The sequence below is a fragment of the Scyliorhinus torazame genome, chromosome 10 (genome assembly GCF_047496885.1).
Source record: "Scyliorhinus torazame isolate Kashiwa2021f chromosome 10, sScyTor2.1, whole genome shotgun sequence".
Taxonomy (NCBI): domain Eukaryota; kingdom Metazoa; phylum Chordata; class Chondrichthyes; order Carcharhiniformes; family Scyliorhinidae; genus Scyliorhinus; species Scyliorhinus torazame.
The window spans coordinates 207,219,691-207,280,638 of record NC_092716.1 but is presented as its reverse complement, the minus strand read 5'-3'; the positions used below and the strand labels follow the sequence as shown (position 1 = coordinate 207,280,638).

At 47.4% G+C, this 60,948-nt stretch overlaps 1 protein-coding gene across 4 annotated transcripts; it reads right to left on the bottom strand.

Annotated features, from left to right (window-relative positions):
• Window positions 1-5,074: 5,074 nt before the first annotated feature.
• On the bottom strand, window positions 5,075-34,738 carry LOC140384533 (uncharacterized). 4 transcript variants are annotated; one of them, XM_072466308.1, is made up of 4 exons: window positions 34,504-34,738; window positions 22,868-22,967; window positions 8,879-9,063; window positions 5,075-6,939 (listed from the first exon to the last, which is right to left on the bottom strand). In XM_072466308.1, the coding sequence occupies exons 2-4, from the start codon at window positions 22,953-22,955 to the stop codon at window positions 6,091-6,093; spliced, it is 1,122 nt and encodes a 373-aa protein (XP_072322409.1). In that variant the 5' UTR covers window positions 22,956-22,967; window positions 34,504-34,738; the 3' UTR covers window positions 5,075-6,090. The 4 variants fall into 4 exon arrangements, with proteins under 4 accessions (XP_072322409.1, XP_072322410.1, XP_072322411.1 ...); XM_072466309.1 differs by lacking the exon at window positions 34,504-34,738 and adding an exon at window positions 33,554-34,016; XM_072466310.1 differs by lacking the exon at window positions 34,504-34,738 and adding an exon at window positions 33,293-33,535.
• Window positions 34,739-60,948: the final 26,210 nt, after the last annotated feature.

The window sequence follows — 60,948 nt, the reverse complement described above, 5'->3', positions numbered from 1 at the left end:
GAGAGTTTGAATAATTTGATGATAGATGTATTTAAATCTGTTCAACCATTTGCCCAGCATAATATAGTTCATTTTTCTTGATTAATAAACATTTTATTATTTGTGTTAAAAGTACACTGGCAGATTTTGTGTGAATATGTTCAGTAACTTATCTCCATGGTTTTCTTAAATAACAAACAAAGTTAAGATCTACCAAACCAGGTTTCATTCTTGGATCTGACTTGTCCAGTATTAACATCAGCTGGGATCATAACACAAGCATACAAATCTCCAAACCAAGCCAAAGCGAAATTCACATGAGTGGTGCTTCTATTTATCTGATATAGAGTGCAAAATCTCATCCCGCAGAGAGAGAAACACTTACTTAAGTTCTGAGAATGGAGTTTGACAATTGACGTTAAGGGATTGTTCATGTTGAACTGACTAAACCATAATGTGCAAATGAGAAAGGCTGAAATCAGGGCAGTAAAACAGGTTTACTCGTGGGGTGTACCTGAACATAAAGTGTATGTAGTTCAGTCATATTATGAATCATGATGTAAATTTTATTGTGCAGAATCCACTTTGAAACAGCTATTGATTTGTTTTTTGAGTTATTCCACTTCTGAATGCTTGCAGTAATGTTGCTTAAGAGTTAGTGAGCTGTGGTTGCTATAGTACTGTTGTATTCAGAGTTCAAGTACTCAGTACATTGCTTGTCTACCATCTGCAAATCTGCTAGTGTAGGGGAAATGGATAATGTGCCAGGTCAGTCTCATGCAGGTCTAGCTCCTTCAGGTCAAAAGGGACTGTGCAGAACCAGTCTTCCATTCACAATTTAGCAGTCATTTTTATTTTTCCATAATTAAGTTTACATCAATTATTTATAAATTATGAATTTTGTGCTGTACCAGTCGAGGGATGTTAATACGAGGAGTGTTTCAGTGGCGAGCAAAGCTTCCTCTCTGCTCAGTTCTTCAGAACACTAAATAACGTGACATTTGTTTCCATTTCCTACAGCAGCTATCTCTGACAGAGGTCTTTACATTGTTTTTTGGACTTAGGTTCACTGCCTTCTTGAACACAATAAATGGGAATGGGCCACATTAAAGAATACATAATCTGGGGCAGCACGGTGGCACAGTGGTTAACACTGCTGTCTCACGGCGCCGAGGTCCCAGGTTCGATCCCGGCTCTGGGTCACTGTCTGTGTGGAGTTTGCACATTCTCCTGGTGTTTGCGTGGGTTTCGCCCCCCACAACCCAAAAGATGTGTAGGTTAGATGGATTGGGCACGCTAAATTGCCCCTTAATTGGAAAAAATGAATTGGGTACTCTAAATTTATATTAAAAAAAGAATACATATTCTTCTTCTTTTGGGTTATGGAAATGCAGCACGTCAAGGGTGAACCCATCAGTGCCATGTGATTAATGTGAGTCATTCCTTTTTGGCCAGTGCTAACTTTGAGCTATCCTGTCTTACAACTAAAAACACATCACCCTTTCCTAACAGACATATTTTAAAGTGCTACAAAGTACAATCATTTAGTCCCTCTCCCCTTCTCTACAACTAAATGATACCATGCAATGTCTCCATGGAACCAGGACATATGGTATTGATAATTAAGAATGCAGGGTTGCATCAATGAAAGCAAAGTAGTTGGGAACATTTACTGTTAGCAGTTTCTTTTCCTTTCTTATTTTGATGTTCTCCAAAACTTCTGCTTTTTTTTATTTGTTCATGAAATGTGGACATCGCTGGCTAGCCCAGCATTTATTGCTCACCCCTGATAGCCTTTGAGAAAGAGGTGGCCAGCTGCCTTCTTGAATCTCTGCAGTCCACATGTTGTTAGAACACCCACCATGTTGTAAGGGAGGGAGTTCCAAGTTTTTGACCCTGCTGTAGTGAAGGAAGAGCGATATATTTCCAAGTCAGGGTGGTGTGTGGCTTGGGGGGGAATTTGCATCTGCTGCCCTCATCCTTCCAGGTGGTAGAGACGGTTTATATTTATTAAAGTTGAATTTTTTGAATTGAATTAAAATAAGCAAAAAAAAAGAAATCCCACCCAGTCATTCTATTTTTAGCCACAGGCAACTGGATTTCCCAGACATGAAGAAATTCAGCAACTTTAAGGAGGTGTGAATCTCCTTCTTGGGCAGCACGGTAGCATAGTGGTTAGCACAGTTGCTGCACAGCTCCAGGGTCCCATGTTCGATTCCCGGCTGGCTCACTGTCTGTGCGGAGTCTGCACATTCTCCCCGTGTCTGCGTGGGTTTCCTCCGGGTGATCCGGTTTCCTCCCACAGTTCAAAGATGTGCGGGTTGGGTGGATTGGCCATGCTCAATTGCCCTTAGTGTCCAAAAAATGTTAAGTAGAGGTTACTGGGTTAGAGTAGATACGTGAGCTTCAGTAGGGTGCTCTTTGTAAAGGCTGGTGCAGACTCGATGTGGGCCGAATGGCCTCCTTCTGCACTGTAAATTCTATGATTCTATTCTCTGATTCTAGGTAAAGTACCTTTACATGGCTCCTTACAATGCCAGAAGGAGCAGGCAAGTTTCCTTCAGGCCCAACAAGCTACACTACAATAAAAAATTAATATTATATATCTTCCAATTAGGTACATTACAGTCTTCGGGACTTCACATTACAGACGCCCCCCCACCTCCGCTTCATGCCCCCCCCCCCCCCCCCACTCCAGTATAAATCTGACCCTATTTCCAGTTCTCTCTAGCTTTGACAAAGAGTTATCCAGCCTCGAAATGTTAGCTCCGTTCTATCTCCACAGATGCTGTCAGGCCTGCTGAGATTGTCCAATATTTTCTGTTTAAGCTACACTGCAAAACCACTCCCAACAATCTGTCTGCAGCACCCCCCCCCCCCCCCGCACCCCCACATCCACCACCCCACAGAACAACTGACAGACTATCTCTCTACCTGGACCACCAAGGGACACCTCACAACAATTCAAACTGCTGCTTCACTCCCAGACCTTCCCTTCCACAATCAGGACCACCTGACAATGGTGATTCGGAAACCCCACCAACTGCAACCTCCCTCAATGACCTGAAAGCCCTCACCCCATCCACCATCCCTTTCACTCCCCCAACACAGCTAACTGGCCTCTCATAGACATTGGCCTTGAGAAGTAGGCTTTCCACCTGTTAGTCATAGAAAGAAAATAGAGCAACCCTGCAGTTAAATTCTGCAAGACATCAGAAACGTATTTTTTCTGGTTTTCCCAACCTCACAACAGCAACCACCACCGGCTCTCTGCCCACATTCCCCACCCCAATCCACAAACACACAGAGCTCACCTCCAGCTGAATCCATACCAATTATTCTCAAACTGTAACTGAGTTGAAAATGCCTTGGCCAGGGATCCAGGAATGGCAAAGACTTTCAGACAAAATGACCTCCATATTAATCCACCCACAACTCGCTGGACAGGATGTCAGGTAGAGAGAGTTAAGGACAGGAAACATGTTCCCATCCCACTGGAATGCAGCCATTGTGTTGGGAGCCATTGTGACCAATTATTATGGCATAAAATAAGGGGCGCTTCTACCTTGGGATCAAGAAGGCGGAATGTGAAGTGCTGGTGACCATGAGGGGAGTATTGGTTGTGGTCACCACGTCAGTGGGAGAAAGTAGAGTGGTGGGGTGTTGTGAGGGAGTGGGGGGCGGGGGGGGGGGGGGGGCGGTTGGTGGTGGGTGGAGTGCATCTTGAGATCATAACAAGAAGGGGAGGTTGAACATGATCTAAAACATGTAACTTAATTTGAGGAGATATAATATCAATCTTTTGGAGTCCTGCTCAAATCATTTAGATCACTCTGAAGGCTGCCAGTAGCAGTCTCTCACAGCCTGCCGAGACATCAGGGACAAAAGGAGGGACAGTCAAAATAAGGGTCAATCACTCAAAATATAGGATAGTTGGACATGCTGAAGGGAGCTTACGTCTAGTTCCACAAAAGCACATTTGCAGTTCTCTTTGTAGCAAGGCGGAGTAAGAGTGCTCTCCCTAGACCCTGCAAAGAAGCTGAGAGTCTCCCTGCTTCTGGGTCAGGAGCAAAGTAGTGTTGCAGTAAATGGCCGCAACCACTAGAGGCCACCTCTTCACCCACTCACAAGGTGAACTGGAAGACAATGCAATAGTGAATGGATTTTCCTGGCTGGTTACTCTTCAGTCATGGAGCTGTTCCTTAAAAAATTTGCCTTGCATTATTCAGTTTCATTGTGATGCCATTCACTTTTGTTCTGAAGTCTTCCGATGCACAACAATACAAAGGTGGCATTATAACTGGATTAGTGACCAACACCTAGGGCAGGATTTCTGGCCCCTCCCGCCTGCGGGAGCTTACGGTCCTGACAAAGGCCCCCCCCCAACGGCAGGTTCCTCAGCGGCAGGACAAGTGTGACACGCAAAATGCCACAGACATCAGCTGGACCGGGGGATCCTGCCAGTAGCCAATCGTGAGACACCTTTGCTGCCGGAAAACATGCCACGTGGGGGTGGGGCAGGAAATCCCACCCCTTAGTCAGCTTTCATTGTTGGACCTTTGTTATAGCTGCACCACAATTAGAGTGCAATGGAAAATTTAGAAATATTACAACCTTGTGTAATCCAAGACCTGGGGCGAAATTCTCCCCCAACGGCGGGATGTCCGCCGACTGGCTCCAAAGCCGGCGCCAATCAGACGGGCATCGCGCCGGCCCAAAGGTGCGGAATGCTCCGCATCTTTGGCGGCCTAGCCCCAACATTGAGGGGCTAGGCCGACGCCGGAGGGATTTCCGCCCCGCCAGCTGGCGGAAATGGCGTTTGTTTCCCCGCCAGCTGGCGCGGAAATGCGGCGCATGCGCGGGAGCGTCAGCGGCCGCTGTCAGTTTCCCGCGCATGCGCAGTGGGGAGAGTCTCTTCCGCCTCCGCCATGGTGGAGGCCGTGGCAGAGGCGGAAGGGAAAGAGTGCCCCCATGGCACAGGCCCGCCCGCGGATTGGTGGGCCCCGATCGCGGGCCAGGCCACCGTGGGGGCACCCCCCGGGGTCAGATCGCCCCGCGCCCCCCCCCAGGACCCCGGAGCCCGCCCACGCCGCCTGGTCCCGCCAGTAAATACCAGGTTTGATTTACGCCGGCGGGACAGGCAATTTCTGGGCGGGACTTCGGCCCATCCGGGCCGGAGAATCCAGCGGGGGGTCCCGCCAACCGGCGCGGCCGGATTCCCGCCCCCGCCCAATCTCCGGGAGCGGAGACTTCGGCGGGGGCGGGATTCACGGCGGCCAACTGCCATTCTCCGACCCGGCGGGGGGTCGGAGAATGACGCCCCTGCATTCCAGCCTATGATTTTTGTATATTAGGACCAGTTCTACTTTTCTGTAAATGAGTGCTTGAGCTCATTCAGAACGCTTATATTCCTGACCAGAATATGATGCATAGCTTGTAACTTTGGCCTGTGAACTATGCATCACATTGCACAAGTATCAACCTGCAACCAGAATCTGTATTTAATTGAACGTCAATCAATTTGAGAACAGGAATAGCACAGGGAGCTGCTAATAAAGCCAGTTGTCTGTTATATAGGGTTGGATTCTCTGCTTCCACAGCCCCATGTTTCTCAGTGCCGCGCTGTTCACTGGCAGCAGGATTTTCTACTCCAGCCTCTTGTCAATGGGATTCCTATTGAAGCCACCCCACGCTGCCAGGAAACCCACAGGCAGGGGTACACTGCTGGAGGGAACAGAGAATGTCAACGGCTGGAGAATTCCAGCCATAATGTTGTATTTCAATGCTGCAGCTACTTCATTTTACCTCAAGCTTTAATGTTGCCTTATATTTAATACAAAGAAACCTCTTACTTATTTATATAGTTTTCCATTTGGAAAACCAGCAAAACATTAATAAAATAATTTAATACAGAAAGCAAAATGGTAGACTTTTTGAAGAGTTATAAAAATGTACATAAATGGTTCAGGAAGAAAATGGTTCGTCCTGGTTTTGTATCTCAAACAACATTTTCAAGCCAAGCAAACTTTCTGGCCATTTCTATTTTAACTGGTGGAAATGGTGAGGGAAATCTTAAGGCATTTATTTGGATAGGCTGCGAAAGCCTTTAAGCTAAGTCCAAGCCATCTTTCGGGACAGTGCCTGTTTGAAACACTCAGGGTTTGTGTTCCCAGGCCTCAATGACTTCTCAAGCGTTACTAAGAGATTCTGGTGGCATTCCTTGATATTGAGTGGGTACTTGGCTTTCACAAATTCATACGCAGTCATGAGCTGCATGTTCTGCTTCTGCATGAGGTACTGTATGATGCAGGTCGGTGCCAGGGAATATCCATCCCGGCAGTGAATCAGGACACGTTTCTGTTTCTCAGTTGATGCGTTAATGCACTCATTAATGTCTTCAAAGCATCGATGTTTCAAAGGGAAAACATCATCATTTGAAAAGTCATTGATGTCGACCTTCAGACGAGACCAGCTGTGCTTGACATTCCTGGAGCAAGTACATGGAATTAAACACATGTTGAACTCTCCAGGCAGGTTGCTCATATCGATAATGCTGTCTATATTGTTCTTGCACAGGATACGTCCACTGTAGGCAGCATTGAGATTCCCCACATAAATGTGGTCGGTTACCTTGGCGATGACTGGTTCAGAGTACTGCAGTTGCTCAGGGATGCTCCGCTTGCAGTCCTTTGGACTGTCTATTTTGTTTAAGGACTTGCGGTGGTGGTTCTTGAGTTTTTTGGACCCAGACCTTGAAGGAGGGTTAGAATCAGATTCTGAGCTGCTGTTCCAAGGGGGTGAAAATAAGGAGAACCTGTTGGATGATTTAGCTTTAGCTAATGTTTCATTGGAACTCGACAGATTTGATGTAGATGTGTTTGATGCAGAAGCACAAAAGAGGGAGGCTCTCTCCAGAGAACCAGTGCTGCTAGAAGCTCTAGTGTTGTCAGCCTTGACCATCTGAAAGAGTTATGATAATATCATTAGTAAAAAGATCAATAAAAAAATTCCTTGAAATTAACAGGAACATCACTTTGTTTTAAAATGACGCATTGAAAGAATTTGAATTTTGTTTGATATTATGCTTCTTAGTGATTTGATTTCTGAGTCACATTTCTCATTCGAAACTTTGATCATTTATGCTTTTTGGGGCAAAATGGGTCCCCAGATAGTTAGATTTCAACAAGATAGATCTAAAGCCATGGTGATTATAAGTATGTGGACACCACTTTATGTATGGATTCAGCGTCCAACTAAAAATAAAGCTGTCTACAAATGTTTAGTTTAGTCCTTGAAAAACTCGATCAAATTAGTGAGGCACGACCTCCCCTTCACAAAACCATGCTGACCATCACTAATAAGTCCATTTGTTTCCAAATGTGAGTCAATCCTACCTCTAAGAATCCTCTCCAATAATTTCCCTACCACTGACGTAAGGCTCACCAGCCTGTAATTTCCTGAGTTATCCTTGCTCCCCTTCTTAAACAAAGGAACAACATTGGCTATTCTCCAATCCTCTGGGACCTTCCCTGTAGCCAGTAAGGATGCAAAGATTTCTCTCAAGGCCCCAGCAATTCCTTCCTTGCCTCTCTCAGTATTCTGGGGTATATCCCATCAGGCCCTGGGAACTTGTCTACTTTAATGTTTTTCAAGACCCCCCAGTACCTCCTCCTTTTTGAACTCAAATGACCCAAACTATCTATGCAGACTCATCATCCACCAAGTCCTTCTCTTTGGTGAATACTGATGCAAAGTACTCATTTAATACCTCGCCATTTCTTCTGGCTCCATGCATAGATTCTCTCCCCTGTCCTTGAGTGGGCCAACCCTCTCCCTCTCTTGCTCTTTATATATGTATAAAAAGCCTTGGGATTTTCCTGCTGGCTAATGACTTTACATGACCCCTTTTAGTATTCCTGACTCCTTGCTTATGTTTCTTTCTGCTTTCCTTGTATTCCACACATGCTTTGTGTGTTCCCAGCTTCCTAGCATTGACAAATGCTTCCTTTTTCTTTTTGACCTGGCTCACAATATCTCTCGTAATCTGCTTTTATCACAATATATCTCATTCTCCAAGATTCCCAAAACTTGCCAGACCTATCCTTCATCCTTTTCCACAGTAACTTTAAAAATGAATTAAGAGCAGCGAGGGCACTACAATAAGCCTCCTTCTCCTAATTGTGGTCTGGTAACCCCATGGCTGTTAATTGTAGGATATCAGGTGGTTTGGAGTTGTGATGCCACTTGTTCACCCCTGACATTCAGGGTCTTGATATGCATCTGAAAAATTGTAATGGGGCGAGGTGCCTAGGGACTGCTGGAGGCTATGGGACTGGATTAGTAACAGCCTTCAGAAAAGGAGGGACTGAAAATGGTTATAAACTGGAGAACAACGAGAAGAAGAACAGTTAGTTCAAATTTTCTTGTGATCTTAATCGTTTAAAACTGTGACTGATGACCTTGTCAGGCTAATTAATTTGACAACGTGAGCAAAGTGATTAATGCATATACAGTTCAAATGACAGGATCAGTGAAGCTCAATGATCGATTGTTCATATAATACCCTCTTTCTGTTAGGCATAGGAATGTCTCAATTTCATTGAATTGATTCCGACAACATTAAACCATTAAAAAATAATGAAGGTAAAAAAATTATAATTCCTGCTCTTCAATTTCTTTGCCTATTCTCCTCCTCCCCTCAATGGCATTGATTTCTGGTGAGTTTCAATTGCAAAGATCACCTCAATGCACTTCCACTCCACCATGTACCTCGTTAAAATGACCGACTTCTCAAGAATCTGGACTCCATTATGCACCCTGCCTGATATTCTTTTCCATTGATTGCTATTTTCACCAATTGTAAAATATACCCCCTTCTAGATTATATTATTGCTCATACCTGAGATTTCAGGCTGCTTTTAAAATCCTGGGTTTCCAAAGCGGCATATCTGCCATTGCCATCAGATGAAACGGACAAACAGAGTGGCCTGTGTGTTCGAACAGGAAGCTTTGGGGTAGATGTCATGGTTATGTGCTTGTAGTCTGGCTGATCACTTTTACTCAGAACCAAGTTTGGGCAAGACCCTATGAAAGAGAAGAGAAGATGAACAGGTTTATATTCAAGGAAAGTATTTTTGACAAGAATCCTACTCACCACTTCAGAAGTTGAGAAGTTTCTTCTAAATTCCCTATTTGATTTCTTGGTGACTATCTTATATTTATGGCCGCTTGCCTTACTTTTCTGACAATGTGAAACATTCTCCCTTTGTTTAGCAAACCTTACAAAATTTACAAGCCTCCATTATGTCACAAATCATGCAGATCCAACCTGTTCATCTTTTCCTGATGGATATAACCTTATAGTATCAGCAGGTCACTATTTATGGAGGGACCATCATAGCCAATATTGGAAGCACTGTGTTCTGTGAGGAAGGTTGTGATAGACTTCAAGTGGACATTGACAGTCTAGCGGGATGGGCGGACATGTGGCAGATTAAATATATTGCAGGGAGGTGTGAAGTGATGAAAAGGCTAATCAGGTCTTTTCATTTTTCCATATCCCGACGCCCCCCCCACTGCCGCCCCAACCCCCACCCCCTCCCCACCATTAACGTAGGAGCCTAAACCTGGAGTCTAAAAGTCTGAAGAGCTAAGGAGTCCTTGAGGTGCTGAACAAGAATGAAATTAGGAGACTGTGTGACGAGTCTTACTTTGAACACAGTCAAGATGCAAGATGAGGAAGGAATAGTTGGGTTGGGCATTTTGAGGAGCAAAGTAGGAACGTTCAAAGCAACAAAGACTAAGAACATCAATAGAAAAAGTTCAGCAAATCTGAGGACTGTTATGGAGAGAGGGAGTGAGAGAGAACTTGGAATCAGGATAAAAAGCCGACTCTCGGCCAACAGATTTTTTTGGCAACCTACTCAGAAATGAGAGAAGTGTTCGGAGAGCCATCCTGTTATAAACATAAATATTGTGATGTACACCTCCTGGAGCACCATTTTTTGCAACTTACGACAGCTGGGCAAAGTTTTGGAAATGATTTTCATTGAGGTTTTTCCTGTGACAATGGGTGGGATTTTCTGGTGGCAGAGGTGGTTTTCAGTCCCGCCGAAGTCTACGCTGTTTTGTGTGGCTCACCCGTCCCGCCACGAGGCAGTCACCCTCTGCGGGACCAGACGATCCTGCCAGCAGGAAGGGCTGGAAAATCCCACCCATTATAGGGAGTTTAAACTCACTGCCATGAGCTCTACAGTACTCATGTTACAGATGCTCTCCTTTCACTTTAAGCATCAATACATGTTTACTAGTATAACAAAGTTCCTGGCTAAACATTAACACGAAGACTACTGTCTGTCTCAGAGAAAAAGAGCAAAATAATCAGGATCAAATGTGGCCCTTTATTTTCAAATACTTCTCTGTGTCTCTGTCAGCAAGATAAGTAGCCCTGATCTGCAACCTGGAGCTAGATTGACTGCACCTCAGAACCCATCTAATAAATCATACAACTTTGTGCTTGCATAGATAAAAGATGTGTTGTTGCTATCTAGGAATTCAGACAGAGGATGAGATGTGCACAACGAGGAGGAGGAAAGGAGGATAGAAAGAGGAGGGAGATATGCGCACTAATGGGGAGGGGGAAGGAGAGAGACAGGTTAAGTCAGAGATGGAAAAAAGCACACTAAGATGAAGAAGATGGTGGGCACAAGAAGAGATGTGCAGAAAATGAAGGAAGAAGGGAAAAAGATAGGGGGATGGACCATCACCACCTCTTCCGAACAACAACAGCCAGGCAATGAAATGTCAACCTCCATCACCGCCGAAGAAGAAATAATAAAACAAAAATTATGACTTGCAAGTAGAGATTGCGCAAGCATGACCCAAATAGATCACCAAGAAGAAAGAAAAATGAATGGTATAAAGTCGACAAGGAGGAAAGTGAGGACAACATTAGGCAGAATGAAGAGGCCTTCAGAAATATGCTTAGAGGGCCAAAGAGTAAACTAGAAATTAGCAGAGTTGCAGACACTAAACAGAACAGCAAAAACATTATTGAGAACATAACCAAATAAAGATTTACTTTGCCATGCAGAAAACAATTGGGTCTACACTTGTAATGCATGGGGGTGAAAAATGACCACAAACATTTCTGCAACAAATTTACAATCTGACGAGCCTTCTTTCTATTGGATTTTGGGAGAAGCAAATATTTGAGGAAGAATTTTAACTACTGGGCAGGAAGCCGGGGGGATATTGCGGTCGATCTCTTGGGAGACCCCATGGGCCTGCTGGCCCCAAATCACAGCCATGGGAAGAGGGTGAGGTGTTGAAAGTTAAATTTAAACAAAAGGAGAGGACTTGTATTTATCTAGCACCTTTCATGACGTCACAACATCCCAAAGTCAATTCAGAAGTTTTGAAATGTAGTTACTGCTGCAATCTCACTAAGCCTGCAACAAATCATAACATTCAACATCAAAGAGATCGGGTAGTCAATGAGAAAACACTACCGACAAGATGAGATGTATTTTCTGGCACATTTATGAAGGAAATTTGTGTATGCTTGTGAATGTCCTACGGTAAATAAGGCAGGGACATTGCACTATATAATGTACAATCTAATTGGGTGATTTACTTTTACTGCAGTTGAAAATAAAACAAAGATTGTTTAGGATTAAATGCACAACAAATAGTTTAAATTGTCCATATGCAGATCTAATGTAAAGACTTTTGAAAAACCTTTATAAAAGTGGCTAGATGGAGTGCTGGCCGACCTGTCTGCTGCTGGGAGCCCACCTCCGTTCATCATCTGGGATTCAGCTTCAGCGTGGGGAACTGACTGCCAACTGGAAAGTTTCACTTGGTGCCTGCACCATGGCCCATTGAAGGGTACAATTGGCTTCCTGCTTTCTCTGTGTGGGTAGTCATTCCTCAGGCTCCCACACAAACAACCTCTTTGAAAAAGGCCCAGAAACAGGAACATACCAGCAAACAGGCATCTGGCCAGTGGTGGGAAATTTACAGCTGCTGCCTCTGGTCCTGCCTCAGTGGTTGTATAAAGGTTTGGCCTGTGAACTCTATTTCTCTCTATGCAGATGCTGCCAGACCTGCTGAGTATTTTCAGCATTTTCCGTTCCTATTAGGTTATAGGTTAGGTGGATTGGCCATGCTAAATTGCCCTTAGTGTCCAAAATTGCCCATAGTGTTGGGTGGGGTTGCTGGGTTATTGGGATAGGGTGGAGGTGTGGACCTTGGGTAGGTTGCTCCTTTCCAAGAGCCGGTGCAGACTCGATGGGCCGAATGGCTTCCTTCTGCACTGTAAATTCTATGAAATCTATGACTCATCGCTTTCCAGTAAAATGATACAATCGCTCATAACATTTCTTCAGATAGGGTAGTTCAGGCTTAAATAATCGGTTATTTTTTTAGAAGCCATATTCCAAGTACACTGTAGAATATTTTACATCATGAATTTTTGTCAGGCTCACAAGCGTGTTTCAGCGCGCAGAGAACTACATTTGGTCTTTCTTGGAGAAAATACATTTTCCTTGCCAGAGAACACTCCATTGTTTGAACAGCTGTGACCATTATCAATGCTTCACAGAGTTTCAAGGGCAGTAGGTGTTTCATCATCTGAGAATGAATGATAGTTTCATGAAGTCTTCATAAATGATTATGCCGTTGATGTGTTTTCTGATGTTTTCTGATTTGTTGATACAAGCTAATAAATATTGCAAGAATTTTTTCACATGATAGAATGTACTTTTTGCTCACAGTATCAATGATATGGAGGTGTTTATTAGATAGTAAGAGGTTCATTTTTCCCCCCAAAGAATGCAAAGAATCTGAGGACTGTACAGTGCGCATACGGGGTAAGTGGAAAAGGAGGATAGATTTTCAGCATAGCGGTGGCATGGGTGAATATAAGGGCATGGAGAATGTATGTGGAGCATTGGGGTGGCATAGGTAGCATGGATTATCTGGCGACCAGCATGTGAGTGGGTGGGGTGGATGAGGAAGATGAAGAGCGAGGCTTAGGGGATCTTTAAACAATGTTGGGAGCTGGAATATTGTGTTGGAGAACCAAGGTGGACCTTGTGACCCACATTCTTCCTGAAAACTGCACTGAAAACCTGTGAAAAGAGGAAAATGGAGTGTGAAGTCACACGTGTCAAGTGTGCAACTAGTGAGCAGCACAAGTGCATAATTTGGGTTTTGCTGAGCGTAGAGGAAGGTTTGGAATCGGGACTTGATTAATAAGGCCAAGGATTCCATATGTTTTTTTAAACAATCTTCTCAGTTTGTCCTGTCGCCTTCAAATATTTGTGTATGTGAACCAGTATAATAATAATCTTTATTATTGTCACAAGTAGGCTTACATTAACACTGCAATGTAGTTACTGTGAAAAGCCCCTCGTCGCCACATTCCGGCGCCTGTTCGGGTACACTGAGGGAGAATTCAGAATGTCCAATTCACCTAACAATCACATTTTTCGGGACTAGTGGGAGGAAACTGGAGCACCCGGAGGAAACCCACGCAGACAGGAGGAGTTTGTGCAGACTCCGCACAGACAGTGACCCAGGGAATCGAACCTGGGACCCTGGCGCTGTGAAGCAGCAGTGCTAACAACTGTGCTACCGTGCCAGTTTGTCTGTTCCCATAACTCAACTTCAAGTTGTTTCATTTAGTTTACCTTATCATTCCTCACTCCTCCTACCAAAATAGGTCACTTCTCTGTGTTAAATTGCATCTGCCTTTTGTCAGCCCATTTCACCAGCCAACCTCTTACCCTCCTGAAATGTGTTAATATCCTCCTCCTTGTTTATTATATTTCTGAGTCCTATGTCTGATTTTGAAGTTATACCCGGCACACTCAAGTCTAAATCATTGATTTTTAATGAGAAGAACAGTGGTCCAAGTACCAACTTCTATTCTACTTGCTATATACTTGCTATACACTTGCTTCCTGTTTGAAAATCAACCGTTCATCACTGCTCTTTGCTTTCTGCTCCATAGTCAATTTTATGTCCAATCCTTCACTGTCCTTTTATTCTATGGGCTTTAATTTTTCTTACAAGTGTATTATTTTGCATCTTGCCAAAGCATTTTTGAATGTCCATAAATACTCCGTCAGGTTTGTCTTTCCCCCATTTTTAAAACTGGTTTGCAACATTTGCAATCTGCCAGCTTTCTGGTACTGCTCCCAGATCTAAGGAAGATTAGATGATTATGGTCAGAGCCTACAGAATTCTTTAATTCCACTAGTAACCTTGTAATCCTGGATTACTTTCCCTGTTTGATTTCTGCCAATGTTTTAAGTACCTCCTCTTCATCTATATGTAAGCTACCCAATGATGTTACATTATTAGCACCCTCTTTAAGGCAAAGTACTCCTTTCGAACTGACACAAGAGGATCTCAGATGGGATACTCTGTTTGGGAGACGGTGGGCGGGATTCTCCAATTGCTGATGCCGAGGCCGGAGAATCCATTTTTACTCCAAAATCGGGGGCCGCGGGTGGCGACGGGGGTTACAGGTGGGCACTATCTGGCTGACCAGGTCCACTCGCAGCCGGGGCCATGTTGTACGCGCAGCCGCCGCAGGTCGCTGCCGTGCACACACGCGGCCACAGACCCGGCCATTCTCCGTCTGTATCTGCAGGAAAAACTGGGGGCTTTACTTGGCATGGCTGCTAGCCCCCCACCGGGCGGAGCATCGGTGCAGCCGACTTTCTGGTCGTAAGACCAGGCGCTTCCTCCGGACATAGCCGCAAAATCGGAGAATCTAGCCCGATGTTCTCCCGCCGGAGCTGAATTGAAACCAGTTTACAATCCCCATGGGAGCGCAAACCGGTAAGCAATTCCCGGTGAGCTGGCGGCCTGATAGTGAGGTCCTGCGGCTGGCCACCACCCCTCCAAACTGCAAATCGGCCCCAAACCCCATCTCCCCCCCGCACAGCAGTCCCCCATCCCCAGATTGCATGAGTGCCCCCCTACCTCCAAGAATGCGGGTGACCGAACCCCCCCCCCACGCCCTGTAACAGGGAGACCCCATAGAGACCCCTGTAATAGGGAGACCCCCCTCCCCCCCACAGGGACCCCTATAATAGGGAGACCCCACAGGGACCCCTGTAGTTGGGAGAACTCCCACAGGGACTCCTGTAACAGGGGGACCCTTCACAGGGACCCGCTGCCTAAAGAGACCCCCGACAGATTACTCCCTACACAGACCACACCCTCTAACCAATCACTCAAGTGTGTGTGATTTCACTGCACTTACCTCTCTTTGATGTGGTCAATGTTTACACACATTGGGGCTTCACCTCTTAGGCCACTGAACCATGAAGTGAGATGAATGAATCATAGCTGCAGATGGTTTGTAGAATCTGTCAAACGCAGACCACTACCAGAAAGCTAAGAATAGCTTGCAGCTAATGGATCTGTAGGAACCAGATGCAGGTCACAGCTGTTCTCCATCCAGGAATGGACACGTGGAGCTGCAAGGTAAGGGTTACAGCTGTAATTCTTCTCACTGCCCTTCTCTGATTTGCTCTTCGCTTCCAGACAGCTGTCCCTTTTTGAGGGGTGGGGGAGGATCTGCGTGTGTGGGGGCGGGTGATCTGTGAGGGTGGGTCCCTTTAGGCAGGGGGTCCCTGTGGGGGGTCCCCCTATTACAGGTCAGCGCCTGGGTCGATCCCAATTTTGCCCCGACGCCCGATTCTCTGTCCCATCCGGTAATGCGATCTGGGTGTCCCAGGTCAGAGAATCCCACCCCTGATTTGTAGTCTTAATCAGCCCCATCTTTCTGTTTGCTACTATCTTTTGCTTACCTTTTGCTATCTATGGCCCCGATTTTGTGGCAGTATTGACACTGAAACTGTGAACATTTGCATCATTGCTCCTCTGAAACTGACAGCGACTGCAGGCGGCTACACATGCATGGTGAAATACTGAAACCCAGGGGTTACTGATATCCTCCATAGTGTGCACTGTAGGAGAACTCCAGAATGCAATCAATTAGAAATCACTGAACTGGTGATAAATTGCCCTTTTATGCTGTTAGTCTCACTGTAAAAATCCTTAAAATGTTGCTCTTTATTAAATGAGGTGTAAGTGTGTTTCTAAGCATCTACTAAGTTCATAATTAATATAAACTGCTTTATTGGCACTGGAAAATTATTTTATATTTGTGGAATGTCAAATCTTTCCATTATGATAAAAAAAATCCATATGCCAATCAGTTATTTTGAAATCTGGAAAATTTAAAATTAAGGATAATGGTTTTACTTTCTCGTTTGCTGTCTTTAAAATATTTTAACGTGAGTGACTGCTTAACTGCTTGGTGACATCAGTGTCGTTGGATTCTTGGAGATCCCTTGACTTGGTGTCAGATCTTTTTTTTCATAGAATTTACAGTGCAGAAGGAGGTCATTCGGCCCATTAATTGATGCCAAGAGAAGGAAATCCAGGCCTCAGTGACTGCTAGATCTTTGTGGACAATTTTCTTCAGTGTCAACTGCAAGCATTGTTGCTTCCACATTGACCACAAGATCATGGCCTATAAGTTTATAATAGACTCTTGGGTTCCTTTTTACGTTGGTTTTAATATATTCTCATACTCCTTCTTCGCGCCTCTTATTCCCTGTTTTAGATTGCCTCTGAACTTTCTGCATTCAGTTTGGTTCGTTGCTGTATTTCGAAGCTTACATATGTCACAAGTGGATGTGGAGAGGTTGATTCCACTTGTAGGAAAAACTAGAAGCAGAGGACACAATCTCACACTAAAGGGAAGATCCTTAAAAACAGAGATGAGGAGGAATTTCTTCAGCCAGAGGGTGATGAATCTGTGGAACTTTTTGCCGCAGAAGGCTGTGGAGGCAAAATCACTGAGAGTCTTTAAGACAGAGATAGATGGGTTCTTGATTAATAAGGGGATCAGGAGTTATGGGGGCAAGGCAAGAAAATGGTGATGAGAAAAATATCAGCCATGATTGGATGGCGGAGCAGACTCGATGGGCCGAGTGGCCTAATTTTGCTTATGGTCTTATGGTCGAAGCCTCCTTTTTCTGTTTCTGTTAAACCTCCTAACCTCTAGTCAGCCAGGATGCACCAGCTTTGGATGACTTTCCATTCATCCTGGTGGGAATGTGTCTACTCCGTACCTAAACAACCTTCTCTTTAAAAGTCTCACACGTTCAATTTCTATGTTGCCTACCTCATTTTGATACCAATACACCTGGGACAAATCTTTATTTTAATTCACAGAAATTAACTTGTCGCCAATATTTTTACATTTGCTTTTAAATGTTGCGCGGTGCTGTGTTGAAACTGGTTGCAGTGCTTTAGATGTGGGCTAACCATCATAGTGCTTTTGTTATCAAGATACAACGGAACGCTTCAGAGACAGTGTCGAAAAGAACCACAAAGTTATTTTTCAGGTTCAAATCATAGAATTTACAGTGCAGAAGGAGGCCATTCGGCCCATCGGGTCTGCTCTTGGAAATCATTGACTTAGAAGAAAAAACTTGGGGAAACCTTGTGAAATCTTGACAACGTCAAAGAAAGTGAATAGAAAAGGCAGTTTAAAAGTCAAACATTGTTAAGATACAAGGGGCAAAGGTTCAAACTGGTGAAGGCAACTTGAGGATATTTTTCATATAAAGACTGATCAACTCCTCGAGTGGACTTTGCAGTTGGAGATTGAGGGAATTGTTTGGGAAACATTAAAAAGGCAATTAATTCAGTGGTGATTGTAGAGATGGTCTACATTCCAAATGAACCAAAATGCTTTCTATTCCATATTTATCTTGTCAGCCTGTAGTTTCATAAGTGATATAGATGCAAAAAAAGCTTTTTAAATTGCATCTATTGCAAAAGTAATGATGATGTGGCGATGCCGGCGTTGGACTGGGGTGAGCACAGTAAGAAGTCTTCCAACACCAGGTTAAAGTCCTCCACCTGAGGAAGGAGCAGCGTTCTGAAAGCTGGTGACATCGAAACAAACCTGTTGGACTTTAACCTGGTGTTGTAAAAGTAATGATGTGTGGGGTTAAAGATAAACCTGTGTCACATTCCGAGTGGGTGATTGAGGACTGCAAACAAGTGTGGATCTTCAATGTTTGTTGGAGATGCTTAGCTATCGCCTCAGAAAAGAAAGATGTGTTAAAGTACAATGAGGCTCTGGTGGGTTAGAATAAACGACTACCCATTGATGGTGAATAATATACTACCATTATGTCATGCCACTCAGAGCCACTGGGTCAATATTTAGTGGTGCAAAAGGTGGATAAAAGCAGTTTTGAGTTCTGCTTCTCTCTGGAATGTGATGTGTTGAACAAGGAGGCACCATGAGGAGACAACAGTCTGTCCTGGGGTCAAAGGACAGTGATTGAACAAAAGTGTTATCCACTCATATCTCCTGATGACTGTCAACAAGAGCACTGATGGAAGGCTTGGGCCAGGCAAAGTGCCTGCTGATACAGGTCAGATAGGCAATTAGAATAACATTTTTGGGAAGAAAATGAAAACTTGCCCAACCAAAGCAAGCCTAGAGGATTGCGTTCTGCTGAATTGTGCTTATTTGAAGCATAGCAGTACATGGGTAGATAGGTGAAAAGTTTTAAACTGTGGATATTTCCCATTTTTATACAGTAAGTTTTGAAATGGATTTTACTACACTGAAAACAATAATATATCGTGAAGATATCTTGGCAATATGAGAATAATAATCATTATTGTCACAAGTTGGCATACATTAACACAGCAATGAAGTTACTGTGAAAAGCCCCTAGTCGCCACATTCCGGCACCTGTTCGGGTACACAGAGGGAGAATTCAGAATATCCAATTCATCTAACAGTGCGTCTTTCAGTACTTGTGGGAGGAAACCGGAGCACCCGGAGGAAACCCACACAGACACAGGGAGAACGTGCAGACTCCACACAGACAGTGACACAAGCCAGGAATCGAACCTGGGACCCTGGCACTGTGACGCAACAGTACTAACCACTGTGCTACCGTGCTGCCCACAACTGATTACATAGAAATAATTCAACATATTATCTACTCCAGAAATACCATATAGTCTGTTCAAACGTGGTTATTATAGACACAAAAAATGAATCAAATGCCGTTAATCATTCTTCTGTGAGGAGCAATTATCGTGAGACTGTCACCAACCGTTCAGCAGTAACTGAATTCTTAGCACTGAATATTACAATTATTTACTGGCCCAGGATTTGCTGCAGTATTAACAGTGGGGCTATCACTGCTCAGTTATTGCTGTTATTCACTTGGTAGTACAGAACTTGAGTACTGCTGAAAAGAGAGACATGCTGTTGAAACTCTCCATCCTGAACCCGACAGGACAGACACAAGGGGCGCGATCCAACGGCCACGTGTGCTGGAAAAGCAGCTCGCCGCGGCACAGCGTGACCGTTGAAAGCCAGGAGGATCCACCCGGTTCACCACGCCTCATAAGGTTCAATGCAATCTCGTGAGACATTGCGATGTGAATCCCGCCCACGTTTTGGCAAATTTGCATATTCACGAGGTACCTCAGACTTGAAGATTCAGCCCCTTCGGGGACCAGACGGAACGGTACTTATGGGGGTCTCCCAGGGGATTAGGTCCCCCAGCTGCATGCCCTTTGGGCAGGGTGGTGCCCTGGCACTGCTGGTGTCACCTGGGTACCCTGACAGTGCCACCTGGGTGTCAGGTGTCAGCCTGGCACTGCCAAGGTTCCCATGTTGCACTGCTAGCTGGCATGGGCAGTGCCAAGCTGGCATTTATTTTGTGCGTGCAATCGGGAGAGGGTTCCCGATTTGGGTGCTGGGTGGGTGGGGGGGGGGTGCAGGGGGGGCTTCCCATTGTGTATTCGAGCTGGGGGGGAAGTTGGGGATTGTTTCGGGGGCCTTGGAGATTAGGACACCATTTAGAAATGGAATCCTGATCTCTCGCTACAACGGGGAGTTCCGGCGAGCGGAGCTCCCCACTGTACAAAACGGGGCTGTGTGCGGCCTTGGCCACGCGTTCCCGGTTCAGGCCCCTCACGTAGAATAGCCATGTGCTTGCCGGCACTGCGAGTGCCGGGAAACAAATGGCAAAACACGCTTGCTATGGGACTTTGTTCCCTTTTGGGAGAATGGTGCCAAGAATACCAAATTTCAAAGGGAGCAGCAATGCAGTAAAAATTGTTGTTCCCTTTGAAAGTTGGCAATCTTGTGGCTAGACAATAAGCTTCAACAAAATGTCTCTTTTTTTCAGCAATTCTCAAAGTCATTATTCTGCGAAACTGACAGAAATCTGTAGCATCCATGTATGTGCAGTTAAACATAGAAATAGAGAAGTTGCTGTCAGTGATACTCCCCTGCTCTGCCATAGGTGCACTGTCGCAGACTTTACAGATGGGTTCAAGAAATCACTTATTTATTGGAAACTTCAACTACTTATACATTATTTAAGATGCAATGAACAATGACAATGTTAAGCCTTGCTCAATTAGGAGTAACTGAGTTTTTAACAGTGTGCGAAGTCACAATTACTTATGAATAACTTTGCTGATCTTAAAAAGTGAATTTAATACCAATGAAATGTGTGGATCTCTTTCAGAACACTAAAAAATGCAGATCTTTTAAAATTAACGTCTGTGTTTGGATATTTATCTTTCCCCCATAAAAATAATTTTATTTTCTGCCCAGTGATTTAAATGTGATTCATATTCCCTGAGTTGAACTTCCGGCTTTGCAATCTGTGTGGATTGTCAATCTTATTCGTTGATGAGACTAACTTTTGCTAGATCACATACCCCCGTAGAAAGTAACAAATTCAAAGTGACATTTGAATGGAGGATGTATGTGCTCCAGAATCTTGCCATGTGAAGAGTTACAGGTAACAATCAGATCCTAACTTTCCGAGGAACATTTGATTTGTACTGCTTGTCAAAGTATTACTGCACTAAATATCACATAAAGCATGTTCTTTAAAATTATATATTTCAGCATGTCTAGCACAGCGCCTCACATCTTTGATTATTATTGCTCTTATGCCAACACTAGAGGGTGCTCCAACAGTGATATTTTAATAAGGTGTCTGACCATCAACATCAATCACCAATCTAGTGCCCCTCTTTGTGAGTATTTGGAACTGCCTGTGTCATTAACTTTTCCATAGATCTCTAACTGAATCTAGCCTTGTGAAGATTGCTGTTCAAAGTCAAAGCACAACCTCAAGGGTCATATTGTATTCGAGTTTTATCCTTTCTCTCTTTGAATAGCCTGGCTCATGCTCAGATGCAGCCCAATGGGCAACAGCAATTTGATCATGAAACGTGTCTTCACCCATAACTTCCAGCAATGGCCAGGAGCAGAAACTCTGGGAATTATGGGTGCGATTCTCCAGAAAGATTTCTAAATGTGGTAGCGAGCGGGAACTGCCGCGAGCTTCTCGGTGCTCGGCCGGCAATGCGAGGCTGGCAATGCTATTCACCATTAATTGGCCTACTTAACGAGGCCCCACGGGTATTGTCTGTGACAGGGATGAGACTATAAATGATAACTAAACTGCAAAGATGTTGGGCGCGATTCTCCGGTAGCTAACGCCGAAATTGGGGTTTGCGTTCGGGCGGAAAATAGCCCCCAATGCCGAAATCGCGACAGGCGCCGGTTTGACGCCAAATCATGATGCTCCGCCCCCTTGAAAATGGCGTCATTGCGATGCACACTGCACATAATTGCAACCACGTTCGCATCTCATTAGCAGGCCCACCCGCGATGCTCCGTCTCCGATGAGCCGAGTTCCCGACGGCGCAGTCCACCTGTACTCCTAACAGCATGGTGGCTGCAGAGAGAGGGCATACAGACAGTGTCCAGCATCGCCATACTTCGCCAACAGTCGAGCTGCTGGCCGGGGGGTTTCTGCCAGAGCTGGGGGAGTAGTGGTGGGTGGCCAGGAGGTGGGCTGTGCCGTTGGGGTGGGTGGGGATGTGGTCCTGCATAACCATTGCCATCTTTTCAGCCGCGATCGGTGTGTGTTTGGGGGGTGTATAGTGTTCACACGTCTGCAGCTTGTCAACCCTTGTCACGGATCCGCGATTCCCGCACCGTTTTTCTTGTGTTCTGTGGGTGTTCCACGCGGCGCTGGTGCTAGCCGCTCACCGGTTGCGGAATTGGTGCAGATGTGGCGCCGATTTTTCTGACGTGGAACTCCACAGGTCCTCCGTTGGCGTCAGCGCTTAGACTCGGGAACGGAAAATCCAGCCCCTTGTTCTTAATTTGAGGATGTCATTAAAAGTCACGAATTGGATTATTCGTCCTGTACCTCATACATATTCACTCTGGTTCAATGGTTCAATGCTATGACGTGCAACAGTGCTGTCTTGACAGGATTGCGTAACACTTCACTGCTAACATTACTACTTGTAACAACACAGCAGATTCTGAGGCAATGCCATCTATTTGTATCGTCAGTATTTAGTCAAATTGAATTCCCCCCTTCCCTTGGCTACCATCATACTCTGTGGGTAAATGGTGTGTTACTTAACCATTCCCACCAAGAGGTTTTCCCATTCATTCCTTCCTCTACTTATTTTATCTGGATGTAAGGGCATTGCAATTTATCTTGTTTCTTCCAAGCTAAGGCAAAATCTTTGGACACCCTCCTTTCACTTATCCTTCCATCCAAGGAACAGCTAGAACCTTTATGAAAAAAGGTAGACATCTGGAGGAGTGAAAAATAATTAAAAATTTAAATTCAAACACTTTATATTGAGTAGATTATTTATATGTATAGAATTATTATATATTTAAATGTTTTAAATTATTTTTTTCTGACAAATGTCCTTCAGCATTTCAAGTTTGCTTTAGTTGCAGGCCCGAATCCATCATCCCTACCTGTAGTCCCATTTTCCTTTGAGTTCAACGTTTTGTCCAGAAGCTTGAGAATGAGCAAGTCTTTGTGCCATTTCTCCACTGGTTCCATTTTTTAGACCTCCTGAAATTTCACAAGGAGAATAAATGTCAGGGATTGATGGGATACTCACAAGGATATGTCGGATGAGGCAGAGGTGTGGCACAGGTACACCCCAAATACAATCCTTCTCGAAGACATAAACTGAACAGAGTTGGAGAAACTTAAGTACACGATGGCCTTCTCTGTGTACTAGATACCTGACTGGCCAAAAGAAAAGGCAGATAAGAATTTCTTTAAAGTGCCATACAACTTCTATTTGATGGTTGTTGGGGCATAAACCAGTGAACAATTTCATTGGCTGGACATTTGCAGGATGTGGCATAGTATTACAAAATAAGTGATCATTGTTAAAAAAAAATTCGTAGATTGGGCAATTGCTCATTATTAGTCAGCCTGATGGGTAGGCCAAAGCCTGTCAAGTGGAATCAAGAAGTGGCACAAGTCGACAGTGGCGTAGTACTCTTCTAGATATCAGTCTGCCTTAGCTATCACATCAACAAAAGCAGATGGATGCATTAAACTCTTCAAATTTCTGGGAAACTATTGCACAGGCCCACAGGGACATCCCATAGGACACCTCCTCTCTCCCGTAATCTCAGGGGACTCCAGCCAGTGCCCTCCTCCTCCACGGGGTTCTTCTATCCCATTGACCACCCCCAGGAGTCTTCCACCCAAGGGATTCCTCCACCAACCCAAAACCCCAGGGTCTCCCTCCAGCCCGGCGCAGCTACACCCAATGGAACTCCACATTGCACCAAATGACTACCCACCCCAACAGGAACTACCCAACACATTGGATTCCCCCCACCCCCATAACGATTTTGCCCCACACGCCATCACCAGCCCTGACACTGAAACCCCTCCTCCAAGCCCAATTCCCATCTCAACCCCCTACCCTATCAGGTACATTCTCATCACCTCCCCCACCACCCTCCTCCCAAACTGTGGTCGGACACAACCAACCCCTCCGAGACTTGTGCTGACCCGAACGCCATTGAGACTCAATGTGACCTTGCCAAACCTTCCAGTGGCCCGGTCCAAACCGCACCCCCACTCGAGAAGCCCAATATAATTCCCCAATGAGGCACAACCTTAAACCCCCCCCCCCAAGGGGCCCGACCTGGCATGACCAGCCCCCCCCCCCCCCCCACCATGAGGTACATCCTGGCTCTCCCAAGGTGCAAGCCCTTCGCTGAAGCTCAACCCTGACTCCCAAGGGTCCAACCTAACCCGAGGTCAGATGTCTCTCCCCATCTCCCTGATGCCTGAACAGTCCATCCCCAAGGCTTGAAACCCCACGCCTGAGGCTGCTACTCTCCCTCAAACATGACCCCTTCCTCCCCACCCCACCCCCACCCCCCTTAAGGGCTCAATCTCCCCGAGAAGTGCGTCTCCCCTGATGAGGACCGAGCACCCCGAGGCCCCACCCAACCGATCTCCTCCAAATCCTACCCACTTACCTGAAACACATACGTTTCCATGAATGTCAAGGAACTTTAAACTTTGTTGAACTTTTAACTTTCCTGCTTTATTCCAGTTAGTGCCATAAAACGAGTGTGTGGCTTCCTTCCTTCGACATGGCTGCCCTTTGACGCTAAGCCCCAAGTTTGATCTGTACAACTCCAATCTTGCCTGGCCCGAGTCGGATGTTCAGCATTGCAGGATTTTTGGCAAGACACTAGGAGCAGAGTGGCCATCCAATGCTGAATGCCACTCAGCGAAAGTTCAGGTCCATAGTACAATAAACAAAAATGAACGGCAATGTATACAATATTGAAAATGCCAATAAAAATATTTATTTTTAAAGTTCAGGCCAATTGAATCATCTCCAGCATTATTAGTTGTTCCTATTCAGGTGCTCTCTTAACATCCTTCACTTAAATTCACAGAGGGTAGCTTCCAAGGACAGGCAGAAAGCTCGCAAGGATTAATTGTTTATTTTCATTTACTTTAAAATCTTTCCAACTAAGGGGAAATTTAGTGTGGCCAATCCACCGACCCAGCACATCTTTGAGTTGTGGGGGTGAGACCCACGCAGGCACGGGGAGAATGTGCAAACTGCATTAAAAATTAATTTTAGTATGGAGTGGAGTGCACAGTAACTTACCAGTACTATACCCCTTTAACAGTTTGGTTATAGCAAATATTGAGCTTCAAATGCAACTTTGGCCAGAGAATAAAGTGGGCGACTAATTGATACTCTGTTACACACAGTGGCCCATTTTCCTATCAATTAAAGTCAATGGAAAGGAAGATCGAGTTGGGTGTATAAAAGCTGGCTGATTCATTGCGGCTGAAGTTGAATTTCACCTTCTTAGTACAGTCTGTCTACTCTATATGGGGAAAACACCACACTAACAAATGTCTATTTTAATCTAATCACTAATCGTGCGTATTATGTGCTGCAAAATCATTCAGAATGTCTCACAAACACAGAAAGCTGTTTTATGAGTCAAACCCATTGTGCTTCAGGAGTTGTGTTGGAGTTGTGTTATTCTGTATATTGGATGAAGTGAAGCACAGGGTGAGATTTCTAATTGTCCATGTGGGAAGAAAGGGGAGCAGGCACCATTTAAAAGAAGTACTCCTGTGTGGCCTGCCAGTATCCCATTGCCCCCAGGATGTGCTGGAATTTATAAAGAAAGGAGGTAGGCATCAGGGACCCATTTTCTTCCAATTAGCGGCTAATGGCAATTTTCAAATCGTTGAACCCGATCAGTCTGCTGAACATTGATGCAGAGCTGTCGGGTTCAATTCAGGGAGCATGTACCTATTTCATTGATTATAACAAATGTTAATGATTATGGCTTTTTGTCTGTGATCAGGCACAGTACCCTTCAGTTGGCTGTTTGTCCACTTCTCTGTGCTGTGAGGATGCTGGCTCTCGGATATTCTGCCTATTCTCCAGCAGTAGGCCTCAGTGTGGCTGGTGTCTGCCTTTGTTGCTCATTGTCTGTAGGTAGCTCTGCTAAGAATTAGGAAAAATTAAGATTCAAAAATGAAATTGTGATAAAATAAAATAAAATAAAATGGGAAATTGATAAGGGAAGCTGTCTGAAGGGGTATATTGATATGTGAATTAGCATACCAGTGAGAAAAGCAAGTGTAGGAGAGGTAACTTCAAAAAGCAAGTGTAGGAGAGGTAACTTCAAAGTGGAGAGATAAGGGAATTGGCACCGATATGCTAAAAGCCAGGTCCACAGGGTGGGTAAGATCAAAGGTAAAGATTGATATGTCCATAGCAGAATAACTGGAGAAGGGGACATAGTAGGAGCTGCTACAATCACAGCCACACACAGCTGCAGAGAACCTCCCCTACAAGTTATTTCCATCGTGGAACATCACGGATCCTTCATTGGTGGCAGCACTTAGACGCAGGAATGGAGAATCCAGCCCACAGGCCCCCAAACGCTAGCCGGAGACACCCCGGAGCACCAGTCCGGGGACGACACTGACTTCCCATCACAGCTGTCTCCAACACCCTTCACCATCCCAGAGAAACTCCATTCGGCTGGGCTCCGGGGGCAATATCTGGTGCGCACCACACATGTGCTGTAGTACATCAGGTGGAGGGAGGCAGGAACCTCTGATGGAGCGGACGGTCGGAGGGGAGCCCAGCCCCAGGGACCAGCTGCCGTCCAGATGGGTCTTGGGGTTCTAGAAAAAGAGTTTGCATTTATAATGGAGATGCACACACTAAGCCAGGGACTACATGAGGGGCTGTCAGCAACCATCCAGTGCCTGCAGGTGCAGTTGGAGGAGTCCAACCGTGTACAATGCAGGATGCGGTGCCAACAATGTGTGCCACCCAGGTTAAAATTGGTGGAGGCCTTGGTGGTGAAGTTATCGGCCATTTGGGATTCCAAGGCCTGGGTCAATCTATGAGGGCAATGGCAGAGGCACAGGATCGGGCTGCCCTGTCACAGGCAGCTATGTACCAGGGCCACCCAGTCACAACAGGTTATGGCTGAGGGCATCGTCGGCATTGCCCGGGCACTAGCTGACCTGCGCCAGTCCCAGAAGGAGGTGGCACAGTCACTGAGTGATGTGGCCCATTCACAGAGGGAGGTGGCACAGTCACTGAGTGATGTGGCGCAGTCCCAGAGGGAGGTGGCACAGTCACTGAGTGATGTGGCGCAGTCCCAGAGGGAGGTGGCACGGTCACTGAGTGATGTGGCGCAGTCCCAGAGGGAGGTGGCACGGTCACTGAGTGATGTGGCGCAGTCCCAGAGGGAGGTGGCACAGTCACTGAGTGATGTGACGCAGTCCCAGAGGGAGGTGACCCAGCTCTGTGCTCTATGGCCGCAAGCATGGAGACGCTGGTCGAAGTGAGAGCGGGCCTCCAGGACTGGCAGTGCCAGATGGTGGGTGAGGCCAGGAGTTCGTTCTGGTCACACCCCTGTCCCAAGGAGTAGCCCGGGGGCCATTAGGCACCCTGAGGGAGGAGGAAATGGTGGGGCCCATGCCAGTGACTCCCGCGGGGAGGTGCCGGAACACCACAGTGCCTTAGACCCCCCCCCCCCCCCCCCCCCCCCCGAGCCTTTCCTGACTCTGAAAATGAAATGAACTGAAAATCGCTTATTGTCACAAGTAGGCTTCAAATGAAGTTACTGTGAAAAGCCCCTAGTTGCTACATTCCGGCGCCTGTTCGGGGAGGCTGGTACGGGAATTGAACCATGCTGCTGGCCTGCCTTGGTCTGCTTTAAAAGCCCTGAGCTAAAACTGGCGCATCTGATGGGCAGTGGGCAGAACAGGGTGCCACTTGGCACACCTGAGCAACTGTGAGGCCCATACAGACCCGGTTACTCCAGAGGTCAGCTGCCACCGGGGACCTAGGTCACAGGACGGGAATCACAGCAGCCGCCTCCACCCCTGATGTACCACCTGGGGATCCACCTCGACGTACCGTTAGGGTCTGTAAGGCCAGATAGGTAGACACCAGTTAAGTTGGCACGAAACAGCACTTAGGATTGCGTTAGAAGCTAGGGCACAAACCTTTATAGTGCTGTTCACATGTTATTTGCAAAATAAACACCTGTTCACAGAAGTTCCAATGTGCCTCAGTACTCTGTCAGCAGGGTGTGAGGGATTGGCTGGGCTGGGCAGGACTGGCTACAGAGCGGGCACTCGGGAGGGGGGGTGGAGGAGATGGGCGGATGGTGGGGGTAGTCATGGGCCGGGGCCCCAGGTTGTACCCTGCACATAGCCCTCCCTCTCATCCAACCCCCCCCTCACCCAATCCCCACCTCTGCCACCCTAAGCGTTCAGTGGGACCGTGTGATGCAATGGCCAACTCCCATGCAGGCTGCATGGGGGTGGACAGAGCTACCATGGGCAGGAGTCAGACATTGTCAAATGACGCAGAGCATCAGAGCCCACCGCAGAGGGGGTCATCATCATCCTCCATCCCATTACCCAGACCCACTATTACTGCCAACCCAGGCCCACATCCACAGGTAGGAATCACAGAGGGGACTGTGTGGGCGTGGGACAGGATGTTCATGCCATCGGCCAGGCCCCAGTCAGTGAACTGGAGGCAATTAGAGCATCCCTTGCACGCTGGCCCTGGCGCACACACTGTGCAGCCTCCTGTGCATGTCCGGGCCCCATGCCCTGTGCATCCTCCTTGTAGGACGAGGCCTGCCGTTCATCCCCTTCCTCCAGCACGTCACTCCTCTGCTACACGATGTTGTGGAGGACGTAGCAGACCACCATAATGTGGGAGAATCTCCTAGCACTATATTGGAGGGCCCCTCCAGAGCTGTCCAGGCACCTGAACTGCATTTTCAGGAGGCCGATGCACCGCTCGATCACACCCCTGGTCACTGCATGGGCATTGTTTTAGCAGATCTCCACATCAGTCATGTGGCCTCCGGATAGGTATCAGCAGCCACAACCGCTGCAGATAACCTCTGTCGCCCAAGAGCCAACCACTCACCCAGGGGTATGCCTCAAAGGTGTCAGAACCTTCGCGTGTGCCAGGATGAAGGCTTTGTACACACTGCCCATCTATTAGGCGCAGACGTGCATGATGCAAGCTCATGGTCACACACCAACTGCATGTTCATCGAGTAGAACCCCTTTCAGTTTGTGAAGGCTAGCCTGTCATAGGTCAGTGCTCGTAGGGGGACATGCATCAAATTGATTACTCCCTGTACCTGGGGCATCCCGGCGATGGCAGTGAATCCTACTCCACGGGCATCCTGGTAGCTGGTCCATATTCAGGTTGATGTATTATACCGACCGTGCATATAGGGACTCCGAGAAGGGATGGATGCACCTGTGCAGAGGTCTTCAAAATCCCAGAGAGGTCCCCACTTGGTGCCTGGAAGGACCACATTGTGTGAAGGTTTGGGGCGACAGTCACCTTGACGGCCACCGGGACCAGGTGTCATCCCCTATACCTCTACGGTTCCAGCTGCGCCATCAACCAGCAGATATGTCACACTGCCACCTGCTCAACCGGAGTCTTTGGCAACATGCCCTGTCCCACAGGTCCTCGAATGACAGACGCTGCCAGTATACATGAAGCCTGATGCAGTGCAGCCGGCTCTCCATCCACAGTGACTGCCTTCTGTTCCTCTGGGGCAGGCTCTGCCACTGCAGGGTCCTCCCCAGGCATCTCCTGCTCATACAGCCTCAGTGCATCCCCCAGAGCTGTGGCGGCTAGGATGAAGGCCACCGGTCCTGGTTGGATTCTGATGTCCATTGTCTCCAGGGAGTAAAAGGCAGGCATGTTAGCATGGTGGGTACCCCCATGCCTAATCAGGTCCAATGGGCTACACAGTGGCCCTGGCCTGCACTGCAGCCTCTATCCCCGCTCCCCGTTCCTTTCTCCTCCCCCATGCCCACAGCCAACCCCGGCCATTCGCACTTGTCACTCTGTCTTCTGCACCACTGCCTCCATCGGTGCCCGGCATCCATCCCTGCTGGTAGACACCTGTCCCTGCCGGCATGGCTACCGGTGGCTGACCTTACCCATGCTGGCGGTAGGCTCCACAGCCTCCTCTAGCTCCCTCCTATAGGGAGGGCCATGTGATGCCCCGCCGGCGGGTGGCGCCTGGTTGGGGGAGGGTTTGGTGGGATGTGGAGTGGTGGGATGGGGACACCCATATGGCCAGTCACTCTGCGCAATCATAAGCCATGGTGGATGGTCAATGGGGTACGCAGCAAGATGGCTGCCTTGCAGGCTACGGCAGTGACGGTCCGTGCCTGGACACCCTGGTCCTGAGTACACGGTTGCGCCGCTGGGAACATGTCCTACTTCCTCTCTCACCCTTAGCAGCCACGGCACATGTTCCTCGATTTGTAAAACCACAAGTGAAACTCGCCACCGGTAATTCCGCCTGGCGGATTCGGAGCATTGCGGAGGCCCCAAAGAATACCAGGTCAGGCCTGTGAATGATATGCTAACGGAGTTAACTGTATGTGCAGATTAGAATATATTGATGCCGCTGTCAAGGCACTGGAGCATAGCATTGCGTTGGGCGGCCATCGCTGGCCACGATTTTCAATTCACGCATGATTCTCTGCCAATCGCATTTCACAATTCCAACGTCGCTGGACAGAGAATCCCGCACTTTGTGTATACAGCCATCAGGTAGTTATGTGTATTGTTGTAGTGTTTCATAGTCCTTCTTATCGTGTGCTTTACTTTAAAGTCAATAAATATTCTTTATTAATTGTTTTTTTCTTGATCCCTCTTTTACTGTGTGATTGCAAAGGAGGGAACATTGTGACCCTCCTCCCATATTTTGAATGTGCACAAATAAACTAACCCTTCCGGTTCATCCTGTCCCGAGTTTGCGATGGAGTCATTAATAGAAAATTGGATCACACCAAAACTAAGGGGTTGCAAAATATTAACCACTTAGAAAGAGGGCAACAAATCAAAAACACTTTTCTATTTACAGACAGGTGGTAAAAGGAGAAATTAGTGCCGTTGAAATTAAACCCCTCCTGTCCGTCACAGTCTCCAAAAATAAAAACATGGTCCAATTTAGCATGTCATTCTTGCTGCTAATGGTGCACGGAGGAAATAAAGTGCAGATTAAAGTATCACTTTGTCAAACACTTCCACTGTGTCCTCATTTCCATTTAGCTCCCCATCTTCACTCTTCCCTCTATGATTTTGGCCTCTTACACTATTCCAACCATGCTCAACACAAGGCTTGGAAATAGTGTATTGCTTTTATTCTGAGTATTGCAGTCTCTGGTATCTCCAGACCTCCAGTATCTCCTTCATTTCCTTTACAGTAAGTACTGCCATGGAAGAGTTGTGGGTCTGTCAGTATCAAGGGGCAAGGAAGTCAAGTTAAATTTTGGGTGTTGTCGACCATTAGCCAGCACATCTGGCAGTCAGGTGCCTGTACTGAAAGCAGTGGCCTGATTTATTGTTTATTTTTGGGACCGTCAGTCTAGTGTAGGCGATATTCAGCTGATTTGCCTGAATTATGCCTCCACCCCACTAAAAAATAAACCACGCATCATTCTTCCTTTTCAACAAAGTCGTTAATTCCTTGGTAGCTTGAAAAAACGATGCAAATAGACCTAAAATATTCTGTTTTAATTAATTAACTACAATATTAACAATATGATTATAATGATATGAGCATCAGCATTGTCCCTTCCAACAGGTTGGTGAAGAAATCTCATAATTAAATTACTATATCTGAGGGCTGGAAGTGCAAGTTCAAATATAGAACAGAAGGCAATTCAGAATTTGCACGATTAAGAATCTGCTGTAAGTGAGCTTTATTGCTTTCTTGATTGGAACCGCAGATGGCAAAGCACAATTCAGCTACAACTTTAGACACAGCAACATCCTGTATTTCTACAGTGCCTTTTACATAGAAAAGCATGCCAAGATACTATTCGTACACTGCTATGGGTGCAAACAAAAAGCATCATTGCGCCTCTGAAATCCAAATTAGATATTGGGCAACCTTTTCAGTACCATTGTGATTCTGTTTCTTTCCATTTCTCTCCTCCTCCACTTCCCTACTGTTTCAATCTACTATGTTCATTTCTAGTTTGTCTGGCACAGTCGTTAGCACTGCTGCCTCACAGCACCAGGGACCCAGGTTCAATTCCGACCTTGGGCGACTGTCTGTGTGGGGTTTGCATGTACTTCCCATGGCTGCGTGGGTTTCCTCCCACAGTCCAAAGATGTGCAGGTTAGGTGGATTGGTCATGTTAAATTGCCCCTTAGTGTCCAGGGATGTGCAGATTAACTGGGGTTGTGGGGTGGGTGATTGGGCCTGGGTAGAGTGCTCTTTCAGAGGGTCAGTGCAGACTCCATGGGCCGAATGGCCTCCTTCTGCACTGTAGGAATTCTATGGTTCTAATTCTCTTCTATTCCTTCTTCCCTTAATCCTGTTTCCCCTTCTCCCGCCTTTTGTGATGGTGAGGATATGAAACTGGGCATTAAGAGAGCACGCCAGCAGCCTGTTGTTAAAAGGGACAACATTGTCAGCAGTGTTGTGAACTGTAACAGGAGTGCATGCAGTCAATGGTGATTTTAGTTAAACGGTCTACAATTACTTCTCCAACTGGCCTCTCTGTCATGTAAAACCTGAGTTGTGCAGATGTAGTGGCAACCTTTGAATGACATATATTTTATAATGTCAAGAAGGATTTAGTGGTATCACTTTCATTGAGAATGCCATTTGGATGTTATCCTCTCCCTTTGGACTCTGCCAGACCTGCTGAGTTTTTCCAGCATTTTTCTGTTTTGTTTTTAGATTCCAGCATGCGCAGTATTTTGTTTATTTGATATGGGTGATATTGTATATGTGTTTCTGGGAGTTGGCACAGTCACGGATTACATTCCCGTTGAAGAGCATCCATCTTATACAATGGTCCTTGCTGAGGCCCCGTTTAGTGGATTAACAGCAACATTTATGCCCCATTGGGTAGCCGTGAGTCCTGAGGACATGCTCCTTGTGCCTTCAAACTTCCTGAGCTCCACTCTCCTGTTTCTCCCCCATATAAATATGTAGCAAAGGAAGACTGGCTGCTACACTCCGCCGCTAGGTTCTCTTTATAACAGGAGCATGCACAGGAATCTCGCCCAAATTTCCCGGGAAATTGGGACGAATCGGAAACAGCAGCGCCTCAACATTTCTTTCTACTGTGCTGTGTATCCTCTGAGTGGCAATTTGCCAGTTTCAGTATGAGATCAAGTCGTATATCCGCCCCGGTGAAATAAAAATACTTTACAAGGCACTACCAAAGGAAAATTATACACTGCTCGCCCACACCGGTATCAAAGTCAGGCAATAAAAACAGCATCATCCATCATTTCAGCTAACAGTACTTCACAGAGCACAGCCGGCCATACTCACTGCCAGTGTATTGACCAGAATGTTAATGTCATCACCAAGATTCATTTACAGTTACAGAATATCCAGTTGCCTCTGGAAGCAAACTCAATCACGTCCAGCATCGCTATCGGCGGAGGATGTCATTCGAGGGAAAGCACAAAGCCTGTGATTCGTTTCAAACAGTTTACTGGTGTCCTGACCAGCAGGATCTGCCCCCTTTCCTTATCCAGTCAACATAAACACAGCCCCGCAACCGGCCCACCGCGGCTTCTGGGCGGTTACCTTAGTAGCAGCTTCTGAGCCTCTGAGGACCATGTGGGCCAGTTCCTCCCCTGCTGCAATGGGCGAGCACATCTCCACGCTTTCCACTGCTGGAGGGGCGCTGTGCCGCTCCTGCCACCCATCCTGCTGCCCAGCGATGCCCACTCTGCCCGACTCGCGCCTTTTATCAAAACAATAACCCGCCCAGCCTCTTCATCTTGAAGTTGCGGGCACCGCACCTCGCCCGGTCACCGCAGGGGGCACGTTTCAACAATGACTCTTCCATCCGCTCTCTCCGCCCGATCCAAATGCTGGGTCTTGGAAGAAAGGAGGTGTACTGAACAGTGCTTGTCAGCACCTCGGGACGTCCAACACGTCTTCACAGCTCGAGAATGACTTGTGAAGTGTAGAGGCGATGTGGGAATGGTGTATGTGTGTGCAGTCAAAATTAAACAAGCGCCCAGAACCCGCATCAGTGCTAGCCTCAGACGTTACACTGTGAATCGTCATTTAATGCTAACGTGCAAAGCGGTGTATCCGGTTTCAACGAATGGGTTTCGATGCACTGGGAGCCTCCCCTGTTATTCGCCCGCCCCTGCCTATCGCTGGGCATTTCCTGCATTTGTCATTCCTGGGGGTCGCCCTCCTGCTCCTGGCACTGTGCATGCGGTCATGTACCGCGCTGTGCGTCCCATTCATCTGCAGCAGGGGCAGCTTGGCTCTTTAACTGGGCCTGGACTGGGCGCGCTCGGCAGGTCCAACAGCACGGACGCCAATCCCGCAATGAACACATTGCAAGATCCAGTGATAAATAAATAAAACGCGCGTTTACATCGAAACATGAAACATTACATTGCGCCACGCCGCTTTGCATTTTCTAATTAACGCTTGAGTAAACACTCACCGATTCGCCGAGTTAAACCTGCTCTGTAACAGGGGGGCTGCAAATAAGTGTAAATAAACGGTCTCACCTGGTGGAGATGTCTGGACGTTTGTTATAAACAATATACAGTTAGTCATCCATCAGTGTCACCATTCTCTTGCATCTGTTCTTTCCTGAGAAGACTGCTGACTGCCTCTCATTGAAATCTCCGACTCAGTCTGCCCAGGTTATGCAATCGGGATGCCGCCCTGCTGTCATTGGCTCGTTTTCCCCGGGTGTATCCTGGATACAGTTTTCAAGGCAATTTCAAGACGTAATCGACGAAATCCCGAGAGACCCGAATTAGGAGTTTCTCTGTAGGCTAGCTGCCAAACCCAATCAATGACGGAGCCACGTTGGGGTAATCCTCAAAACGCCAACTCAACACCCACTCGCTACCCAAATCTGGAAGATACGTCAGAAAACAGAACATCACTTATCTTGTAAACTCCTGCAATTCATGCTCATTTCAATTGTCCCAAACCATGTGGGCCGCATCGAGCTGCAGTTGTCTTCCCTGCAGTGAGAGGGAACTATTTCTTTATGGTTACGTTGGAGTCACTATGACACGACATTGATGGAAAATTGGAATCTGGTTGGCTCTGTGATGACAGACACTGTATCCTAATACTTGAGACCTAACCTCTGAACTCTCTTTCCTCTCCCATGTCCTGGAATGTGTTGATGCCTCAAAGCAGACACAGTCTTCCCACAACTCCATGTTTGACTCATTTCAATCAGCATTCTGCCCCTCAGTATCCTCACCAAAAACATAAATGACATCCTATGTGACTATGACCAAGGTAAGTTGCCCCTCCTCATTCTTCCTGACCTGTCTACAGCCTTTAACATGTTTAATCATACCATCCTCCGCCAATGCCTGGTCCCCCATTATCCAGTTAGGTGGACATCCCTCTTCTGCTTCTCTTCCTATTCAATTCCATGCAATGGCTTCTTTCCCTCCTCCTGCACCTTTATATTCTGGTATCTGATAAGGATCTATCCTTGGACACGTTCTATTTCTCATCTACAAGTACATGGGTCTTGATTATCCACAGAATGGCAATCACACCCCAAAGTTTCTTACCGGGTATTGCGAGCCTGGCTTCTCCAGAAATGTGGAGCACAGTGTCCAGCAAAGAACTCGGTCACAGTGCTGTAGCAACAGGAAAAGATAAAACGTACCCCCCTCTTTTACAGCACTAGCTGACATAAAGTAAGTTCCAATGTTCATTGTGGAGGTTGGTAGGATGGGTGGGTGAATGAGGTAAGCGGGTAAATGGGTAGGGCGGGTGAGGTGAGTCAGTGGTAGGGTGTGTGAGGTAGGAGGTGGATGAGGTGGTAGGTGGAGAGGGTGGTAGGTGAGCAGGGTGAGAGGTGTGTAATGGTAGGTGGGTAGGGTGGCAAATGATTAGGATGGCACATGGGTGAGGTGCTATGTGGGTATGGTGGCAGGTGATTAGGGTGGCAGATAGGTGAGGATGGTGAGTGGATAGGTAGGCGGATTAGTTTGGGAGGAGTGATCAGGTGGGAGGCTAGTCAGGTTGGGTTGTGGGGCTAGCTGGACGGTCTGAGGTTTCCATGGATGAGAAGGGTAGTCGGATCAGGTTGCGGGTGGGTTGAGTCAACAGTTGGTCAGGGGGTTAAGACAGTAGTCAGGGAGTTGAAGGAAGAGTTGGTGGTGGAGGGGGAAGGGGTGTTCAGTGTGAGTGATTGGGGTGGTCAGTTCTGTAGTTATCCAGGAGTTAGAGAAGAATATTTCTGTCTAACATTTCCTGGGTAACTATTCAGATCAGTGTACCCAAACAGGTGCTGTAATGTGGCGACTAGGGGATATTCACCTTCATTACATTGTTAATGTATGCCGACTTGTGTAAGCCCACAGAACTGTCTAAAGTCTCTGACTCACCTCCTGGGCGACTGATTGTGCATTTCTTTTTCCATCCATGGGATCCCTGAGGTGCTCGTAACAGATATTGGTGGCTCTTAAACGAGTGAAGTGTTGCTTCTTTTGTGACAAGTAACGGGATTTGCCACGTCTGTAATTCTCTACACCATCTGGCATCGAATGGCTTGCCAGAGAGGGTCATGCAGAAGGTTAAACAGGGGCTAAAGAAACAGACTTTGGGTTCAATGGACACCAGGTTTGCAAGATTTTTATTCTCACGCCGCACGCAGTAACCGGATGGCCCCCCCTGAAATGTTAATGGGTCTTAGGCTTCGTACACGACTGAGTTTGATTATCCCATACATTGGCTTTAAAGTGCCCATAACCAAGAATTGCAAGGGTGGTGCCCAGTTTAACATTGACCTCTTTGACATTTTGCACCTGACGACACGGTGTTCATTCGTAACTTCAACAAACCTGCTAGCTGGCTCTCTGGGATGGTTGTTCGCCAAACAGGACCAGTCTCTTACCAAGTTCAGGTCTGCAGGCAACTAATGAGGTGGCATTTGACCACATTCGCTCATGGGGGTTGCTCCCTCATGCGGTTCATAGAAAAAAACCTGTCCTGGATCCTCCAGCTCCGTTGCTGGACCAGCCTGTTCTGACGTCTGCAGTGTCTCTCGATGCTGACATGCCCAACGTTGTGCCTTCCGACTCAAAAATGGAGATGCTGACCTCTGAGATCTTGGATGCTGATCAAAGATTTCCTGCCGACCATCCACCATGTCGTTCCTGCCGCAGACAACATTCACCAAGATGCTGTACGCTGACCTAATTAAGTGCATCAGCTACACGGCGACTTGCTGGAGCCGAAGAGAATCTGGTGTCTTCCAGCTGCTCCTCCTTCTCCACTGTCATAATATACACCAGTATATCATGGTGCAGATACACACTGATGGACACACAGTGAGACCAATCAACACACACAACACCGCAGCCAATCACCAGTAAGAGCACACGCACTATAAAGCCAGGGGGCATCAGAGTTCCCGCTCATTCGAGTTGCAGCTAGCTAGGAAGACAGAGCTCACAGCCTGTAACACAGACATTCACCATGTGCTGAGTGCATCGACTGGTTAGGACAAGGCAAAGGTCTTTAGTTAAAGCTAGTATCGTATTCACCCACAGTCTGAGTATGTTTAAACAGTTAATGATTCAGTAAAATAGTATTGCACTATTTCAAGTGTTGGAGACCTGTATGTGATCCAGAACACCCAACAACCAGGAGTTGAGGGATATTAGCACTTCTTAGACCTACCTGCAAGTGATCTGCCTTCCGTCAGCATTCCGTCATCCTGCAACATGGACAACATCAGCCCGCCGCCGCCGCTCCGCATCGTCGGCAACCTCGGGGCCAACTGGAAGATTTTCAAATAGCGCTTCCAGCTCTTCCTCGAAGCCACAGACAGGGAGGGCGCCTCGGATACCAGAAAGATTGCTCTTCTCCTCGCCACGGCCGGGGACCATGCCATCCACATTTTCAACTCTCTCACCTTTGCGGATGATGAAAATAAAACAAAGTTCAAGACGGTCCTCCTCAAGTTTGACACTCACTGCAGCATAGAGGTGAATGAAAGTTTCGAGCGCTACGTGTTCCAGCAGCGTTTTCAGGGTAAGGATGAACCTTTCCAATCCTTTCTCACGCACCTCCGCATCCTTGCACAGTCTTGCAACTACGGGCCCACCTCCGACTCCATGATACGCGACCAGATCGTTTTCGGTGTTCAGTCGGACCCCCTACGTCAGCAGCTCCTCAAAGTAAAGCAACTCACCCTAGCAACCGCCATCGAGACCTGTGTCTTACATGAAAATGCCACACGTCGGTACTCCCATATACAAGCGGCTGAAACGGCGCGGCAAGGTCCCCACGAGGCGGAACGGGTCCAAGTGATTGAGCACCTCCAGGGCCTCAGCCTGGATGGGGGCGGCCATTTCACGCGCTTTTCACGGACTATCGTGCTTGTGCGCACCAAACGAGGGGACAGCGACGTGGAGGAACGTGATGCGCAGGCGCGCACCACGCACGACCTCACCGCGCATGCACGGTGGCGCAGCGAACGTGCTGACGTCACGACGTGCGGCAACTGTGGCTCCGCCCATTTAAAGTGACAATGCCCTGCAAAATCTCGACAATGCTTACGATGTGGCAGACTTGGCCACTATGCTGCCTTCTGCTGAGCAGCTCAGCCTGCCACTTCATATCGCTTCAGCCAGCCTCGCAGGAATATTCGGGCAATTCAACCCACGGTCACCGAGTCCGATGCGGACCTCCCACACAGCAGTGACACCGAGGACCCGAAGACGCCTTTTCGAGTCGGTGTTGTAACGAAAAACAGGCTGTCCCCGAAGCAAAGACACCAGCCGCTGTCGGTATACAGCATCGATTCAGACGATGAGTGGTGTGCAACCCTAACGGTCAACCAGAATTTGTCGCCCACCTCAGAGACTTAATTTGTGAACTTTGTGGACTTATGGACTTTCTGATTTGTTCTGTTCTTCCATTTAATTGTTCAACTGGTTTGTATATAGTGTTCATCTCGTTATTCTTGTGACACACTGTTTTTCTGCACCAGGCACCTTCTCATGTAAATAGCTTAGTTTTCATGTACATAGTCCTGTAAATATTTCGCACACACGTAGTCAGGAACATTCACCATACACTATTTATTGCCACGCAGGTACATTTTTTATAAAAGGGGGGATGTCATAATATACACCAGTATATCATGGTGCAGACACACACTGATGGACACACAATGGGACCAATCAACACACACAACACCTCAGCCAATCACCAGTGAGAGCACACGCACTATAAAGACAGGGGGCATCAGAGTTCCCGCTCATTTGAGTTGCAGCTAGCTAGGAGCACAGAGCTCACAGCCTGCAACACAGACATTCACCATGTGCTGAGTGCATCGACTGGTTAGGACAAGGCAAAGGTCTTTAGTTAAAGCTAGTATCGTATTCACCCACAGTCTAAGTATGTTTAAACAGTTAATGATTCAATAAAATAGTGTTGCACTATTTCAAGTGTTGGTGACCTGTATGTGATCCAGAACACCCAACACATCATCCACCTCATCGCTCGTCGAGGGGTTCATCAGACTTTGGGGAGAGGAATGTAATATCCTGCACGGGACCTACGAGACGGGAATGATTACCTTACCTGTGGTCCTTACAGAGAACAAGTTCATGCACTAGGGCGGGGATCTCTAATATCCTTTGTATTAAAGGTTGGCCAGCAAGGCACCGAGCAGAACAGGAACCCGGTAGGGATCTATCGGGCAGTGTACATCTCATATATAAATAAAACTATGTTTCCTTATTTTACTCAGTGTGGACTTCCTGTGACTATTTTTTACATTCATCACACCTGTAAGACACTATCCTTTTCCAGGTAACAAGGTCTCATCTGGATAAACACAGGAAACATGCCAGTGTAATACGCTGGTGCTTGATTAATAAGCTTGATTTTAGCTAGTTAAATTTCAGTAACAATCTAGTGCACAACTGGGGACTCCTGTACCTAGGCTTTGCCAATCTGTTCTTAAATCCTCAGGGCTTAGCTAAATTGTTGTATTCCTCCCCTCCAGCACAGTGTTCAAAATCAAGAAAAAAAATAGCTGCTATGGATTTTGCAGCAGCTTGATTTGAGAAACTGTTAAGTTCAGGGGTGGTATTTTGCAGTTGTTAAACACCCGGCTAATAGGAAAAGAAACTCAAACCGTTGGGATTATAGTTACATTTTACATGCGTTTAGTATTCATGTGGTGACAACTTTCTGTCTTGTAGGACAATGGTTTGCGCCATGTTGGCTACCTCTGTGTTCAGCATGGCTTTGTGTAGCTCAGAGGCCCCACGCGGCATGGCAGTTACCTGTCACATTTGTGGCAGAGGACAGTGGGCTGAGAAGGTACACAATTCTCTGGCTTCTGACTTCTCTGGACCCTCTTCTCATCCAGCTAAGCTTTTCGTTTGGGCTTGTTTTGTTTGAGGTTACTGTCATCAGCAACTGTCTCCCAGCTATCAGTGTCACTGTCTGCCACTTTCGTGTCTTGTTTTCATGTGTCCTTGTAGCTGAGGTATGGATACCCAGGGAGATGTGACTCAGTGACCAGTTCACTGCGCAGAAGGTCTTTGGGTAGATGGCTGTCATCTACCCAATGAACTATCTGTATGTTAGCTTTCTATATGTATTTTTAAAGGCAGAAAACATGTATCAATGATCGATTTCATAATTTTAGATATCTTTCAAATGGTTTGATATAGGCCTTAAAATTATTCAACACAATGTTCACATAGAATATGTATTTGTGTGAAGTTCATCTGTCTTTTATATTGACAGAACCTTAAAATAAGTGGTTTATCATCTTTGTTAAAACTGTCAGTACAGTACTGAACGCATACTGTCAGTGGTGCTCGGACCAACCATTGGCCCAGATCTTCCAGTCTCTGGATGCCTGAACACAGAGGTACACTGAAAGATGCATTGGGGAATCTCTCAGAAGTCCCAGTGTAAGGACTCTTTCAAAATTGTCCACAAAGTATCAACAAATCCCATGTGTCTGGAACTATCGGAAACTGTGAATTAGAATCAGACACTTCGGATGATTCTGATTCACTTAGCAGAATAGTACTCAGGAAAACGTTAGGAGGATTAAAACCAGTTCTAACTTTTGTAACTATACTACTGACCACTGACTCTACCCTCTGACTCCTTGAACACCCCCAACTACTTGACTACCCCCCAAACCCCCAACTATCCCCCTGACCCCCCCTTGACCATAACTCAATCTCCTGACTCTGTTCAGTCCCTTGACTACCTCCCTGACTCTCTGACGACCTGACTACACTGTTGACTCCCCCACCTACCCAATCCCCTCATCTACCCATCTGCAACCCTGCCCGCTCACCCACTTCCCTGTCACCCTGCCCCCTCACACACCCATTTATCACCCTACATCTCACACACCCACCTATCACCCATTCACCTACCACCCTACCCGCTCACCTACTTACCTGTGACCCTACCCTCTCAAACACCCACTTACTACCGTATGCACTCACCCACATTTGCCACCAAATGCTCTCACTCACTTACCTGCCACCCTTCCTTCTCACCCAACGCCACCTGACACTCTACTCCCTCACCACCCTCACTGGCACCCTCCCCTTTCACCGACCTCCCCACCAACTATCTGTCACTCTAACTCCTCACCCACTCACTTGCCACCTTAACCCCTCACCCACCCATCGGTTATCTTTCCCACTTATCCATCCCGCCTGATACCGTACCACCTTATCCACTTAATTTACACACATACCTTCTCTCTGTAGATTCTCAAAGTGGCTTTTGGAACTTTAAACTTACCAGAATACAGCAGCTAATGTCATAAAAAGGGGGGTTGTATGTCCTCCTTCAGTGATCCTACACAATTATGGAGAACTCTACACTATTTCTGAGAAATCCTGGTTTGAAAGTCTGGGTGGGAAATCAGGAGCACTGGTGCAAGGCAAGTAAACAGGAGCAGTGTGGCAATCCGACCGAGATTACCGCTCCTAGGAAGATTTGGCCCATTAGCTCAAAGCCCAATCCTACCTTCTCAGGCAGGCACAAAAGATCCCATGGAACTTTTGAGGAGAGCAGAACATTCTCCTACTTTTCTGGTCAGCATTTATCTCTAAAGCAACACTTCCAAAATGGATTATCTGGTCATCTCTCCAGCATATACAAAATGCAAGCATACGAAATAGGAGCAGAAGTAGGTCATTCGGCCCCTTGAGCCTGTTCTACCATTCAGTAAGATTATGGCTGATATACTTGCATTGAGTTCCACATTCCCATCTACCATGTGGTGGCTCGAGTCATACACTGGAGGCTTCCAATAGTAATCAGAAGGGGTTTATTGATGAATGGTAAAAGCAGTTAGTTGGCATGCGCAGAACAATACACAGAGGTCTTAACACTTCAGCTCGCTAGTTCATACTGCCCGGGGCCCCTCGTAAACTTCTCATTAGCTGGGGTTCACGCAGTCCTGTGCGATTCGCTCCGAGCCAGTCACATGGTCCGTCGAGCCCCTTAAAGGGGCCACACTACCACACTCCCGATAACCTTGGATCCCCCTTGCCCAGCAAGAATCTATCTACCTCTTCTTTAAAAATATTCGGTGCCCCTGCTTCTACTGCCCTCTGAGGCAGAGGGTTCCAAAGTCGCACAACCCTCTGAGAGAAAATAATTCTCCTCATCTCTGTCCGATAAGGGCGAACCCTAATTGTAAAAGGCTGAATGGCCTTCTTCTATGCTAAATGATTCCATGACCTCATTGTTGTTGCTGAGACCTTGCTATGGGCAAATGGGTTGTTATGTTTCCCTACATTTAAACAATGACTGGACTTCAAAAGGCATTAAATTGGCTCCAGAGAACTTTGGGACATCCTGAGATTGTGAAAAGTATTATATAAATTCTTTCTCTCAGAGAAAAATTGAGTGGACAAAACCGGATATAAAAAATTATAATTTTATCCGGAATTTGGAGTTTCACTGTTGATATCCAAATAAATGTTTCTTCAGGTTATTGATGTACAACAATAGCCCACATTTTCCAAATCTGTTCTGATGGTGAGCCGCTTCACCCCTGCCAGCACGAAATAAGCTAATATCTATCTTCTGTTCGACAAAATCTCCAATTGCTTTCAGGTAGTTCTTTCAGAGCATTCAACACATAGAAGTGGAAGGGGACAAAACATTGAAATAACCTAAAATAAATCCCCTTTGATGGGCAGACTGTAAATTGTTTGGTGAAAAAGTCAGACTGGACTAAAATAGGCTTTCCTATCTATATTTAACTTGTGTGATCTCAATGGTTATCTTGTTCTGGGTGGTAGAGTGTTAGTTGCTAATTAAAGAAAACAAGCTTGATGTCTCCATCAGTTCAGAAAGTGGAAATGTGTGCGTGAAAGGGGGGACAGAAATGGCTTTACAGAAGCTGCACTACATGTATTCTAATAATTGTGAACAGATTTATTTTAAGAAGGTAACAGGTCATCTGAATTAGAATGTTGGCACTAGCCCAGTGGTGCATACAGGGATCTTCAGCGATCAGTCGCTAACGAGTATTATTGTCCACCTAAGAAACTCTGTGTTACTGGTCATGGTTCTTGCATAGCTGATGAGCCCAATCCTTGAGCTGTATCTTCAGTCATCGACTTGGTAGGAGTTTCCAGAAGGTGGGATCAGCCCATGGACTCTAGATTTTTGGTATTCCTTTCTCAGGCTCCTCTTGCCATCGGGTGTCTTCGAAGAATTCAATTCCTTCAATCTTTCTCCAAGTATCTCTTCTGAGCAAGAGTTTCCCAGGTATTGATGTCTTTGTTGCATTTCTTGAGGTTGCATTTCTTGAGGTAAACCTTCAGGGTGTCATTGAAGCGTTTCCTTTGTTCCCCTCTTGTTCGGGAGCCTTCCTTGAGTTGGGCGAAGAAGATTTGCTTTGGCAGATGGGACTCGGATATCCTAAGCATGTAGCCGACCTGGCAGCATTGGTTTCAGTTGATCATGACTTTGATAATGGTGCCCTTCGCTCCTTCAAGGATGCTGATGTTAATATGCCTGTCCTCCCAGCTGATGCGGAGAATCCGTCTCAACAGCATTGATGGTACTTCTCCAGATCCTTGACATGGCGGCTGTATCTAGTCCAAGTTTCTGAGCCATATAGAAGAGTTGGGAGGACAACTGACTTGTACACGAAGATCTTGGCGTCAGCATCGATGTTGCAGTGATCAAAGAACCTTGTACCTAGGCATCCGAAGGAGGCACCCGTGGATTGGATACGATATTGGATTACCGCATTGATGTCAGCCTTAGAAAAGAGGTAGAGCTCCAGGTAGGGGAAATGTTCCATGTTTGGTCGGGTTTCTCCATTGATCTTGATCTGGGAGAGACCATATCTTGCCTTGGGGTGGGTTGGTAAAGAAAGGGCTTGAGTCTTCTGGAGCTTGAGGCAGTGACAGATTCTTTGGTATGCTTCCATGAAGGTATCAAGCTTGGCTTGGAGAGTCTCTTCTGAGAGAGCGGTGATGGCATTGTCATCTGCATCCCAAAGTGCCATGAGTGTCGCTTTCCTCTTGGATTTCACAGGTTGAGGTTGAAAACTGGTGGAGGTTGTACACTCCACTGGGAAGCTAATTCTTGACAAGGTGAAGGTTAGCGGCAATTAATATGGAGAAAAGGGTGGGGGCGATGCACATTCCTGCTTGACCGCAAAGGTTTTAGTCTTATTTCCGTGGAGGACTGTCGCCGATATCTTGTTGTGGCAGAATCGGAGGATGTTGATGAATTTCTCTGGACAGTTATCCTTTGACAGCTCTTCCAGAGTATTTCCCGATTGACTGTCCAAGATCACCTTTGATGGGGAGTTGGGGGCTTTCCTCATCTATGACCGTATCACGGTTTAGGAGTTCTTCCCATCTACGGCAAGAGGGTTCCTTCCTTATTCCGCACTGGTTTGAGGCCTAGATTGCTGGGTCCATATATTGACTTTGTGGCACTGAAGAAGCCCCACTTGTTGTTCTTTTGGCAAGGAGTTGCAGCTCCTTAGCTTTATCAGTCCACCATTATTTCAGAGAAGCCAGAGCTCATGGAGAGGAGGAAGGCCGATGTCTTGGCCTTCGCCTCTCTGATTGCACGGTGGCAAATTTTCCTGGAGTGCTGGTCGGCATCACCACCGGGGGTAGCGGCTTGGTTGGGTGAGCTGTCCAACTTCCTGCGATTAGAGAAGATAAAGTATGAGTTAAGGGGCTCTGCAGGGGGGTTTGTGAAAAGGTGGGCAATGTTTGTGACCGTGTTTGAGGAGCTGTTCGTCGCTGGGGTGGCAGGGGGTGGGGGGAATAAGTATAGTTGATTGCTGGGAAGTACGTTTCCCGGAGTGCTTATTTGCTGTAACCTGTTTTGATACATGTGATCATGATCCCGTTGAGAGTCGAGGTGCCAGAGGTAGTGGCGTCCATGGATGTGGAGAAGGCATTTGACCGGGTAGAGTGGCGGTACCTGTTTGAGGTCCAGGAAAGGTACGGGTTTGGGCCGAAGTTTGTGGCATGGGTGCGCCGGTTATATGTGGCCCTGATGCCGAGTGTGCAGACCAATGACATGGATTCACGGAACTTTGAACTGCACAGGGGAACAGGCAGGGGTGCTCGCTGTCGCCGTGGCTGTTTGTGCTGGATATAGAGCCTCTGGCAATGGCTCTTAGGAGGTCAACAGAGTGACGAGGGATTATGAGGGGACAAATGGAACATGAGTGTCGCTATACGCGGACGACCTATGTTTCGGACCTGCTGGAGAGCATGGAGAGTATCATGGGCCTGTTGCGAAGTTTGGGGCATTCTCCGGATATGTAAATGTAGGGAAAAGTGCAGTGTTCCCAGTGAATGAGTTGGGTCAGTGAGCCAATCTAGGGGGGTTGCCATTTAAGGTGGCCAGAGACAGGTTTGGATACCTGGGGATTCAGGTAGTGAGGGAATGGTCGATGCTTCACAAATGGAATATAACAAAACTGGTGGAGGACGTTAGGGAGGATCTGAAGAGGTGGGACGCACTGCACTGGACTTTGGCAGGGTAGATGACCATTCTGCCGAGGTTCCTGTTCATACTCTTTGCACCGAAGGCCTTCTTTCGAAAACTGGGTATGATTATTTCAGACTTTGTATGGGCAGGGAAATTGCCAAGGGTTAAGAGGAATCTATTAGAGACAGGAGCAGAAGGGCTGGTTGGTGTTGCCGAACCCGCTACATTATTACTGGGCGGCGAACATGGAGAAGGTGAGGCAGTGGTGGGAAGGAGAAGGGGTAGAATGGGTTAGGGGGGAGGAAGAATGCTGCAGGAGGTCCCGCTTGAGGGCTATGGTGACAGCGGCATTGCCAATGGCGCCAAGGAAACTCTCGGAGAGCTCTGTAGTGCAGTCCATGGTGAAGGTCTGGAACAAGCTGAGGAGGCACTTTAGGATAGAGGGGATGTCGGTGTTAACGCCGATGTGCGAAAACCACGGTTTTGAGCTGGGGGCTGGATGGCATGTATAGGAAGTGGAGAGAAATGGGGCTGGTTAAGGTGAGAGATCTGTACCTGGAAGAAGGGTTTGCGAGTATAGAGGAACTGAAGGAGGGGGTAGAGCTCCCGAGAGGAAGTGAGTTTAGGTACCTGCAGGTAAGGGCCTTCACGCGGAAGGTTTGGAAAGAGTACCCCAGGTTGGCGAGGTACACGCTGTTGGAGTGGCTACTGCTTCCAGATATGAAAGGGGAGGGCAGGATCAGAGACCTATATGGGTGGCTGGGAGAGCAGGGAGGTGAGCAGGTGATGAAGATTACGCAGAAGTGGGAGGATAGCTAAACTGGGGAGTATGGAGTGAGGCGTTACGAAGAGTAAATGCGACCTCCTCGTGTGCAAGGATGAGCCTGATACAGTTCAAGATGATACACAAGGTACACATGACACGGGCAAGAATGAGTGGGTTCTTCCAGGGAGTGACTAACGAGTGTGAGAAGTATGGGCGAGGTCCAATGAATCATGTTCCTGTGTTCTGGGTCTGCGAAAGGTTGGAGAGATTTTGGGTGGGAGTGTTGCGGCACTAACAAGGATAGTGAGGGTGGAAGTTGAGCCGGACCTATTGGTGCCGATATTTGGGATATTGGAGAAGCCAGAGCTGATGGAGGGGAGGAGGGCCAATGTTGTGACCTTCGCCTCTGATTGCCCGGTGAAGAATTCTGCTGGAGTGGCGGTCGCAATGCCATCGGGGACGACGGCTTGGCTGGGGGACTTATATGACTTTCGATGGGGTGCAGCGGATGGCTTCGATTCAAGGTGGGGGATGTTCATGGCCGTTTTTGAGGAGCAGTTCGTCACGGGGGGGGGGGGGGGGGGGGATGAAAAAGGGGAAAATTCATAAAAATTGTATAGTTGTGTGTTGGGAAATTTGTTCCCTGAATTGTTTATGTTTTGTAACCTTTTGTATATGGTTGGAATAAAAGTCAGGCTTGGGTTTAAATTCAGGTCCTCGAGGTGAATAAATAATGTTGAAATTCACTGTGCCACCTTATCCACTATCTTTCCTGTTTGGGAATTGTCCATGACGCATTAATCACCAACATACAAGAAATGAAATCAGATTGAAGCACTTTAGAAACAATTAAATGGGTGGTTTATTTTCAAGGATTAGTCACTGGCTGATGGCTGAAGTACCCATCACATGAGTTCTTTCTTTCCCCTGAAGAATATGGATTATGTTCTTAATAGAAACGTAGGAAAGATCCCAGGTATGACCAATGGGAAATGTTCTCAATGAAGGTGGCAATAGGGAAAGATTATCAATCCCAGTGTGCCTGGGTTAGGGAAAGGCAAAATGAGCCAAGGTTTTCATTTGTGATTCAATTGCCTCTGCTGAAAAGTATGCATAGGTGGTCATCACATATAGACAATGTCGGCCATAACTGTGATCTATTCTCTTGATACAATAATCTGCTAGCACTCTGTAGCACCATCGATCACACACGAGGCGAGACGTAGAGAACTTCAATCGAGGCTTTATTGAGCAGACTTGTTCCCCAGCAGCTCAGTCACAGAATGCAGCTGCGAGGAGCAAACCGGGTTCTTATATCCCGCCTATCTGGGTGGAGCCCAGTAGGTGGCAGATCCAATTGGGACCCAGCATCTGTCCTCCAATAGCTCCTCGGCATTCATGGTGTACCGTATTACCCCTAATACATACCACCACACACTCACTGATTTGCACAAGAGGAATGATCACTGGAGGAAGGTAGCCAGCTGTGGTTGATACCATATAAACATCACCAACATAAACCAGTTTGTGCAGTGGAGTTGGGACAAAGTTGGAGTGGGAAAAACGTTACGAATTTCTGCTTAATTTCTTCAGAGTTCCTTTCAATGCACAGCCGTGTTGTGTGGGTTCTGGGCTTTAACATTCTGCAGTCAAAAGAAAAGTTAATTTTTCTGTTCTTGATTTAAATGTTATTAACTACGCATCTATCTCAATACAGGAAGATTTTAAATAATTCATTCAAGCAACGTTTCCAAATATTACAGCAGTAATTATTGCAATACTGATAAAATATACACCATTGGACAACCTACATCAGCGGTCCCCAAACTGTGAGTTGCGGGGTTCATAGAGACAATATGTGTGGTTGGCACACATGTCTGTTACTGTACAGCATATTGAAATGAGGTTCTTTCTCACAAAACTTTCAGATACTGGAAGGCCATGTTTATGTTCATTTTCTGTCCCTCTCTGAAACCCAGCAAAGGCTTCAGGAAACAGTGTAGGGCCAAGCTCAGTCTCCATAGTAACTGCCTCCTCAGAGTGCTCGCCATGATCATATGACACGGTTAGGTCTCCTGGACCGGGCAAAGTACTTCTGCAGCTGGTTTGATACTGACCTGAGTGAGAATAGGCTGGAGGGGGACAGGTGAAGCAGCCTCTCTGGAAGGTGGAGTACCCTGAATTGCACCCCACCGTGACAAGGGCTGCCCCTTTCACCGACACAATGATTTATCCCTCCCCCTCCCTCTCGTGGCCTGCCTGAGTGGCCCCGGGGAGCCCTACCCTACTTATTTGCAGTCTTGGGCCTTATCGATGTTCCTGGTCTGGGACCTATTGCAGTAACAGTTGTGGCTACTGCTCCCGGTGGCACTGCTGGGACTGAGGAAATTCTAGCCCTCTGATTGCCTGACAGTTCTTGGAATTGGAACCTCTGTTCTTAAAGGCACAGAAGCCTTGACGGCAAGTAGTTCACTGCCTGATTGCCATTTAATCCCATCTGGCTTTCAAAAAATGATCACATACGAGTTGCTGCTGGATATTCGGCCAGTGAATCGAGTCATCGCTGTGGTTATTAAATTCAGCCCACTAGGCCTTGCTATTTTCCCACTCATTCTTAAGACCCTTCTTTCTCTCCTGGTGAAACCTCTTTCTCTCTTAATTACAGCCAGTATAGAATCATTACGGTGCCGAAGGAGGCCATTCAGCCCATCAAATCTGCACCGACCCCTCAACCAAGACCCAATCCCTCGCCCTATTCTTGCAACCCCATCCTAAGGGGCAATTTAGAATAGCCAATCCATCTAACCTGCACATCTTTTGGATCATGGGAGGAAACCGGAGCACCCGGAGAAAACTCACGTAGACACGGGGAGGAAGTGCAAACTCCACACAGACAATCACCCGAGGAAGTGAACCTGGGTCTCTGATGCTGTGAGGCAGCAGTGCTAACCACTGTGCCACTTGCTGAGTGCGTGCAAAGGAATGTGTTTTTTGTGTTAACATTAACATAGTATTTAATTTTCCCCATATTGTTATATTTCTTAAAACTGAACAAGTTTCATGCCAATGCATGAGCCTGTTAACTTTTTTTTAAAGTTTGGTATCAGTTGGTTATGCAACAATCAAGGAATATTATGTAAATTTGCATTTATCGATCTTTCAGCAACAGTTAAGCATCGGGAAGAGCAAAACACAATCAGTAACTAAACTGTTTTAGTTCACAGAGTTTTCAGCAAGCCTCTCTTTCCTGGACACATTGGAGGAGGACGAAAAGCAGCTCAGGAGGATAATCCAAGGCTGGAACCAAATCTGTAACCAGCAAGCAGTAAGTGCAAAGTGCTGAGAATAGGTACAAACGATAACAACACTGAAGCATTTTAACCACAGGCTCCTTCCAAGCGATGGATGGAGGCCTGATAAAGATCATCCAGTTTGCAGATTTCCATTCTATTATCAGGTTCACTTGTTCTCTGTTTATCATGTTAGTGAATGAATTAAATTCAGTCCTGCAAAGCAGCAACAGGAGATGCAGATACAGCTGAGTTCTCACTTGAGTTCTCTGTGTATCTAAAGTCCCCTTTTTACCCAGGTCTAGTGCAATCCCCTCCCCTTCATGTCTTCAAATTTTCTCCCAGACACCTATAAGGTGATATGTTAACTCTTCTCAATGCCGTAGACATTCATTTCTCTGTTCCATTTCTTTTGCAGTGAACCATGTGGTACTGTAGCCAGTTAAAATGGCTAACTCCCGATTTAGAATGGCTAACTCCCGATTTAAAATGGTGAACGGCAAAGGCTGATGGGAAAGTCAGCCAACAGGACACAAACGAGCAGCTGCAGGTTGAGTGTGTATTTACCTCTGGAAAGACCAGACAAGATCGATACCGGCAACCATCAGCATAACAAAACACCAGCCATCTGCATATTAATGAGCAATCCCCGGGAACAATGAGCAACATTTAGACACATAAAGCCAAACCAGACTCTGTGGTGCCAGCAGAAGCCTACACAATGGGAGGTGAACGACCACCTCAAGACCGCCCATTGATCAGGGAACCGCTCCAGCATTGGAGAAAATCGAACTAAGTGATTGGGACAAAGTCCAATCACTTGGAACCAGATACAGGGTCCGCCCCAAAAGGCGGGAAGCCCCTGGGGACTAGAAGAATCAAGCCCAAGTTCAAATCGCCCCTCTGCTTCTCTTCTGGGTCGGGTCACTCAGCAACGCGAACCAACCCTTGACAGTGACCGGTCCAGCCATCGCTGATATCTAGTAAGTCTTACTTCAACGCTCGCTACGAGATAGGCGCTCCTAGCTACCAATCTGTACCAACTTCGAATCCCACAGGCTCAGAACCCGAACGAAAGGCCATTCGTTTCCCTGACCTGGTGGGCCAGTTCCAAGTTAAGTATTGGCCTGTTAGTCGTAGAAGTAGCTTAGACGTAGAATTTATACATGAGTAGTGATTGCTGTGTATAATAAATGTGCTTTGATTTAAATCTTACTAAGCGGTGTATTGGATTATTGATCATTACTCGGACTTGAACCACGTGGCGGTATCAGAAAGATACCTGGCGACTCAAGAGCAAAGGTGATAAAACAGAGCAATTAAACGAAGGCAAAAGTTAGCAACAGTACCATGTTGTTGGGCTATCCTAGTATTTATACTACAGTTTTAAAAAATTCATTTACGGGATGTCGGTGTTGCTGGTTATGCCAACATTTATTGCCCATCCCTAGTTGCCCTTCAGAAGGTGGTGGTGAGTTGCCTTCTTGAACCGCTGTAGTCCTTGAGGTGTAGGTACACCCACTGTGCTGTTAGGGAGGGAGTTCCAGGGTGTTGCCCCAGCAACAGTGAACGGATGGCGATAGATTTCCAAATCAGGTTGGTGAATGACTTGGAGGGGAAACTTCAGGTGGTGGGGTTCCCAGGTATCTGCTGCTCTTGGCCTTCTAGATGGTAGTGGTCGTGGGTTTGGAAGGTACTGTCTGAGCAACCTTGGTGAGTTACTGCAGTACATCTTGTAGATGGTACACACAGCTGCAACTGTTCGTTGATGGTGCAGGGTTTGAATGTTTGTGAAAGGCAAGACAATCAACTGGACTGCTTTGTCCTGGATGGTGTCAAGTTTCTTGAGTGTTGTTGGAGCTGCACTCATCCAGGCAAGTGGTGAGCATTCCATTGAATTCCTGACTTGTGACTTATTCTGATGAGTTACTCACCATAGAATTCCTAGCCGTTGACCTGCCCTGGTAGCCACAGTATTAATATGGCTAGTCCAGATCAGTTTCTGATCAAAGATAACCCCAGAATGTTGATTGTGGAGGATTCAGCGATGGTAATGCCATTGAATGTCCAAATCGCGATGGTTAGCTCCTCTCTTGTAGGAGATGGTCATTGCCTGGCACTTGTGTGGCACGAACGTAACTTGCCACTTGTCAGCCCAAGCCTGGATATTGTCCAGTTCTTGCTGCGTTTGGACATGGACTGCTTCATTATCTGAGGAGTCGTGAATGGTGTTGAACATTCTGACCTTATGATGGCAGGGAGGTCATTGATGACGCAGCTGAAGATGGTGGGGCCAAGAACACTACCCTGAGCAATTCCTGCAGTAATGTCCTGGAGCTGAGACAATTGACCTCCAACCACCACAACCATCTTCCTTTGTGCCAGGTATGACTCCAACCAGCGTAGAGTTCCCCCCCCCCCCCCCCCCCCCGATTCCCATTGACTCAAGTCTAGCTAGGACTCCTTGATGCCATACTCGATCAAATGCTGCCTTGATTTCAAGGGCAGTCACTCTCACCTCACCACTGGCATTCAGCTCTTTTGTCCATGTTTAATCCAAGGATGTAATGAGGTCAGGAGTGACCCTGGTGAAACCCAAACTGAGCATCCGTGAGAAGGTTATTGCTAGGTAAGTGCCGCTTGATAGCACAGTTGTTGACTCCTTCCATTGCTTTGCTGATGATGGGCAGTAGACTGATAGGGCTACAGTTAATTGGGTTGGTGTTATAACCTGCCTGCTTACCATTGGCTGGGGACTAATGACAATCCCACAATCCTGTGGGAGTATGAGCTTCCGCAATGAGGGGGGGCGGAGAAATCATTAGCAGACTCCCTGTATAAATAAAGCTGGCCAGTTTGGAACCAGCAGGAAGGAGTAAACAGCAAGCGAGGTTGTTGCTGTTGTGTATATATATGTTATTGTAAATAAATGTTATTTCTTTGTATCCTTGAAACTGGTGCTGGATTCTTCGTGGCCCTCACAAAACTGGCGACGAGGGTTAAAGTGAATAGCTGTCTACACTGCTGAAGCCACCTCCCTGGATTTTTGTTGGATACAGGTTGGAAGTTGTTTTCTATTACACCATGCCTCTTTACGGACATTTGGGTGTTTTTGATGCTGCGCTGGAAAGCTGGAACTAGTATGCACAACGGATGCGTTACTATTTCCGGACAAACAATATCACCGAAAACGAGCGCCAGGTGGTCGTATTGCTCACCGCCTGCGGCCCGCATACGTTTGGGGTGATTAGGAGCCTTACGTACCCAGCTGCGCTGGACACCAAAACGTTTGATGAACTTGTGAATTTAGTGGGGCAGCATTTTGACCCAACCCCGTCCACGATAGTCCAACGTTACCGGTTTAATAACGCTGAGAGGACCCCAGGAGAATCCCTTGCCGACTTTCTATCCAGACTACGCAGGATTGCGAAGTACTGTGACGATGGTGAGATCTTGTCAGAAATGTTACGCGACCGTTTGGTTTGCGGTATTAACAATGCGGCCACCCAGAGAAAGCTGTTAGCTGAGCCAACATTGACTTTTCAACTGGCCATTCAAATAGTATTGCCCCGAGAGAGCACAGAACGAGGACTGCAGGAGATATAGGGAATGGAAGTGCATGCCTTGGGGCGCAACCCCTTCCGTCCGAAAATGTCCCCCCGCACTCCTGCGGTACCTTGGGCGAGACGACGTCCGGATCGATGCCAGTGGCCGTGGGACATTACTCCCCGAAGGGAGCCTTCTCCAGAACCAATGGATGAGGAGCCATGTCCGTGTCAGACTTGTAGGCGCCGACCCCATCGCGGACTCTGGTACTGAGGGCGCCGCCGTCGTTCCGACCAAAATTGCGACCAGCCCAGGAGCCGTACCTTCCATGTGGATGAACCTGCGGTGACTACTCCTGAGGACGAGGAGACGGAGGACGACTGCCTGCAGCTGCATTGTGTGGCAGCTCCCCGTGTGGTCCCCGTGAAGGTGACAGTACGGGTCAATGGTCACCCGCTTGAGATGGAGTTGGACGCTGGCGCAGCGGTCTCCGTGATCGCCCATAGGACATTCAAACGCATCAAGCAGGGTATACAGACCCTTACATTAACCGACACACAGACCAGATTGGCCACCTACACGGGGAAACCATTGGACATTGCAGGAACTACGATTACCCCTGTTGTTTATGGACGCCAGGAGGGGCGTTTCCCACTTATCGTGGTTCGCGGCCAGGGGCCCAGCCTGTTGGGTCGGGACTGGTTGCGCCATTTGCGCTTGCAGTGGCAGCACATCCTCCAAACAGTTTCTGGACGGTTGACTGAGGTGCTAGGACGATACCCAGATGTATTCCAGCCCAGTTTGGGGAAAATAAAAGGGGCCGTAACCCGTATCCAAGTCAAACCAGGAGCCAAGCCGCACTATTTCCGGGCGCGCCCGGTGCCTTACGCCTTGCTCGAGAAGGTAGAAGGGGAGCTCACTCGTTTGGAAACTTTGGGTATTATCAGGCCCATCCGTTTCGCTGACTGGGCAGCACCAGTTGTACCCGGAATGAAGCCAGATGCCACAGTTTGCTTGTGCGGCGACTATAAACTTACAGTGAATACGGCTTCCCAACTCGACCGATATCCAATGCCTCACATAGAGGATCTCTACGCAAAGCTTGCAGGTGGACTCTCGTTCACAAAATTAGATATGAGTCACGCCTACCTACAGTTGGAGCTGCAACATGCCTCCAGACCATATGTAACGATTAATACACACCGGGGCCTGTATGAATATACACGTTTGCCCTTTGGAGTATCCTCTGCCTGCGCTATTTTTCAACGCGTTATGGAGGGCATTTTGAGAGGTTTACCACGTGTCACTGTCTACTTAGATGACGTTTTGATCACAGGGACGTCGGAGCAGGAACATTTGGAAAATCTGGAGGCTGTCCTTAGACGCTTTTCGGAGGCTGGAGTCCATCTGCGTCACACAAAGTGCGTCTTTCAGGCGAAGGAAGTAGTCTACCTGGGTTATCGGGTGGACCGCAAAGGTTTACACCCCGTCGCAGAGAAGGTGCGCGCGATTCAACAGGCCCCAGCACAACTGACACTTCGCATCTTCGTTCTTTCCTCGGCCTCGTAAACTATTACGGGATGTTCCTCCCCAATCTGGCAACTACGCTGGCCCCGTTGCATCTTCTGCTAAAGAAAAATCACACCTGGGTTTGGGGTCAGCCGCAAGAAACCGCTTTCCAGCGGGTAAAACAACAATTGTCGTCGTCTGGGTTACTAACCCACTATGATCCTGGAAAGCCTTTGCTCGTCACATGTGATGCATCCCCATATGGTATTGGGGCCGTCCTGTCCACAAGATGGAGAACGGGGCCGAGCGGCTGATAGTTTTCGCCTCCCGCACATTGACTGCAGCGGAAAAAAAGTACGCGCAGATCGAGAAGGAGGGCCTGGCAGTGGTCTTTGCGGTGAAACGTTTCCACCAGTACATGTATGGCTGCCACTTCACTATCATGACTGATCATAAGCCTCTGCTGGGACTTTTCAGAGAGGATAAGCCAATACCGCCCATAGCTTCCGCACGGATCCAGCGCTGGGCTTTGTTGCTCACTGCATACGAGTATTCTCTGGAGCACAAACCAGGAACGCAGATAGCGAATGCCGACGCCCTCCTTCGCCAGGGTCTTCGGTGGATTCTTTGGACTTTGTGCGGGGGGGGGGGAGGGACGTTATAACCTGCCTGCTTACCATTGGCTGGGGACAAATGACAATCCCACAATCCTGTGGGAGTATGAGCTTCCCCAATGAGGGGGGGCGGAGAAATCATTAGCAGACTCCCTGTATAAATAAAACTGGCCAGTTTGGAACCAGCAGGAAGGAGTAAGCAGCTGGGGGTGCAGCAAGTTCTGGCGCACAAGTCTTCAGTTCAATTGCTGGGGTATTGTCATTGCCTTTGCAGTATCCAGGGCCTTCAGCATTTCTTGATATCACGTGGAGTGAATAGTATCGGCTGGAGACTGATGCTGGGGACCTCTGGAGGAGACCGAGATGGATCAAACACTTGGCATTTCTGGCTGAAGATTGTTGCGAATGCCTCAGCCTTGTATTTTGCACATATGTGCTGGGCTCCTCCATCATTCAGCATTGGGATATTTATGGAGCCTCCTCCTCCAGTGAGTTGTTTAATTGTCCACCACCATTCACAGCCGGATGTGGCAGGACCGCCGAGCTTGGATCAGGTGCATTTGTTATGGAATCGCTTAGCTCTGTCTATTACTTGCTGCTTAAGCTGTTTCGCACACCAGTAGTCCTTGTGTTGTAGCTTCACCAGGTTGACACCTCATTTTTCACAACAGTGACAGTCAATGTTTGGATAGCCCAGCCTGTCTATAGCTGTGAGTCTGTATAAGCAGCAGCACAGTACGATACAGGAAAAAGTGGGAAGCCAACAGGTGGAAGGAACATTTAGATGGACAACGAGTTTGAAATAACTTTCAATCAGATTGAAAAGGGTTCTAGGGTAGCTGATTGTGATTGAATTAAATGGAAAAAAAAACTAACCATAAATTTGCCAATCAAAAATCCAAAATGATTGTTGTAGAATTGAATGCAACTCCACTACAAAAGCTCAGGACCTCCGAGAAGGTGGTTTAAACAAAGTTTTTTTTTAGAACCAAAAGAAGAGGTCGCAAGTGACATACAGCACATAGGTCCCAACTGGGACTACTGAACATGCTGATCCCAATCCAGACTGGCTTTAAGGGCTGATTCTATGAGCCCCAGCAGTGGGGGAACTCTTATTCCATGGCCCCCACAGAGCGATCAAGCAGGTCATCCCTGTGGGTCACCTGAGGATTATTACATCCACATAAATTGCCTCCCATCTTCAATAAACTGCCTCCTCATAAGTGAACAAACGAGTGAATACTTGGTCAATTAATTCTATTAAATTGTTAATTTACTTAATTAAAACCCCAGGATTTTCCAATAGCTGAATTCATTGTATGTCCCTTGGCTCAAGACTTTTGTTTATTCAATTAAAAAAATTATTTCATACCAGTGCATCGATGACGATTAGCAAAGATTGATTAGTGCAGTGGGCAAAATGATTCCTTTGATCACAGGAACCGCAGTTGGAAAACAATCCAGACTGATTGCTGCAAATATCTGCACAGAATTGGGTTTAGCCAGTACTTTTGGTGTGCACACAACTGCCCATAATTAGCACAAATTGGCAAGGGCTGGAAACAGAATTGAACTTGAGATAATGTGTACTCAGCTGATGGAGAGGTGGTTTTAACTGATAGCAAATCCAAGTAATGCCTGATTTAAAGTGCTTAATGCTGACACTGAATGGAAACAGTGGGAAATATTTCACAATGCTGAAATCCTGGACCAGCAAAAACACATTTAATGAAGAAGAAAAAGCATTTCCCTATTCACCATGGGAACAAATACCCTGTAAGAAATTACTTCTTAAGTATTGGTCATTCTCGTAAAAGTATCAATTTTCATTCACGGTTGAGAAGGAGTTGACAACTTGGCTAACAAGTCTATACCTTGCTCGCCTGCTCATCTGTCTTGTCAAGTCAGTAACTCCAATAATGGTGTTCAAAGAGATCGATGGACGTCCTTACGAAGATGAACGGCAATAACTTGCATTTAAAGAATGTTTTTAATAGAGTAAACTGTAGAGTTATAAAGCAAAAATTGAAATCGAGCTAGATAAAGGGATATTAGAGCAGAAAGAGATACATTTTACGGAGCATCATAAAAGAGGAAAGAAAATTGTAACAAAAGAAGACGAACTCAGAACCGACAGTTGATCGCACAGTCACTACTGGTGGATAGATTAAAGTTGGTGATTTTAATGCTGTTCCACTTTGCAGCAGCTGAATGGATCGGCATTTGAAGTCTGTTGTGGGACTCATCTGTTGATAACCATCCTGGAACCTCCAGTTTTAATGTCCGATACAGACAGGTGAGAGGGACATTTGCTGGAAACAGCATTGATCTTCTTTAAATGATCAGGGTCCAATGTTATCATTAAGACCAATGCATGGTTAACCGGCAAGTGTTCACGGTGGCACCGATTAGTACTCCATTTGAAAAACGTGAACCTGGCGGAAGGGTTTCTGCGGGGAGCCGAGGAGGTGAGGAACCATCTTTGTTCACAGGCAACAAGCCCGAGGGTGCTGGGCTTGCCACCCCAGTTCTCAGTGGTGGTGAGGGACCCTCTGCAGGGGTGGGTTGCCATGGGGGGGGGGTGGGGTGTGAGTCAATGGGGGGGGGGGGCAACTGGCTGGCAACTGCTCACAGCACCACCATGCCAATCCCTGGATCGTGTGCACACCCATTCCAGGGGCAACCCATGTCCCTGCCCGTCTGCCCCACCGATCATCCATATCCCCCCACTGACTTCTGAGGCCTCTGGCTGCGCGGCTGAAGGCTATTGCCAACAGCGAATTGGCAATCATGGTAAAGTGAGCACTTCACAGATGCCAAGTGGATTCCTGTGGGTGGGCAGATCACGTAGCTTGTGGGAGTCATTGTGTAGCATCCCAATCACACCCTGTTGCCTAGCCACTGTGCTTGAACACTGCAGGAGGCAACACCACACACATAACATCCGAACATCCATGAGGTGGGACACAGCTCCGGGGACATGTCCACAGCCGGAGGGTGGGTGACCGCCAGGAAGGGGGCGATGCCTGGAGAGATGGGCAAAATGTCCGGAGGTCTGCCCAATTTGCAGAAGGAATGACAAAAGGCATCATAATGGTTGTGCAGAAAGGTGTTTAATGTGCTGTACAATGCCCCACTCCCAATTGGTGCCGACCTCCCCACCCCTCAACCCCAACCCCCCCATGCCCTAACTAACCCCCCCCCCCCCCCCCCAACCTCCTCAACGTGCCTAGCCCTACTAGCTCTACCACCTCATCTAGGTGTTTCCCCAGGATGCATATCTGAATTGGAGGCTGCTAGCCGCCTACCTCGTCCCGTGGCCTTCAGTGCCCCTAGCGCGTGCCCTCTTGGGGCTGTTGGGCCGGAGGGCCCCGGCTCACTTGTCGGTGGCACATGCACAGCCATGCCGCCCTGTCCCTTGTGCTGACTCGAGGTGCAGCCTCATCAGAGGAGTGGAACCTGGGGGAGCTGGTGGCCACCGTCGCCACTCTATGTGACGGGTCCAAGTTGGCACTCAGCGTCCCCTCCTCCCGGTCGGTGCACACAGGGTCCTGGGGTTCACCTTTGGACGGAGTGGCAGCTGGTTTGAGCCTCGGATGCCCTGCATCATCTGTATCTGCCAGCCCTGGTGCTTCCCCATGATCCGCACCATTGTGTCAATGCCCTCAGCGATGCTCCTCAGTGACTGGGACATGCTCTGCAGCGCCTCGACAATGCCCATCGGTGGGACAAGCTCTGAAGTGCCTCGGCCATGCCCATCAGAGTGGGACATGTCCCACAGAACCTCATCAAGGTCGGCCTGGTACTGGGTAACATCCCCAAGTGAGTAGGACATTCTGTCAAGACCCTCAGCCATGGCCGTCACTGACTGCGCAACGCCTTGGATACCACCCTCCAGGACCCTCGGGGGAACAGAACATCCCTCCAGGTCAGCGTCCTCGATTCTTAGGGCTGGTCTCCTTGGTGCCATTGTTGCAGGCTGGCTGGGATTGGCTGAGCAAGTGCTGCTCGACCCTGTTAGCGGCTGGCTGGCAAGCGTGGTCCCGGTGAATTAGCTGACAAGCCTTCATTTGCGACGAGAAGCCCGTGAAGCCTCGTTAAATGGACCAATTAACGTTGAATTGCGTTGTCGGCCTCGCTGGGCTGAGCACCGGGAAGCTCGGGGCAATTTCCGCTCGCCACCACACTTAGAAATCTTTCCAGAGAATCTCGCCCTATATCTTTAAATGTTTCCATTACATTTTTGTAACTCTCAGAGGTGGACTTTCAATGAAACACACACAGCTGCAACGTGGGGACAGGCCAATGAGAAGAGGCTCATATTGAGGTGACTGCTGTGGTGGGAACACAATGGGAACACCAATCTGAGCTTGATGGTTTTAATTTTGGAGCCTATCAGCAGGCAATACAGAGGAACATCGGACTCTGATTGGTGGATACTTCTTTAGAGCGGGAAAACAGTTTGCCAGACGTTGAAAGATGGTGGAGACATAAAGCAGCTCAGACACTGATCTCTTGAATTGGTGTGACATTTCTGAACTTGCATTGAGTACAAAGCAGCAGCCACATTTCTGACATTTGGTCTGGCGGGCAGCCTGAGACAAAAGTGAGGTCGCTGACCTAATATTGGGGTGCGAGCTTTCAGTGAGGCAAGGATGAGGCACTGGGCAACAGCCATCAAGGGAAGCAACAGGGCAACTCTCAATCTCCAGGCCAGGGTTGAGAAGGGCAGGTAAGCCAAATGGAACAGAGACCACCAGGCCAGGTAGTCAGCAGCAGGGGCCAGGCAGTCAGCCAGGAGCACATGCGGTTGTGGAGGGTCAAGGCCCAGCCACACGATCGTGAGCCGAGCAGCAGTCGGGAAGTGCGAAGATGACCAGGGAATTGGGCAGCAGCAGCCAGCAAGGGTGGGGCTACTCAACCAGGAGCTAGCCAGGCAGGGCTGAGTGAGAGGGCTGCACTGGGCAGCAACCGGATAGGGTGACGAGGGCAAGAGAGTTCAGAGGCTAGGCCAAATAGCCAGCAGCAGCCAGCCAGGAGCACATGCTGTCATCAAGACTCGTAGCCTGGCCACCCGGGCAAGAGCTGAGAGGTGAGCAGAGTAGCAATTGGGAGGTGCAAAGAAGGCCAGGAAATCACCAGCATTGTGTTTTGGAGAATCTGGAGCAGCAGCCCTGGGAATGGGGTGACTCGGCCAGAGCCAGAGCCAGCCAGGCAGGGCTGAGAGTGAGACGAGTGGGTAACAACCAGCATCTTCTT

What these genes read in the sequence shown, in the direction of transcription:
- LOC140384533 (XM_072466308.1), bottom strand. Translation starts at nt 22,955, where the DNA reads ATGGAACCAGTGGAGAAATGGCACAAAGACTTGCTCATTCTCAAGCTT. An exon ending in AAAGGAAAATGGGACTACAG is followed by an intron (nt 9,064 to 22,867) that starts GTAGGGATGATG and finishes TCTCTTTCATAG; the next exon opens with GGTCTTGCCCAAACTTGGTT. An exon ending in AAAGCAGCCTGAAATCTCAG is followed by an intron (nt 6,940 to 8,878) that starts GTATGAGCAATA and finishes TAACTCTTTCAG; the next exon opens with ATGGTCAAGGCTGACAACAC.